This window comes from Eumetopias jubatus, unplaced genomic scaffold (genome assembly GCF_037043125.1).
Source record: "Eumetopias jubatus isolate StellerSeaLion01/CBP00866 unplaced genomic scaffold, mEumJub1_p1.0 scaffold_10, whole genome shotgun sequence".
Taxonomy (NCBI): Eukaryota; Metazoa; Chordata; class Mammalia; order Carnivora; family Otariidae; genus Eumetopias; species Eumetopias jubatus.
Genome location: NW_028274816.1, coordinates 67449100 through 67518617, shown reverse-complemented (window position 1 = coordinate 67518617; position 69518 = coordinate 67449100). Strand labels below are relative to the sequence as shown.

Genomic DNA, 69518 nt, shown 5'->3' with positions numbered 1-69518 from the left:
CAACAAGGACTTGTGGAATGAATCCCAGTTCTTCTACCTCCAAGGTACAAGACCCTGAACAACTGCACCACTTCCCTGTGTCTTGCGGTCCTCGTCTGTAGAACAGGAAGAGCAGTTTCCCCTGAGCCCACCCTCACATGCCCACAGCCTGCCTGGGACACAAGGACTTCAGGGCAGACGCTCCAAGCCTGCCCTCGTGCACAACCAGAGTTTGCTGGAAGCTTATCAGCACAGCCCTGCCAGGGGGATGCCCCGGAGCCTGCCCAGGACCTGGGGCTGCTCTGGCTCTCAGCCGAAGCGGTCACCTCTCTCAGTGGGCACAATGAGCCAGTCTCCAGGGCGTGCCCTGCGGTTCGGGAGACTCTAGGACACGCTCTTCCCCTCCCGAGCTGAGGCAGGACGGGGCTCTGACCCCGATCAGCTCCCCCCCACTCCCCGTATACACACCCAGACCCCACCTTCCAGGCTGGAGAGAAGCTGGCGGCCTCCCACTGCTCCCTGGGCTTGGCTGGGGGATCCCCAGGCCATTTTACAGTTAGCCATTTGGGGAAGGCAGGAAGACAAGTTTAGAAATATGGCGAGGCACGTTCAACCTCGACCACAGCCAACTCTAGAGGGCTGGTGTCCTTTGGCTGTACTGATTTGCCGAAAAAAAGGAAAACCCCAAACATTCCCTTTTTCTTCTGTCTCTGTGAACGTATAGAGGAGCCTCCTGAAACGCCCCCCCCCAACAGAACCAGAGGCCTCTCTGGAACCTCAGAAAAGAAGATTTGAAAAACCACAAGGACCCTCCACACAAGAACGGCCAGCCCTGAGTGTCAAGGTCAGCTGGGCCACGGCAAGCGCCATGCTGGTGGAAGGACTTGCATCCACATGGGAAGAATGCTGTGTAAGGTCATTTGGGCCCAGGGTCGAGGTCTGGCACTTTGTGATACAGGGCAAGTCACTCCTTCCCTCTGGTTCAAACCTCAGTTTACTCATCCTTAATGTGGGGTGAAAATGCCGCCATCACAGTAATGCGGTGGGGCCTGAGAAACCTCCATGCCCCAACCCCAGGCCCTCCTGACTGCGTCCCAGGGCAGGCTGGACAAGCCCGGTTCCGGGGGTCAGACCAGGTAGGATCCTATCCCTATCCCAGCTCTGCTCTAACTCACTGCCTGACTTCAGGCAAGCCTTTCCCTTTTCGGAGGCTCTGCCTTCCCTTCTCAGAAATGGGCACGATGGCCTCTGAGGGCCCTTCTGGCTTGGACACTGCCACCGGGGGCCCAGCTGGGCGGGAAGAAGAAGTTATTAACGCAGAGAGGGGGTGCACCGGGAGTTCATGATCCTGGATTTTGTAACTCTATTTTCTATCCCCCAGACCTCTTAGGGCGGAGGGGGGATGGGTTAGTAAGTGGTGGAAACTTTCTTTACAGGAAATGAAGACTTGACTCTGCTTTCTGGTTTTTAAAAACAACCACCGGTCCACGTTGAGCGGCATGTGCTATGTGTTGCCAGCGCTATTCTAAGCCTTCTTTACTCTCATGACAGCATTTCATCCCTACAACCGGGGGACAGGTGTGCACTGGTGTTACTCCCATTGCCGAGATGGAGAAACTGGAGCACACAGAGGTGAGGCAACTTGGCCAAAGACTCAGGGCCAACAGGGCTGATGGTGACACCTTCCCCTCCACAGTCCCCACTGAGGCAGACACCCCTGTCTCCCTCAGCCCGGGTCTGCCCAGAAGATTCCCCCAACCACCTCGGTGCAGAAAAACTAAAGTTCCCAGCGGCGGCAAGAGGCCACTTAGCACCCGGGGAAAGGGCGGAGGTCACCGTTGACCCACTCTCCAGGATCTCCAACCGCAGCCCGCAGGAGGTGTCCAACAGCGGAAAACTGCCGCGCTTGAGCAGGTGCGGGTCCCCTGTGGCTTGAAGCCGGGTGCTGGCGGCAGAGGACCCGAGCTGGCCCTACTTCTACCTCTGCCTTCCCGGGAGGTCCCCTGCCCGCCTGCCCGGAGTGCTCCGCGTGGGCGCGCCTCTCCCCGGCCGCCCGCTCCTCCCAGCCCCGCGACTCGGCCGCGCCCCCACGTAAGCCCGCGAGCGCAGCCCGGGGCCTGCTCCCGGAGCGCTGGGCGGAGCGGTCCCGGAGCGGCGGCCGCCCGGAGGCCACCCCGCGGCGCGCGCTCGCGACGCCCCTCCCGGGCTGCGGGCCGGGGGCGCGCGCCCCAGCTAGGGGGCGGCCGCGGCGGGGCCCGCTCGCTCGCAGACAAAAGGCGGGGGCGGGCCGGACGCCGCGTTACCGTTGAGCCGGACGGTGAACTGGCGGCGCCGGCGGTCGTGCTCCACGCGGATGGGGCAGCCCTGCTCCAGCGCGCCCAGCGGCACGGCGGCCGCCGAGTGCGCCATCTGCGCGCCGGGCAGCGGCCGCTGGGGACCCGCGGCCCGCGCCGGTTCGGTGGGGGCCGGGCGCGCGGAGGGGTGCGCGGGCCGGCAGCGGCGGCGGCGGAGGCGGCGGCGGCGGCGGCGGCGGGGACGGGGGCGCGGGGCGGCCGGCAGCCCGCGGCCGGGAGACCGCAGGCGGCGGCGCAGAAACTGACACTCGGCGGCAGCCGCGGCGGCGGCAGCAACAAAAAAAAAAAAAGGAGGGGGGCCAGGAAATCAGCTGTAAGGTCACGTGCGGCGCGCAGCCAGTGGGCGCACGACCTTTTTGTTTTGATACATTCCATTCAACTCTTAAAGGGGCCGTGCGCCTCCCTGGCCGCGTTCCACTCGTCGCTCCAAACAAAACAACGCGAGCCGCATCCGCGCCTGGGACACTTTTCCCTTCCCTCTTGCGTTAGACCCACAAGCAACTTTAGGCCCCCCACACGGACCCCTTCTCAAAAAGATGTAACGACCTATAGGGAATTCTAATCATCCCCTCGAAGCCACCATTTATTAAGCACTTGCTGTGTGCACCGCCTGTGCAAAGCAAAGCCCTGGTAAGCTACTGGGAGCGCTCAGTAAGGACTCACTGAACTCAATGAAAATTCTTCTCACAAGTCTGAGAAATAGGTATGCTCGACTCCATTATATGGATGAGGAACAGAGGCCCAAGGCACACAGCTGTGATTCGAAAGCACCAAAGGGAGAATTGGTGTTGAGGATCCCACCCGTATGCAGGTGTGGCTGGTGAGGAGGAACAATCCTGAGAAGCCTTGTTTGGGATAGGGGTGACATGCCAGCTCACCTCAAAAGAGGCGGAAGTGTAGGAAGAAGGCTTGAAGATCCCTGGATCCACTCCACAGATGAGGAAATTGAGTCCCAGAAAAGGGGCAGGGACTTACTCCCAGGACTGTGGGTGTTGGTAGTGGTGGGGTTGGCAGATGTCTTTTCTGAAAGGGGACATGACCTGACTTCCCCCTTCCCTCATCTGGTTCGCATCTCCCTCCCACCCATTGCTGCTTACCAAACACATGACTACAGGTTACCTTTTCCTAGTTTGTGTATTAAGATGTAAGCTTGAAGTTTATTCCCATGTGACCACTACCCAAATCACAGTAGAGAACGTTCGCTGTGGTTCCCTCACTCCCTTCAGTCCGTGCCCCACCCTTGGAGGTAACCACTGTCCTTGACTAATTTGATTTTCCTAGAACTTCACATAAACAGGATCATATAGTATGCACTTTTTAGTGTTCAGTTTCTTTTGTTCAACATTTCTATCAGATTCATCCATGTTGTTGTATCTTTTTCATTGCTGAATGGTATTCCATTGTGTGCGTATACCGTAATTATTTTATTATTCTTATTTATTTAATTTGTTTAAGTAGGCTCCACACCCAACGTGGGGCTTGAACTCAAGACCCTCAGATAAAGAGTCACGTGCTCTATGGACTGAGCCAGCCCAGCGCCCCACCATTATTTATTTATCCACACATCTGTTGGTGGGCATTTGTGTTGCTTTCAGGTTTTGACTATTATGAGTAAATCTTGAACACCTCCTTTGGTGTCCCTACTCTGGCATTCCTGCTGGGTGGCTACCAAGAATGCTGGGTCTTACAGAAGGTGTAAGAGAATTTGCCAGACCTTTTATGAGACCAAATTATGAGAAATTGCCAGAACTTTTTCCAAAATGGCTGCACCATTTTATGATCCTAAGAACAAATTTGAGAGTTCCATTTGGTGTTGTCATCCTTTCAACTTTTCTGATGAGTGGGAGGGGGTCTTTTGGTGGCTTAAATTTGTGTTTTCCTGATGACTGATGATGTTGAGCCTTTTTCAAATGATTCTTAGCCATTTGCATATCCAATTTTTTAAATTTTTTATTGTTATGTTAATCACCATACATTACGTCGTTAGTTTTTGATGTAGTGTTCCATGATTCATTGTTTGTGCATAACACCCAGTACTCCACGCAGAACGTGCTCTCTTTAATACCCATCACCAGGCTAACCCATCCCCCCACCCCCCTCCCCTCTAGAACCCTCAGTTTGTTTTTCAGAGTCCATCGTCTCTCATGGTTCATCTCCCCCTCTGACTTACTCCCCTTCATTCTTCCCCTCCTGCTATCTTCTTCTTTTTCTTTTTTCTTAACATATATTGCATTGTTTCAGAGGTACAGATCTGTGATTCAACAGTCTTGCACAATTCACAGTGCTCACCATAGCACATACCCTCCCCAATGTCTATCACCCAGCCACCCCACCCCTCCAGCAACCCTCCGTTTGTTTCCTGAGATTAAGAATTCCTCCTATCAGTGGGGTCATATGATACATGTCTTTCTCTGATTGACTTATTTCACTCAGCATAACACCCTCCAGTTCCATCCACGTCGTTGCAAATGGCAAGATCTCATTCCTTTTGATGGCTGCATAATATTCCATTGTGTATATATACCACCTCTTCTTTATCCATTCGTCTTTCGATGGACATCTTGGCTCTTTCCACAGTTTGGCTATTGTGGACATTGCTGCTATAAACATTGGGGTGCACGTACCCCTTCGGATCCCTACATTTGTATCTTTGGGGTAAATACCCAGTAGTGTAATTGCTGGATCGTAGGGTAGCTCTATTTTCAACTGTTTGAGGAACCTCCATACTGTTTTCCAGAGTGGTTGCACCAGCTTGCATTCCCACCAACACTGTAGGAGGGTTCCCCTTTCTCCGCATCCCCGCCAACATCTGTCGTTTCCTGACTTGTTAATTTTAGCCATTCTGACGGGTGTGAGGTGGTATCTCATTGAGGTTTTGATTTGGATTTCCCTGATGCCGAGCGATGTGGAGCACTTTTTCATGTGTGCATATCCAATTTTATGGAGAACTTCTTTAAGCATTTTGTGCATTCATTTTTCTTCTTTTTGATTTATTAGAGGTTTTTTTTTTTTCATAGCTTGGTTGTGAATCCTTTGTCAGATATATTTACTGAGAATATCCTAGCAGAATTTCTTTTTAACAAGAGTCCATTATATCATGGAGTTTGGAAACAAAAACAAGGCTGAAGAGTGAGTTATTATGTACAAGGAGACAGAATTATGTACAAGGGGTCAGAGGGGGCCTTGACCTCAGCTGAGTCACAGCTGGCTACAATCCTGAACAAGCAAGATGTGACCTCGTATATGTCTCAGGTGACTTCTTTGTCTCCAAAGAACTTGCTTCCGGAAAGTCCATGAACAGGCCATTCTGTTTCCCACTCTGAGCCTTTGCTTGTGTTGTTGCTCCAACATCACCGCCTCCAGGAAGCCCTCATGGATGCTTCCCAATCAACCTGGGTTCAGGGGAGATTCCTCTCTGAATGAGTCCCTGTCAGAGTCCAGTGCACACCAGGCCTAGCAGAAGAGCCCAGAATCCTCCCTGTTTTTGATTCCTTTCTTTCTCTCCTAGCTTTCAATGTCTATTAGCTTGCTGAGGTCTTTAAAACTTGCAGAAATCCTTTGTGAAACAAGGCGGTAGATCAATAAAAGGTACAGTGAGCAATTAATATACACCAAGCTGAATGGATTTGCTTTATCTTTTCACCCCAGAGCATGCTGGCCATGAAGGAGACCTTGGGCATGGGTTGCTGAATGACTGTGTGACCCCAGAAGTTGGAAAGCAAAACTGGGTAGATGAGCCCTGGGTCCTTAAAGCCCCTGTGGCTGGGACCTGGTGGGGCCACATGGAGACCAGGTCCTATCTCTAAGGATATCATTCATTCGGTCAATTAGTAATTCACTTAGCAAATATGCAGTGAGCACCTATTGTTGCCTGGTACTATTCTAAGGGGACACAACAAAACAGACCAAGCTCCTTGTCTTTCAGGAGCTTACATTCTAGCAGAGAGAGAGACAATAAGCAAGGAAAGACCATACATGGTCCATCTGATGGAGACAAATGCCCCAGAGATTCAGCCAGGAGGGATGTGGGCCATGCTTCTGGAGGAACTTTCAGTCAGGGTGGCCAGGACATACCTCAACTGACTTGGGGTCTTTTAATGAAAGATTTGAAGGAGGTAAGAAAGTGAGTCAGGAGATGTTGTGGGGGAAAAGCGGTCGAGGCAGAGACAGCAGCCAGTACAAAGGCCCTGTGGTTGTTTAAAGAACACACTGAGGCCAGTGGGGTGACGCATAGTGAGCTGGGGAGAGGGGTGAGACCGAGGGGCCTGGGGGATAGATTGAGGGTCCTCGCTGGCCACAGTGGGGCCGTTGGCCTTGATTCTGAGCCAGGAGGGAGCTACGGGAAGGTTTTGAGCAGATCACGGATGCAATCTTAGGTTTTTGTTTTTTTCTTTTTAATATTGGAAAATTTCAAATATACAGTATATATAAATACATTGAAAGTAACATGAAGCCCAAGGTACCCATCATGGTTGAACTTTTCATTTTGGGTTTTTTTTTTTTTTTAATTTAAAACATTTCAGGTCATGCTTACATACAGTAAAAATGACCTCTTTCAGCACATAGCTTTGACAAATGTATACCCTCCTGTAGCTAGCACTGCAGCCAAGTTATGAAAGTTTTATCATCCACCACCCCCCCCGGAGTCCCTTGAGCCCCTTTCAACCCTCCCCCATCCCACCTCTGATTTGTCTCGCCTTTTTCAGCAGGTCCTAGAAATGGAGTCATGCAGCATGTGGCTATCTGTGTCAGCACGGGTTCTTTGTGATGTGCCCAGGGTGCTATGCCTGTCAGCAGTCGGCTCCTGTCCATGGTTCCATAGCATTGCATGGAACTGTGTAATGACCTCGGCTGTGAAGATCCCTCTGCCTCCTTAGTGGAAAGGAAAGCCGAGAAGCAGGGGACTCCTGCAACCACTCCAAACAAGCAGGGACAACAATGGACAATGCCTGTCGTCCTGGGCTCTGCGGTTGTCGCAGAAATGCAATGTGGAGGTAGCTCGTAAGCGTGGCATGCACACAGCCACCGCATGAGATAGGACAGGGGAATTGAAGCTCCATTAGGAGGAGGCTCCCTGCGGAGGAAAGTGACAGATTTAGAATCTAAGCCAGTCTGTCTCCAGACCTGTGTTCTTAGCGCCTCTAGCTCTATACCCCTGGGCCTCAGTTTCTCTACCTGTGAAATCGAGTTAAGGGGTATGCATAACCTCACCAAGCATCCCAGTTTCCTGCTATTGGAGGCTGAGACCCAAGCAGGCCTGGCTCGTCCATCCTGGCCCTGCTGTGAGACCCCAGGCCAGACTGGGTCTTCTCTGGGCCTCGCCTCCCCTCTTGTAGCCCTAGCTTACGCCGCAGGACCTCAGCTCTGCCAGGCCTGTGTGGAACGAGCATGGGCGCCGTGGGTGGGATGCCTGCCCCGCTCACCAGCCCAACATTCTTCCCAGTGAGCCCCCACCCGCTTACCTCATCTGGACCCCAGCCGCCCCCACGCCCATGGACAGAGCCTTCACTTTTCCTTTTAATGCCTTTACTGTTCTTCTTTCCTGCCTTTCCCTTCTTTCCACAAGGGGTGCTCATTTAAAAGTTTCAGAATAAACAAAAAAAAAATATCAGCAGGATAAAAGCCCCTCAGAAACCCTACCTCCAAAGTCCACCACTGTTTGCAGGTTGGCTGCGTGTCCTTCTAGACGTCCGGCCTTCACTCACTCATTCATTCACTTGCTCATTCAATGTTTATTGAGCCACTGTGTGTTCTGGATTCTGTGAACCAGTCACGAATAAGGCAGACGAAACCCCTGCTCGCCTGGAGCTCTGTACACAGACTGTTTTCCAACACAAATGTAATCAAATCATATTCACTGTTTCGCAGTGGGTTTTTTTCCTTTTAACAATATGCTGTGAGCATTTTCCTTTGTTAATATATGGAAACCACAGCTCCTTTTTAAGAACTTTTTTCCCCCAAGGGTTTTATTTATTTATTTGAGAGAGAGCAAGTAGAGAGCACGAGTGGGGGTGAGGGGCAAAGGGAGAGGGAGAAGCAGACTCCCTGCTGAGCAGGGAGCCCCATGCGGGACTCGATCCCAGGACCCCGGGATCACGACCCGAGCCGAAGGCAGACGCTTAACCGACTGAGCCACCCAGGCGCCCTAAAACGTTTTTACATTTACTTTTTGACGAGGCAGTATGTTGACACGTGTGAAAAGCTAAAGCAAAATACATGCAGGCAACCAGGAACCATCTACCGGATGCCCATGTCTTCTAAGCTCCCCATTCCCCGCCTCACACACACAAGCAGTTTTACTTGTTCCTTATGAATTTGTCCAGACTTTACGCACATACACCTGGGTACATCCAAGGAGATACTCTTTTTTCCCATTTTTAATCCAAATTAGCAAAGGACCCCAAAGTGTGGCGTGTCACCTGCTGGGATGTCCCTGGAGGCCAGCTGTGCCGGCTCAGCCCGGTGTCCCCGCTCCACAGCTGTGCAATCTTCCATTGATGGCATCTCATGATGTTACTGGCAGATGACGAGACCCTAACCATTCTCTTAGACACAGTCCTTTACTGATGGCTATTCGGGTCATTTCTAAATATAGCGTGTTTGTCGTCACTGTTGATTCTTCCATCTTATGGAGACAGTAATTAACCAGTTCCCTGTGTTGGGCATTTAGGTCAACTTCCAAATTTTTCACTGCATCGACGAGAATGTTTGTACAGATGTTTTTGCCTACCTTTGCGACTGTCTTCACAAAAACACATCTGTTCCCCACAGCATCTCTGGAGTGCTCTTCAATGCCAGGTGCTGTGCTGAGGGCTGCATGTGTGTGATCCCATTAAATCCTCACACTCACCCGGGGCAGCAGGGATCATACCCATGAGGGCACGGGACTTCGGAGAGGCTGAGAACTGTCTGTAGTCTTCTCAGTGGTAGGGAGTGAGCTGGGATTCAGACCCAGGGGAGGCTGAGTCCAGAGTCTGACACCCCAAGCAGAGGACAAGCCACCAGATGGGTCCGACAGGACCTTCCCAAGGGCGAGGATGGCTCCCTCCTGAGAAGACCGAGTCTCTCCGAAATCATCTGGAGTAGATCGGGGCCGAAAGTGCAGTTGCCGAGGGGCCCAGGCAGGCTACGTGATGGAGAGAGCGGGGCTGCGTGTCGGACAAAAGGGAGCAGTGTGGACTGTGGCACAGTGCGGACACCCTGCCCCGGGCAGAGGCGCAGCTGCTCTTCGCTCCGGCTCGGCTGACTGTCCCATGTGGGACACCTGTCCTGGTTTTTCAAGAGGAGCTGGAAATCAAATAATACAGTGAGGTCTTCTTATGTATAAATGACGGCAACTGGTTAGAAAACACAACTATGTGTGTCTGCTGCTAACTCTTAAGTGGTTGGTGGGGAGAGGGAGGGTCTGGAGAGCCTAACGGGCGATGTATCCCAGTGAAGGTCATGTGCACATTCATCATGCGGCTCCGGCCGTTTTTGGTTTGTTTTTTTTTTCCCCTGGAGATGTAGACTTTTTCAGAATAAAAAAATTAGGGGAAAAGAAGAGACCAAACCAAATAGAATAAGCAATTCTGGGCTAGATCCTGGTTCAAACAAAAAATCCAGCCATAAAAGATACTCTTCAGAGACAATGGGGTAAACTGGAATATGGATCATGTATTAGATGGAGTCATAGCTTCTTTCTTTGAGGGGATAATCATGTTGTGGTTACAAGTGAGAATGTTCCTGTTCTTCATGCTGAAGGGTTTAGGAGCAAAAGGTTATGATGGCAGTAACTTACCTCAAAGGTTTCAGAAAACAGTGTATACCTACATGCGGGAGGGAGAGAGAGGCAGAGAGACAGGAAAACATGTGGGCGAAGCATTAGCAATGGCCATTCCAGCCTTCAATTTCTTGTGTGCTTGAAGTTTTTCATGATAGAAATTTGGGGTAAAAAAATGTATGTGGGTGCTTGAAATGACCCCCTGTTTGCCACCTATCATGTAGCTCAACTAACCCCCATGCCAAATGGGGAAAATGAGGCCCAGGGAGAAGGAAGGAGCTTCCTTTGCTTTTTGTTTGTTTGTTTTACTGCTGATTTACCTTCCTAACTCCTTTCCTCACCTTTGTGCGAGAGTGGGCGCTCGGGCTGGTGGCGACAGGGCACTTCCTGTCCCTTGGTCTCTTCTTTCCCCCCCACTAGAGCTCTATGACAATGGTTCTGTTAGAGTCCCATTTTACAGAGGTGGAAACTGAGGCCTAGAGAGGGGAAGTGACTTGACTGAGTTGCACATCAAGTTGGGGAGGGAAGCGGGTCCTCAGGGATTCCTGTCTTCCCTCTATGACCTACAGCGAGAACGCTGGCTTTGGAGTCAACACGCCAGGCTCTGCCACCAGCTTTGCTGTGTGACCTGGGAGGCTGACCTAACCGCTCCGACTTATAGTTTGGGGTGAAGAATTAATGAGGTGATGCGTGAGCAGGCTCCGGATCCGCTGCCCTGTGAACGTTTGCCACTGTCCCATGTCACTCTGTCCTGCAGTCCCTGAAATCTCAGAATCTCCCGCTGTTAACACCCACCCGGCCTGCCCCAAAGAGCCATTGCTCCCCCCTCCAGCCCTTCTTTTCCCCAGTCCCAGACCCACCTAGCTGCTATTGCCCCCCAGGTCTCGCCCTGGCTCTCTGTGTGTTTCCTCCTCTCAGGGTTGGCACAAGGCTTAGACCCATGACATCACCCTTCTGAGCATCAGGTCCCCCCAGCCCTCCCTCCACCCCCCACCCTGCACCGTGTGGCTCAGGGCTTAGTGTCTTTATTGACCTGGCTTCCCTCCTCCTCCCTAAGCTTTATTGTTTTTTATTTTAAGATTTTATTTATTTGACACAGAGAGAGACTGAGCACAAGCAGGGGGAGCTGCAGGCAGAGGGAGAGGGAGAGGGAGAGGGAGAGGGAGAAGCAGACTCCGTGCCGAGCAAGGAGCCCAATGCAGAGCTCGATCTCAGAATCCCCAGATCATGCCCGGAGCTGAAGACAGCCACTCAACTGACTGAGCCACCCAGGTGCCCCCCTCCCCAAGCTTTTAGGGTATAGTTTACATACCATAACATTCACACGGTAAGTGTGACTTTGATGACTTTTGACACAAGTATACAGCTATGTAACCACCACCACAAGCATCCTATAGAATATTTCCTTCACTCCCCAATTTTCTTTGTGCCCTTTTGCAGTTAATCCTCCCGCCCCAAGTCCCTGGCAAACACTAATCTGTTTGTGTCACTGTAGTTTTGCCTTTTCTGGGCGGCACACAAATGGAATCATATCTGATGTCACCTTTTTAGTGAGGCTCCTTTGACTCAACATAATGCTCTTGAGAGTCACCCATGGTGTTGCTCAGTCCTTTTTCATTGCTGAGTAGTATTCCACGGACAGATGTACCATAATTTGTTTTTCCATTCACAAGTTCATGGACATTTGCGTTCTTTCTGTTTTAATTATAATGAAAAAAGCTACTATTAATATTTGCATACAGGTTTTTTTTTTCTTTTTCTTAAAGTAGGATCCATGCCCAGCGTAGAGCCCAACATGGGGCTGAAACTCGTGACCTTGAGATCAAGACCTGAGCTGAGATTAACAGTCAGACACTTCACTGACCAAGCCACCCACGTGCCCCTACATAGACGTTGTGTATATGTTTGTGTGTGTGTGTGTGTGTGTGTGTGTGTGTGTGTGTCTAAACACAGGTTTTTATTTTTCTTGGGAGTGGAATGGCTCATAGATAGGTGTATATTTAATTTATAAGTCTGCCAAGCTCTTTTGCAGAGTGGTCATACCATTTTGCATTCCCACCAGCAAGGTTTCTACACCTCCTGGCCAACACTTGGAATTGTGAGTCTTTTAAAATTTTAGTCATTCCAATAGGTGTGTAGTAAACCTCGTTGTGGTTTAATTTGCATTCCCCTAATGACTAATGATGCTGATCATCTTTTCACGTGCTTATTTGTCATTTGTATATCTTATTTGGTGAGGTGTCTGTTCAGATCTTCTGCATATTTTTTATTGGGTTGTTTGTTTTCTTATTTTTGCGTTGTAAGAATTCTGTGTATATTCTGGGTACAAGCCCTTTATCAGAGATGTGTTTTGCAAATATTTTCTTTTGGGCTTGTTTTGAGGATTCAATGACACCATAAATGTTCAATAAGTGGGTGCTTTTATTATTGTTATATTTATTGCTACTCTTTATTACTCTATTTGGTCCTTGTGGATAGAACAAAACCTCATGCCTCTTAGTCCAGTCTGCCAAGGGAGGCTCCCCTGGGCCTCTAAGCCCAACACTCAGGTCCCCTGAGGGACTCCCTGAGGGAGACACAGCCTCCTCTGGAGCCCAAGACATCCCTGTGTTGTTTGTCGTTTATAATATTCACTTATCAAAACCAACCAGCTGGCCTAGGCTGCTTGGCTGGGGCTGCTGCTGGGAGGGGAGGGTGGCCCAGAGGAGACCTCAGAGATGAGCTCGCCCTCCCTGCCCTGCCTGCAGGGCAAAGCCACATCCCTCCCCATCTCCCGGCCCACAGCCCTGACTCCGGGGTGCTGGGCATGCATGGACGTGCTCCCTCCTTAGAGCCTCACCACAACACGCAGGATCTGATTTCCATTTGCCAGAAGAGACGACCGAGGCTTGGAGAGCCCATATGGCCGCCCAGAGTCCCCCAGCCCAGAAAGGGTGGCACCGAGGGAGAATGGCAGGTTCTCCTGCGCACCCTGGGCACGTGCGCACATGCTCACCCAGCACCCGCCCAGCTCGCGCACTCTGCCAGGCTGAGCGGAGAACAACCGGAGGCAAACAGCGACTGTTTACGGAGCACCTCGTCCGTGCCAAGCACTGGGCCTGCAGGAGTTATGCCACGCGGGGGAGTAGCTGTTATTGTCCCATTTTACAGATGAGGAAGCCGAGGCTTGGAGAGACCCAGTGACTCACTCAATACAGTAGTGGCAGCGCAGGCTTTGCACGCAGGCACGCCGAGGGCTTGACTGCCCGACCACACTGGGCCCGCAGCCTTTGTCCCTTCCGCGGGGCCTGCCCACGCTGGGTGGCCAGCTGCCTGTGCTCCCAGGCCTGGTGTGTGCGCATCCTCACTGACCGCCACAGTACCGCTGGGCAGTCCTTCCGGCCATCCCCACTGCACCTGTCTTGGGCCCCTTCCCCTCTCCCTTCAAGCTCACTGCCTCTCCATCTCCGCACCCTTCTCCGTGCGTGCTGCTTCTCCGACTGCCTCCCCCTCCCAGGCATCGCCCTAGCTCATTAAAACCTTCCTGGCAGGGACAGGCTGGCTCAGACACTCTGCAGGGGCCCCAGCGCGGGGAGGGCCCTGTGGCAGGACCTGGCCATGTTAGGATGCGCGTGCCCTTTGCCCCGGCCATCCCCCTTCTGGGACACTCCCTTCCTCAGATCCCCTTGCACGGTGGGAAAGGAGTTTGCCCCAGGATATTGGTTGTAGATGGGAAATTCCGGAGGGCACCCAAATGCCTCTCAGCAGGGGACCTGCTAAATGCATGATGGGAGAGTCCCTCGGATTCTTTGCAGCTGCAGAAAGGATTGAGGGTACCCTCCATGTGCTGAGACAGAAGGGCATGCAGGGTCTAAGGGGGTGTTAAGTCTCGAAGATACGTGCAGGGCAGCGAGAAAAGAGCAGATGTTGCCTTGTCCCTGCTAGGACTCTCGAGGGCTGAGTCCCGGTGGCTGGGGGACAGGCGTGGAGATGCTTGTCACTCTCATACCTTGTCACTTTTGATTATGGAACTGAAATTTTCCCTTCCTCTGGGAAGCCACCTCTGATTCCACCACCCGAGGTGTTACTTTAAGGAGTGACTTGAGGTCGGCGATGGGCCCCACCTGTCTCTACATCGGGCTCCCTGCCAGGTCCTGGGAGGCACTTTCCACCTGCCCATCACTTGTTTGTCTCTGGGTCAGACTGGGCGCCCCGGAGGGAAGGGCCTGGCTGAGGCACATCCTTCAGGGAAACCCACACATCCAGCTCAAGACCCAGGAGGCCACTGAGTCGGCCCGGATCCTGAGGCCTCTCCTCCTGCCCGCAGGCCTCAGGAGTGGGCTGATTTCATGGCCAAGCCCTGGTTGAGCTCTGACTATGTGCTAAGTGCATTCTAATACGCCCCCCTGACTTTTTAAAGTGAGTACCAGTAAACCCTCCTCTTTACACAGGAGGAAACTGAGGCTCTCGGAGCAGTTATGAAATCCCCTAACTCGCCTGGCCTCATGCACTGGTAAACAGAGGAGCCAGAATTCCATCCCAGAGGCTCTTGGCAGCCCTTTGAAGGATCCGGGCCATGTGTGGTTTTCCCCCCTGCTGAGAGGCCGCTCAGCCTGGAGGTGCCTTTCTCTTGCCCTTGGGTGAGGCTGGGGACCCAAAGACGCAGTAGGGTATGGGCTGGTGGGCTCCAATCTATCATGACGAGGGCAGCACAGCGTTGTCAGGAACCCAGAGCGGGGAGCACTAACTCCACCAGGAGCAGCAGGGAAAGCTTCTTGGGGGAGGCGGCGTGGCACTCAGCCTCGAAAAATGAGAGGGCTATCCAACCCTTCCAGTCAGCATGTTTCCCACCAAGCTCACTATCATGTCTTCCCATACCTACTGCCTGGCCCAGTTTTATCTTTGTGATTGGCACCCGTCTCCTGAACCCATAGGAGGCTTGAAGCCTCATCACTCCAGCCTCCTCCCTCGGCCTCCACCCCCTTCCCGTCAGCCATGAAGGCCTCCGAATCTTTCTCAGATCCTGCCACCAAGTGCCTCAGTCCCGTCCCATCTGGACTTGTCTCGGCCTCCTCACTGGAGGAGGAAGTCCCTGGCAGGGGCCCTGCCCTAAGAGATGCTGACACCCTGGGAAGTGTGGGAGATGTCTCTTCGAAGGGTCACTATCCACGGGAAAATTGCCGAAGGGCTGTGGAGCTTTTAAAGAAATGGCTGCAAGTTCTTGAACATACTTCCCGTTGTGAGGCAGAGTCTGTGTCTCCTGTCCTTGAAACTGGGTGGGCTGCTTTGACCAATCGAGTAAGGCAGAAGTGATACTGTGTGACTTCTGACACCACATCAGAAACGACCATGTGACTTCCACCTGGTTCTCTGTCTGCCAGACTGAGGGAGCCCAGGCAACCGGCAGAGGCTTTGTGTAGGTGCTCCAGTCCACAGACCCAGCTGCACCCAACCCTGCGGTCCTCCTGGCCCCGGGGCCCAACACTGAATTGAGGGGCCTCCCAGTGACTGCAACTGAGGCCCCAGATGTCATGGGTCAGAGCCAGGCCACCCCAGCTGTGAGCATGATAAAATAGTGAATTGTCACCACTGAGTTTAGGGGGGTCCAAAACTCAGCAGGAAGTACATGGGGGGGGTTGTGACTTTCCCTGTCTGTGACCATCATTGCTTTCTCAATACGTATCTGTTGGGGCCTAGGGGGGGCAGGGGGCTGGGGAGGCAGCGCTGGCTTGGAACTCGGCCAGGGGTCAGACCCTAGAGGCACCGTTTACACATCCTCTGTGAAACAACTGGGCTGGATTAAAGCCGGGGAACTTTGGGTGTGACCCTCTGCCTCCCCCAAAGCACTGCACACACCCAGCCCCTGACACCCCGAGAGTCTGGAGTTTCGAGTCATTAGATGGTGTCAAGTCCCGTGAGGCTCTCAGCTTGGATAATTTGAGGAAGACTGCACGTAAGAGGCACGACTGAGCTGTAAAGAACAGGCAGAGGTAAAAGTAATGACATTTTGTTTACATTACAATATCAAACAGGGGCACCCTGAGTGGCTCAGTAGGTTAAGTGTCCAACTCTTGAGTTCGGCTCAGGTCATGCTCTCACAGTTGTGAGATCAAGCCCTGCGTCGGGCTCCTCACCGGTCGTGGAGCCTGCTTAAGATTCTCTCTCCCTCTCCTTCTGCCCTCCCACGCTCCTCCCTGCCCTCACATGCTCTCTCTGAAAAAAATGTTTAAAAAAATGTTAATTATATTAATTGGCTTTATTAACATATTAAACTACTACATATTTAATATATATTAAAAATAACACATGGTTCTTACGGAAACGTTTGACGGAAAAGCCTAAAGAAGACAAACACATTCCTTGTGACCTCTTTGCCTAGACATCATCCTGGCGGACCTGCTAGGAGTATTTCCTACATTCCCTCAGCAGCTTGGTCCAGGCAGCAACTGTTAGCAAACTTTCGCGATGGCTCAAGCAAGGCAGAGACCAGCTGGGAGAAGGGAGGGCTCCTACCACACCAGAAGAGGCCGTATTTGGGGCATGTGGCTCAGTGCCCTCCTTCCCTGCCCTGCACAGCCCCTAAGGACAAGGTTATCACCGCAGCACCCCCTGCAGCGGCCCCAGATCTGTGTCATTCACAGAACACCACCGTGTGGTGGTGGGGGGTGGGGGGGTGGGCGTGGGTCTCCTCTGAGTGTGCAAGACCGAACTCCTTCTGGCTACTTCTTGGCTCTCGCATCCCCAAACACAAGCAATAACCTCCGGAGCCAGGGCAGTGGAAATCTATCCCTAGGAGGAAGGCAAAGCAAGCCACTTGTCTAAGCATGCCAGGGGCATCGTGGCTGCCTGCCCACCAGATGTCTGAATCGATCTCGGTCCTTCGCTGGGGCCTCCCCCCAGGACAGATTCTTCTTTCCACCCAAGAACATTTGCAACCCTCCAAATGACAAGTTTTCCCAAGATGGATAACCTGAACACCCTTTCTCCCCTTATACCAGGAAGATCCGTGGTTGCTGAAAAGGGTCTGGACACAGAACATTTCGAAGGATGGGATGGCTGAGCCTTTGACTCCGAGCAGAGCAGGCTGGGGGCTGCAGCCAAGGGCATTTCACCCAGGAAGCTTCCCCAGCGCAGGGCTGCGGGCAGTGCCCTGGCTCTAGGCCTGGACGGGGCACAGCTGGGCCGGAGGAGGCTTCCCCTGAGGCCTCTCTGCGCAGGGAGGTGGGCACCGCTCAGCACCACGTGGGGTGCTGGCTGGGACAGATCCTGGGCCTGGCTTTGGGCTGGACGGCCTCACTACCCCAGTTTCCGCACAGCGGGTCCCTCAGAGCGGCCCTTGGTCAAGGCTTGGGCCGGCAGCCAGACACCACACATTGGCCTCTCCTGCCCAGGGCCCCCCGGGTGGGCACCTGTGTCCCTTTCTGGCCAGCCCTGCAGCAGACCCCGGCCTGGGGTCTCTCCAACGCGTCCCCTCCCTCCAGGGCAGAGCCGCCTCCACCAGCCCCTGGTGCCCCAGCCCGCCCTGGGCCACAGACCAGGGCATAGCCCAGCAGAAGGGCTGCCCCGACTCACGGAAGGCAGGCCGCGGGAAGAACGGCGGCGCCGGGCTCTTCAGCGGTGGGCGTGGCTGCAGCACGGCCCCACGGAGGCCCAGGTGGGGTCTGCAAGCAGACCCCACCTGGGTGGGGGGGGAGGGTGTGGCGGGCAGGCCAGAGCGTCTGGAGTGACTGAAGTTCCTCTACACCGATTCCATTGGGGTCTTCCAGCACCTGGGCCTGCTGACCCCCTCAGGCACGTCCTTCCTCTCTCCTCCCCTCCTGCTGGAACTAAGGTCTAGATGTCCGGCCTATCTATTTTCCCCTCAAGTCGACTTTTAATTCTTCTTAAAGCAATGCACGTGCACAGTGTGGAAAGGCAAACAGCACGACCTGGATAAACAGGAATTGAGCATCCGGTGTGTGCCGGGCTCTGTTCTGGCCACTGGGCACGCCGCGATGTCCCCAACAGAGCAAGTGTCCCCCCCCACCTCCCCGCAATTGATCTTCTAGTGTGACTGCCTGCAACCCCTTTAGCTCTTCCTTCCTTATTTCTCCATCACATGCTTAGATGGCCATTTCTGTCTTTCTTTTCGATTGTAGACAGCATCCGATAGCTTCCTAGGGGGAAGGTGAGGATTTGCTTCTCTTACATGTGATCCCTGGGCCTCCCCTCCCCCAGGCGCCCAATCTCATGCCCTCCAACTGTGTGGCTACATCAGTATTTGGTGTTTACAGTATTGTGATTATGGGAATACTGTTCCCAGCTGAGCTGCGCAGTACTTCATGACTACATTCTCTATGTTGTGTGAATTGTTTTGCCGGAGTTAACGATCGACATTTGTCCTTTTTGTGTCAAGGTGGGCACTCAGGCGATCATTTCAGGCTGGAAGCTCATGTCTCTGGGAAGTTGGGAGGCATAACTCACTGCTCCTTTTACAAACTCTTAGCTCGTTTTGTTTCCGTGCCCACCTCCCCCTCCCCCTCCAGAGGGACCTGGCGCCTCCCAGGCTGAGTGTTCCCAAGGGTCTGTCGGGTCGGTGGTGCGGCCTGGGGTTGGCCCCCTCCTCCTCCAGACCTGATTCCACCTTCCTCCACTCTCCAAGTTGGTTACTATTTGTCTGCTTATTTGCTAGCTTCAAAAATGTGGTGGATTCCTCTCATCCTGTCATTGTCGCCTTGTCCTTGTGAGTTTGTGCCCTAAAGATTTATTTTATTTTATTTTATGGTCATTTTAGAGGGGTTTGGGGAGGGAAGGGAGAAAAATATCCACATTTGGTTCATGGTTAACTAGAACCCCCTTCGCCTTTTCCTCTGAGCACCTACTGTGTACCATGGACTATTTGAAGTCAGCTCCTACCTCCAGTTTCACGTGGCTCTTTTTTTCCACCCAAGTCTGAGCTCAGAAGATACTTCCTCCAGGAACCCTCCTCGACTACCCTTCCTAATGGTGCCTCTCTGCCACATCACCGTCCTTTACTTTTGTTCATAGCCCTCCATTTTTGAAATTATTTTATGTATTTACTTAGTTGACATATTGCCTTCCTTCTCAGCCTCTACCAGAGGTTTACTCCATGAAGGCAGGGACCTTGTTCCTCAGTACTTAATACGGTGTCAGGCAAAAGTAGATGCTCGGGAAATATATGTTGAATGGATGGATGGATTTGAGCTTGGGATCTCCAAGAGGCAAACTTCAGCACAACTTCAGCAAGAAGCTGGTAATGGTCACTTGGGAATGGAAGACACTTCTAGTGAGGGAATGAGACCCCTGTCATGGGAAGGATGGAAATTGAGGCTTGGGGATGGCTGGAAGGTTACAGAAGCATGGAAGAGCACGGGTGTGCTAATCTCCAAGGCCTGGCTGAGACAAGTGGTTGGCTCAAGTCACTCAGCTACTTCCTGGGGAAGCCAGGCCGCCTTTAGATCCAAAAACAGCGATTTGTGGGCAGGTATTGGGGTGTGCTCTGGCCATGGAATCAGCCCAGTCGCGATGCGGTTCTGCCTCTCTTTTCCTTGGTCTAGTTGGGCAACTTGTTGGTCTCTGTTATTGCACTTGGCACAAACACCATACCAGGGTGATAAGGACAACTCTGAGGTCCTGGCTTCTCCATAACAAGCATGAGCATTCTAGTAAAATACCTGATACATAGTAGCCTGTTCTGATGATGTGGGTTAAAAGTCTGGTGTCATTCTTCCTGGCAGTGAGAATATGCCTTGGACCTCAGTTTCCTTGTCTGTCAGATGAAGGTCTGACCACGCTGACCTCACCGGGTCACGCGAAGTCTTAGCCTTGGAGTGTGACACATGTCAGTCAACACCGGTCCCTGCCTCCGGGGCAGGCAAGGCCACGTGTGAGGACCCAGGGACAGGCAGGCTCTGGACTGGGCCGCTGGACGTGTTCCTGGGACAGCCTCAGGGTTTCTGAGCACATCCCTGCAGAATATTGGGCTGGACAGACCCAAGGGCTCCGTCAGAAGCAAGAGCTTGGCACTGTTCCAGAAAGCAGTGGCGGGAGCTCAAGGACAATTTGTTTTGCTCAGGAGAAGGATGTTGCAAACCATTTAATGGAAGCTCAGCAGAAAAAGGCGGAGAAAACTGTCTCCATCTGACAGTTTCAACAATAGCTCTCCCATGACAGCTGCTTTAGACATCTGCCCGGGCCTCAGTTTTCTCCTCTGTTAAACGGACGTGGTGATAATAGCATGCCTCTTGCTGGGCTGTCGGGAGCCTTTCTCCACTCCACAGTTGTTTACTGAGCGTCTGCTGGGTGCAGGGCACACTGCAATGACAAAGCAGTCACTGTCCTCATGCACCTTACATCACAGTGAGTCCACAAGATGATGTGTTTTGAGGGATTAGCACATAGTAGGCGCTCCAAAAATAGTACTTGCTGCTTTGCTGGCAGGGTCATCTAGCTTGGATGAATTCACCCTTTGATACTTGAGAGTGGTGACAATTTAAATAAGGCAGGTGAGCCCCTGCTTTCCCTCTGGGTTTTCTCCTCTGCGCGCTGCAACTTCGGAGCCTGATCCTGAGGAGGAGGCTCCCGCCTGCTGCCACGCTCTTCCCGCGTGCCCCACCACTGCCTCAGAGTGCCGCTTCCAGCTGGTCCTGCTTTGGAGGAGCACAAGGTCGGTGAGGAGGCAGATGGGGGTGCAGCCGGTAGGCAGAGCCAGGGTCCTCAAGGAGAGGGCTGGGCTGGAGGTGCTGGGGCTGTGTGTCAGGGAAAACCTCCCCACTTGATTTCAGACCTGGGCCCTGAAGGAGGGTAGGACTGAGTCAGGTGGAGAAGGCAGGGAGGGCCTTCCTGGCTGAGGGAACAGCCTTTGCAAACAAAGGTTCAGGGAGGAAAGCTTGGGCTGGGAGTGGCTGCCGTGGGATGACGCCTGGGGAAGTTCTCCACTTAGGGAGCCCTGGCAGGGTTTGGAGCACGGCCAGCTCTGTATCTTGGAAGGCTCGCTCGGGGCTGCAGTGTGGAGGAACTGGGGGCAGGAAGCAAAGAGAAGAGGGGGAGGAGTAGAGAGGGTGGCTGATTCAGCCCAGAACGCCGTCAAGTGACCCGCTCGCGTCCAGCCACCATGCCAGAAATGGTCACCAGAGGGCGTTGTGTATCAGCAAGCCGTGGAGGCCCCTACTGGTGTCAGGGTGGTGTGCCTGTGGATTGAGTCTGTTACTGTGCCTACACCCGTGTGGCCATTCCACGGGCGTATTCACACTTGTGCACCTTAGCTGTGTTCATGTGCGCATGTGTATTTGGGCTCTGTGGACTTACACAGGTGTGAAAGGGGGCTTGTGGGGTTTTGAATGTGCAGGTGGGTGTGTTGGAGAAGTGCAAGAGGTACATATAGGTGAGAACAGCACCCCGCCCCATCTCCCACTACTCCAGCCACAGTTATTCCCCTAGAAGCCATCTACCTCAGGGCCTTTGCACATGCTGTTCTCTCTGCCTGCATGGTCTTCCACCAGACATCCTTACGACTCCTCCCTCACCTCCTCAGCTCTGTGCTTACATGTCACCTTCCAGTGAGCCTTTTCCTGACCTCTGTCTTTAAAAGTATAATCCCAACATCCAGACACAGTCCCTGTCCCCTTCCATCCTTTGCCCCGTAGCACCTATCCCCTGACCGAGCATAATGATATAACCTAGGCATTTTGCTTGCCTGCCTTGCCCACCAGACCATCACCTCCGTAAGGGCCGGGAATTGTGTCTGTCTTGTTCAATGTTTGTGCCCTCAGTGCTAGGCACACAGTAAGTGCTCAATACACAGTTGAATGAATGAATGAATGAATGAGCTTCCCCAATCCTGGGTTCCCACCATCCTCTCCTTCCAGTCCTCTGTCATCCCGGGTCCCTCCCACCTCGGCTCACAGCCACATCCTAACTTTGGCCATACCCTCCACCTCCCTGTGTCTCAGTTTCCCTGAGTCTACAGAGAGGGGTGTTTGGGACGTTCCTTCTCAGAGTCCCGTTCCGTCTCTGAGTTGCCTTCTAAGAGGCAACCTGCTGGGACCCCATCAGACGCTCCTTCTGGTTTCTGAGCCATCACGGAGTTCTTTGGCCTTACCGAGCTCCTGAGCGGCAGAGGGTGGCCAGCAGATGCTGCTGCAGCTAGCTGAGAGGAGCAGGGGCAGCTCTATTGTGGTGCTTTCTGTCGTGGCAGCCATGCAGCTCTGCAGCCTTGGCTGGCCCCCACGTGCGGCCCCTTTTGCACCTCCAGCCCTTCCCAGGGAGACTCTCTCTGCTTTTCTGCCTGACAAGCTCCTGTTGATCCTTCAAGGTCCAGTCTCAAAGTCACTTCCTCTGAGGAGCCTTCCCTGACCTCATCCAGGTGGTGTCTGGCACCTTCCTGAGACTCTTGCTCATGAATCTATTTATAGCACCTCACATGGAGTTTTGTGATGCTTGGGCTGCCTGTCAGGCTCCCTGACTAACCGTCAGCTCCTCCAACCGAAGGGCCTTGTCTGAGTCATATGGGTGCCTGGGAGGCTGGCATGGGACTAGAGTCACTTCATCGATGTCTGTGGCATGCTTTTCATCCTGCCTTTGTTCATTCCTCAAGTACTTATTAGGCACCTACTATGCACCAAGGCCCTGCGCTGTGCATTAGGACTTCGGCAGGGAATGAGTTGGCAAGATTCCTGCCCAGGAAGGGCTGACGGTCTCGAGGGAGAGCTGGATAAAAAACAGAGCAAATAGGAAAGGCATCGGTGGCATGAGTTCTGTGCGGAGAATTACAACTGATTTGGGGACATGAGCAGGAAGGCCTTTTAGAGGAGTTCACTTAAGTGGAGGGCTGAAGGCTAGAAGGGAACCACCACAGGAATCCCGGGAGGAAAGGGGTTCCGGGCAGAGGAAACAGTGAGGGCGGAGGGCCCGAGGCAGGATGGGTATTGGCACATTCAAGGGGCAGCACTGAGACCCTCGAACAGGGCTCATGGGAAGTGTGGGAGTCCGAGCGGATGGCAGGAGCCTGAGCCTAGAAAACCTGAGGGACCAGGCTTACGTTCCTGGTAGGGAGGTAGCTGCTGCTGGGTGCCCATTTTACAGATGGATGAGCACCAGGTCCTGAGGTGAAATGACTAGCCCAGGGTCACATGAGCCATTGGGAACAGAGCACTCCACACACCCAGAAGTGGTAAGGCTGAGATGGCTTCCTGGAGGAGGTGGCCTGCAGTGTATTTACAAATATTTCCTGGGCATTTAGGAAGTGCCAGGCCCTAAGCCAGGCACTTCCAAGCCTGAGTTCACAAACCAATTTCAGAGAGGCCTCATTGTCCCCATGGGACAGGTCAGTAAACTGAGGCATGGAGCTGCTCCATGACTTCTAGTAAGTGGCAGAACTGCCATTTGAACCCATTCCTGTCTGAGTCCAGAGATCATGACTGTCCGCCCACTGCCCGGAAAGGGTGAGCAAGAGACGCAGGAAGAGAGTAATGATAATATAAATAACATGTCCCCCTTCCTTATCTCATCGGGCCCTCTCCATCATTGTGTGGGTGGGGCCCTGCAGAGATCACCCCTTTTTACAAATGGGCAAGCAGAGGTCAGCTCCCTGCTCCAAGCATTTCTAGCAGGTGGTGGAATCTGCTTTCCTCACGTGAGGTGCCCGGCAGGCCGCACACTCATGCCTGCCCAGAGGCGAGGGGTTTGACCCCTTGACCTTTGCCAGGCACTTCCCTCCCTCACTAGCCGGTAGCTTTCCATCTGAGTCACCTGATCCCTGGGCCAGATTGGTCAGTGGCTCCTAAAATCCCCCTAGCTCCACGTGGGAGTGGGAGGGAGGACTCGCCTATGTTGCCATTATACACCATACAGTCCGTATACACAGACAGAGGCCCCAACAGCAGAGAAGAGAACCAAAGGCCCACTTTACTCCCTCCAAGACTCAGCTTCACCGTGTAGAGAAGAAGGGGCGGTAAGGACACAACCACTAACGCTACGTTTACTGACGTCTCACTAGGAATCACAAAGTTCACCACTGTAACCCACCGGTTCCCCGGTGCCTGACACACAGCGGCGGGGGCTCGGGGGATGTCGCAGAGGCAGGGAATGAATGTGCGCACGCCGGGCATTGTGCTTAAGCCCTTTACAACATTCGGTCGACCAGGATTGACCTTCTGCTAAAGCCCGGGTCCCGATCTCCTGTGCAGCGCCAGGAGGCAGGGCTGTTATGGTCGCTTTTTCACAGAGGCGAAAACTGAGACTCAGGGGTTACCAGACTTGCCCAAGGTCACCGCCTCTGGAAAGTAGTCACGTAGGGATCTGAACCCAGGTCTCGCCCCGGGGGCACACTTTAACGGCTCCACAGCACCCCGCCTTCCCGCTCCCGCCACCGTAGGATACCTGGGGTTTTTCCCAGGTTGCGCACTCCAGGAGTGCCCACCGCAGCGCCCTGGTTCTAGGGCCCTGCGGGGCTAGGCGAGCGCGGGGGCGGGGCCGGGCGAGCGCGGGGGCGGGGCCTAGTGCCTGACAGGCGCGAGGCGGGCTCCGCGAGTCCGGGGCAGTGGGCGGGGGCTTGCGTCTTGACAGGCAGCGGGAGGGACCCGGCTCCAGCCTAGGAGGGGGACCCAGCCAGAGTGGGCCCCGGTTTCCCGGGTGGAAGGCGGGGCTTGACAGACAGTGGGAGGAGCCCGATTTGGGGCCAGCAGGGGCGAGACTTGTGCTTGACAGGCAGGGCAGGCCGGCGTTTGATAGGCAGGGGACGGGCCCTGGAGACTGATGGGCCAATCGGCGTTCAGGGGCGGGGCTTACGTCGGCGCCGTCCGGCCGGGGCCCCCGCGGCGCTCCCCAGTCTGGCTCCGGCACCGCCCGTCGCGGACGCTTATTTGCCGCTGCCGCCGCCGCCGCCGCCGCCGCCTCAGCCGCCACCTCAGCCGCCGCCGTCGCCGCCGCCGCCGCCACCGCCACCGCCGCCTCAGCCGCCTCAGCTCCGCCGCCGCGCCCGGCCCACTGCCCGCAGCCATGAGCGCTCTCCGCCCGGGTAGAGCCCGCCGCCCTCTAGATTAGTTCCTGCCGCCGCCCCTGGACCCGCCTGCACCATGGAGTCGCCCGCCTCCAGTCAGCCCGCCAGCATGCCCCAGACCAAAGGTAGGAACGCCTGGTAGGGAGCGCGGCTTGACCCCCCGCGCCCGGTCGGGCCCGGACTGCGAACCCCGACCTCTGTCTGTGATCCCATTCCAGCCCGTCCCGGACCCAGGCAGTACTCCGGCCCAGAATCCCTCCCCATTCGGGTCTCGGTCTCAGCCTAGACCTCACCTGGACCCCCAGTTTAGGCCTTGCGGCTGCTCTCAAACCCAAACTCAGGCCAGGATCTCGTTCTGATGACCCCGCTCCAGGTCAGAAAACCTCACTCTGACCTCCTCATTTAGGCCTTAACTGCACCCAGAACAGGAATTCTCCCAATCTGGGTGCCTCAGCTGGATCCAGGTGGTATTCATTCTGATCCTTCACCCAGCCCCCACTTGCACTCCCAGGGCTGTATCCCCGCTGGGATTTAAATGAGTCCCCAGCTGAACCCCAGCAGTGCTGCCCTGCTGGGGAATCTCACTGTAAACTACTCCCCCCCCACCCCCGACTAGTGTGGGTGCCCTGGCTACCCTCCAGCTAAAAACTCCCTCCTGTCCCCCAACTCTCTCCATCCTTGTAGGCCGCTCATTGCCCCATCCCTGGCCGGCTTGCCGCGGTGCAGCCCTGTGCCCCAGGAACCTCTCTTGGCCTCCCACCGCACCTTAACACACGGCCCCCTCTCCGTCAGCTCCTCCTTGTCTTGACTTGCAAGCTTCTCTCTGCCCTTGGGGAGCTCACCCCTTTTTGTTCCCCTGTATCTCCAGGGTTGATCCCTACCAGGCTTGTCCCTGCTGCCTCTGGGTTCTGGGCCAGCCGCTAGGCCAGGGTGCTGGCTGTGCAATGGGCTCGCTCTTGTCTTCTCCAAGTAGCTGGCCTTCCTGGAAATTTTTGTGAGGTGGCGGCTGCGGCGGCAAAGCAGCAGGATTTGTCATGCGGGGGGGGGGGGAGGGGGGTGAAACTTGGAGGGTGAAAGGGGGATTTTTTTTTTTTTTTTTTTGTGCAGGGAAGAGGCAAGGATGTTTCTGGCATGTCAGAGCCTCAGCAGGCTAGGCTGTGTGAGATTTCCAAACCGGACATAGCTGTAATGAATGGGCTGCCTCCCGGCTCTCTAAACCTGCTGCTGCCGCCTCACCCCAGCAGCAGGAGTATCTCTGGGCCTCAGTTTCCTTATCTGTAAAATGGGAGTAATCACACGTACCTTGTGTGGATTTCTGGGTGTGATATGAGGTAGCAGATAACTAAAGAGTTTCAAGCAAGCATGGGTGAGTTGGTGAAGAGCGCAGCAGGGTGCCTGGCACACAGTAGGTGCTCAGGCAGGCACAGTTGCCCACACCTTGTTGCCGTTTTCCTTGTTGGGAAGGCCTCAGCCATGTGGGGTCAAGACCTTGCCTCTGTCTGGGTTGGAGCTGCAGAGTGAGGTGGAGAAAGGTAACAGATGTCACTCAGTGCACCTCTCCTCGGAGGCTGATCCTCCCTCTCTTTCCCTGGAGGGGCCCAGGCAGCAGGAGGGCCTGTGGGGTCCTGGGGAGGGTGTGGGTCCATCTCTGCCCCTGCTGCCAGGGGCTGCAGTGGCTGTGGGCCAGAGCCCGGCTGGCCCGGTAGGCAGGGTAATTACGTCTTACGTAAGTGGGAGGCCGGATCCCTGACCATTGCCCAACCACTGTGAGTAACTCAGGAGGCACTCGAGGGGGGAGGCGGCTGGGGAGGGACTTGGACTGCACAGACCTCGTGGAGCTTGGGAACCGGGAAATCATACGCTTCTCCAGTCTGGAGAACCAGGAAATCAGACACTTCTTTTCTCTAGCTTGGGGTCTGTGCCTGGCTTGGTCAGTGCTGTGGGACTTAGGGCAGGTCCCTCAGCTTCTCTGGGCCACAGTGTTTTCACAGGCAGAAGGAAGAGGTTGGAAGCCGTGTTTGTCTTTGAATGCTCTTTCAGCTTTTCCGGGCAGGCAATGCCTCATCACGATAAAAGTTGTAGAGTTTTGAAGGGAGAGGGGTCACAGGTGTGAAGGGAAAAGGGAATTTGGGGAGGCACCGTTTGATTCCCATGTGCTATGTGACTTGAGTCCTGGTGTTGCCCTCTCTGAGCCTCTCTGCAGAGAGAGAACGAAGATGAATTTCCAGTTTGAGGGTCCAGGTAATAGATGGTACTGGGTGGGTTAGATGGAGGGTCAGGAGCCTCTGCAAGGCTCAGGGACCTTGTCAGCCTCTTCAGGGTCTGTGGAAGGATATGGTGGGGAGCCAAAATACCCCCCCACCAAAAATCCTGAGAGTTGCCACTTATCAGGCTTTTTTTCATGTTCCATGTACTCTCCCATTTATTCCTCACAGCCCCATTTATAGATGAGGAAATTGAGAGTCGGAGGTGGTTAGTGCCTTGCCTGAGGTCATACAGTTGTGACAGGTGCAGCTAGGGCTCTGTCCATGACTGTGTATCTGCAAAGGTCTCCCCAGTGCTCCTTTATGTCCCATTCCTGTGCTGGATGCTTGAGCTGAGCTGGTGGGGATCCCCCTCCTCCTTGCCCGCACCCTGCCATCCCAGCTGGCGGGACACTCCATTATGCCTTTGTCTAGTCTGCGTGTCTCCTCCAGGTGCAGCCTGACCTGGAGCGAGGACTGAACCAGAGGTGATGCCTCTTGTGTACACAGCCCTTTACAGTTGGCACATTTTATATTCACTGCAGTCTGACCCATTTGACAGATGACAAAACTGGGGCCACACGGGAGTGGCTGGACGGAGTCCACAGAGCTGGGATTCTCACCTGTGCCCTCCCCATCCTGGGCACAGGGCCCTCCAGCATTGTGCTCTTCTCCACCTTCTCAGAGGAATTTGAACAAAACAGGGTGTGGTTGGCACTTGACCTTAAGGGAGCTTTACCTTTGAGCTTCCTGCCTCGCAGCTGGTGCATCCTCTGTGCCACAGGCCTGGGGAGTTTTCCATGAGTGCATGAGGCCCCAGGTCCCACAGCCCTGCTGGGTTTCCCCAGCCTCCTTGCCCACATGCCATCTTTGGCTAGAGTCAGAGGCCAAGGGCAGCTGGTGCTGGGGCCAGTGGTCAGGGGCACATTTGCTTGGCATGGTTTGGGTCTGCTGCTTCGGGCTGCATTTGTCCTTGGGGGTACCATATGCATCCTGTCACGCCCCCGCTGCACTGTGAGTGCCGCCCGTGCAGGCACGTCATGGTTGATCTTCACATGGCTCCCAGCTGCCCGGTGGGGACACTGAGGCTTCAGGAGCACCATCAGTGTCCTGGCCCTGCCTGCCATGGCCACTGTACCCCCTCCCAGCCCCCCTGTCCTGTCCTGTTCCTGCTGTCGGAAAGACTGGAGGGTGACACCTTGGGGACTTCCCCCACCCCTGGCGTGACGCACAGGAAACTCTCTATCAGCCAGCCCATGGCTCCAGGCCTGAAAGGAGCAAAGTTCTCAGTTGCCTGTGTGGGGAGAAGGCTGGGGCAGCGGGAGGCTTCCGGTGGGTGAGTCAGCGGGCACTGGGTGCTGACTCACCCGCCGGGCATGCCAGCCCAACTGGCTGTTGCTTAAAGGGGCGGTGCCTGCTGGCTGGTGGGTTGGGAGGGGGGCTGTGAGCCCCGGCCTTGCAGGTCAGCATCTAGGCCTCAGATGGGCATCAGAGGTGGCCCCCTTCCTGGACCTCAGGCTAGGCTGGGACCTTTGGGCAGGCCCTCCTGGCTCTGCTCCCGCCCCGCCCAGGAACTTCCTCTGTTAGGCAAGGGCCCTGCTTCCTCTTGCTCACGGAACAGAAGCAGGTGGTGGTGGCTGTTCGCTGCCCTTGGCCCAGGGAATCCTCGGGTCTGCTGGGGGCTCTGGGACGCTGGGGAGGAGAAGTGGTATGGGGTGGCCCTGAGCTCCTGGCGTGGAGAGGTGACCATGGTCAGATTTCAGGGCATGCTCTTCTGCTGTGTGATGTTGGCATAGTTACATTCACTGCACTCTCTAAATGATTTCAGTGCCCTGGGCGTGACCCAGCTTTCCCATGAGAGGTCTCAGTTTCCTCACCTGCAGACTGGGAACAGGGACCTTACCTGCCTGTCTTGCTGGCATCCGCAAGGATGGATGCAGACAGCCTCATTCCAGTCTTGCTAAGTGTTAGGTAGTGGGCCAGCAAGACTGTCCTCAGTCCCCAGAGAACCTCAGCAAGACAGGATGGAGGTGCAGAGCCTGGGCTCAGGGGGTAGACAGGCCTGTGTTCAAATTTTGACTCACTTCACTGCTTCCAGACTTCCTGTTGTGCCCTCTCTGACCCTCAGTCTCCTTTTCTGTAACGTGGGAGTAAACACTCCTCCCTTGCAGGGTGGCGGTAAAGACTGGAGACAGTGTCTGTCTAATAAGCAGCATCTGTTATTATGTTCTTATTGTTATGGTCATGGCTGGTATTTGTTGATGCGTGAGTAAATAGAACCGTGACCTCTGGAGATGGGCTCGTCAGCCCTATGACATGAGGACTCTGGCTGCAGGGTCCTGTAATGCCAGCGAGAATGTACCAGGCTCTTTCCCCACTGGTCTCCAGGCTGGAGCTGGGGCCTCCCATTGTCTCTTGGGCCTTCCTGGGGAGGGCCTGTTGGGTACAGAGAGGACTGGGGGCTGGCCTGTTTTTGCAGGTCTGCCTCCACTGAGCACAGGGAAGATTGGGGCGGGGAATCAGGAAGATGGGCCAGCCCCTCAGTTGGTAGAACTTCATCAGTGCCAGACATGGCGCTGGCTGTGGGGATACAGGGGTGAGCAAGGGGCACCCTGACTCTCAAAGAGCTCCACCTGAGGAGCAGGAGGAGGCCTTGGGAGTCGTGGTTCTGAGAGTCCAGATCCAGGGTCAGCTGTGTCGGTGGATAGGGGGCCAAGGTGAGGGGGAGCAGTTGGGATGCAGGGCCTGGCTGGGTGCAGGGCCTTGGCGGCCATGCGGAGTATTGTCAGGGTCTCAGGAGGGGTGCTCTGTGTCACTGTTCGTCCCAGAGGAAGAACGCTGCGGGGCAGCGCAGGAGATGCCACGCAGAGAGCCCTGCCCCAGCCAGACGGGGCGATGAGGCAGGGCTGCCCTGAGCTCAGCTCCTGATGTTGGGGCTTACAGCCCTCCAGGGACCATCTGTGCCTCACCTTGGCCTTCCTTCTCGGCATGGCCCACATGAGTCAGGCTTCCTTGCCCGGCTGCTTCTGTAGATGCCCTCCCGAGCACTGACCACAGAAACCTCGAAAAGCTTCATATAAAAGGCGTGAGGAACATTCAGGGCTGGGCGGTGGCAGCCTGGTAGGCCTCTCTGCAGCTCACAGACAGCAAGTCTGGGAGCTGTACCCGACTCGGGAGAGGGTCACCAGGCTCACCCTGAAGGGCTTTTGTCCCCCCTTTCCCCCTGAAGGGTTCCTGTCACCCTCTCCCTGCCCCGAGGGTCCCTTTCTGGGGTGGCACGGCTGAGCTGGCATATCGGGGGCCCTCTTGGCTTCTCTGCCCTTCTCCCAGCTGGTGCCCTGCTCCTGGGCGGCTCTGCACTGACCCTGTTGATGCGTCCTGGCTGAGCCCACGCCAGCAGGTGGGGGCCTTCCAGTCGTTGTAAACTTTTAAATTGTAAATATATCACAGACCCCAAAAGGATATATAAGATGTACCTCTGTATTTTAATAAAAATAAAATGAAATCTGTGTACTCAAAACTAGCTAAAGAAATCGAACATTACTGTACCCCAAAGTACCCCCCAGAATTGTACCTCCCTAACAACTGCCCTGACTTTTGTATTAATCATTTTATTTTAAATTTTATTTGGGGGGGCAGGGAAAGCGCGCAAGCACAAGCACAGGGGGAGAGCAGAGGGAGAGGCAGAAGCAGACTCCCCGCTGAGCGGGCAGCCCAATGCAGGACTCGATCCCAGGACCCCGGGATGACGACCTGAGCCGAAGGCAGACGCTTCACTGACTGAGCACCCAGGCGCCCCTGTATTAATCACGTCTTTATTAGTTTTTGAAATTGAGTTCTAATGTACGAGGGGCATAGTGAAGCTCACTGCCCTTGAGAAGGGTGGGGAGAGGCTGGGTTCACGCCCGTCTCCCCGACTCACGAGCTGTGTGGCCTCAGTCTGTATCATGGGGACGATCCTAGAACCGAAATTGCAGGGCTGTGGCGAGGACTCACTGCACTGCTGTGTGGAAGTGCTGAGTATGGGGCCGGTTCAGAGTTCGTGTAGGTGAGTGTTTGTAGCTGTTGAGGCCTTCGGTGGGGCTGACAGTCCCGGGCCCCAGGTGTGCAGTGCTCTGCCAGCGCGGCTGAACCTGACAGCCCCGACTCCCCTCCTCCGCATCGCTGCCCCCAGCTTCCCAGGCGTGTCCTAAGGATTGCGCAAGCCAGTGGGCGGGAGGTGGCCGGTGAAGGGCCTTGGATGTCAGGGGAGATGTCCTGGTACTCTCAGGAAGCACAGAGAGAGCTGAGGAGCATTTCTGTGCGCCCACGAAGTAGGTGCTCTGTGTCTGGTGGTGGCCGGAGGCCTGCCCGAGACCGCAGGGGGAATGTTCCCTGCCCTCCCTGTCCTTCAGCGTGTCTGTGTCTTGGCCTTCTCCTTTACCCCCTGCCTTCCTACTAGTGGCACGGCCTGCGCTAGCCCAGCTGCCTGGGGCAGACCCCAGGGTGGTGCGGGGGGACCCTCGCTGGGTGAGCCTGTGGGCCCTTCTGGGGGGGAGGGGCTGCCTCCAGGCCCAGCTCTGCCCCAGCTGCCTTGGTGACTGAGTGTTCTCATCTGAACGAAGGGAAGGACAACACCTCTCAGGCTGCTGTTGAGAGTGAGGTGATGAGACCTCTCAAATTCAGGGACACCTTAGACACCCATTCAGTGCTGATTTGGAACCTGAGCTACGTATTGGCCTTTTTACCACCAAGAATACTTTTTAAGGTCTTCTACCCATCCACCCCATGTTTTGTAAGATTTTGTTTCGATGCAAATGATAGTAAGAGCAAGAATGGCCTTTGTTAAGGAAAGGTGCTTTTACCCTGTTGCAGGAGCAGGAGCGTGGGGCCTGGCAGTGCCTCCTGGTGGCCTGGGTGACCTTACAGTGGCCCCAAGTGGAGACCTGTGGGAGCTCAGCCCATGAGCCCGAGCTAGAGGACTGTCCCGTCTCCCCTAGGCCCTGGGAAGGTTAAGTGTCACTCCGGGAATGTCCCTCCCTCGTCATAGGCTCTTGAAGCCTGGGCTCTGCAGTCCAGGGACTCACTTGGCAGTCCGGGGCCGACCTCGGTGACTGAAGGCCTCTGGGTCAGGATGGCCACTGATCCGACCCGTTTTGTGCCGGACACTTTATGCGCACTGTCTCATTCAGCTGTCATGGTTACCTAGCAACACAGTGTGTTGTCATCCCTGAGTTTTACAAGTATACCTGCCTGGCGGGGGGGGGGGGGAGTGACTTGCCCAAGGTCACACAGGTCTGTCCGAGGTCTGTCTTAACAGCCCCTGACTAGTGCTCACCCTGTCCTGGAGGTCAAGGCCACTGTACTCCCCAGAACATCAGGGGAGGAAACAGGCTCAGGGAGGGGGTGTGGCTGGCCCGTGGTCACACGGCCACTCAGCAGCTCAGGTCTCCTGGTGCCACAGCCTGTCGTTCTGTGCTCACTGTCTGTCAGCCTCTGCCCCAATGGCTTGGGAGATGCTCTCATGGCTGCGGGTGAGGTGTGCGGAGCCAGGATCTGGGGGCCCGGGAAGTTGGGGTCTGTGTTCGAGTCTTGGCATGTGACCCTGCGCAAGTCTCCGGGTCCCTGGCCGCAGTGTCCACACTGGCCGGCCTCTGGGGCACCATCCAGTTCTGAGCCGAGAGCCCCCAGGAGGGACTCTGGTGAGCCCGGCTCCCCCTTTCACATGGAGGAGAAGCCCGAGGCCCAGACCTGCAGCAGCCCAGGACACAGTTTACACGGGGCTTCTTTCTTTCTTGTTCTTTTATTTAAATTCTTACATTTAACTAACTGACACTGCATGTGCTTAGGAAAATCTCAAAGGTACAGAAAGGCGGTTTCTTGCTCCTTGGACTCCTCTGTGAAGAGACCATCTTTCACTCTCACAAGGTCTGCGCTCCTCCCCCTGCATGGAGAGCACTCAGCCTGTCAGCCTGCCCAGGAGCCTGCTGGACCCTGGCCAGTTCCCTGGGCCAGTCTCTCGGTTTTCCAAACCCTGGGCCTCAGTGCCCTCGTGTAAAATGGAGATCCCGTTCATCCCTGCCTCTTGGGGTTGTTGAAGGGATCCAGGGAGATGTGATTAGATGCTTAGCACAGGCCAGGCACACAGTAGGCGCTCACCAAATGTTGGCGGCTCTTTATTCTTGATCTCTTGTGGGAGCAGTATGTTAGGGATGAGTTCCTGAAGGTGGGCTTCCTGGGTCGGTGGGCGTTTGGATAGTGCCTTCGCGGTGGTGGCCGTGTGAGCTCACACAACTATCGGCACCACGGGGGTGGACTCGGAGCCCTCCTGGGCCCTGCACCCCACGTGAGAGCAGGCCTCCCTCCCCACACCCACTGGTCTCTCCCCCTTCCCTCCATCTTCTCGGACCGAGTCCCTGTGCACTTGTCTCCTGTGCCTGGCCCTCTTGGCTCTAGAGCTTTCCTCCTCCTTGCCTGCCGTGTCAGCCTCAGCTTAAATCCCACCTCAGAAAGGTCCCTGTCCCAGTTTCCTTTATTCTTCAGAGCACTTAGCATGCTTGGCTTTCTGTGTAAACATGACACCTATGGGTTTTGTTAGTTTGCTGTTTGCTGGTGGTCCTGTCTCTCTGTCAGCCCCAGGTTCAGCCCTGGCACTGTTGCCATTTTGGGCTGGATCATTCTCGGTTGTCCGGGCTGGGTGTGCATTGTGGGTTGTGGAGCAGTATCTCTGGCCTCTACTCACTAGATGCCAGTGGCATCCCCGTGACAGACATTGCCACGTGTCGGCGGTTGGAGCATAATTTCAGGCGGGGTCCCGGCTGTTCATTGCAGAAGGGACGGATGCTGTGAGGTGGGCAGGCACTGACTCCTTCCCCCCTGCTTTGCGGATGAGGAAGGCCCTGAGAGTTGGAGGGGAAGGGGGTTGCTGAGGGCCTCGGAGGCCAGGGCCACCTGCCCAGGTGGCCAGCACACAGCAGGACAGAGGGCAGGGCCGGGGGGGTAGGTGCCCCCCCCCCACGGCAGAACCTGTCGCTCACCTGTGGGATGGAGCACATGGTGCCCTTGGCAGGTGCCACACGCCTGGTGCTCAGTAAATGAGAGAGCCCTTCGTCTGTTCTAAGACCTTGAGGACAGGGCGCCGCAGTGCTAGGGATCCGGCTGGCCCCCTGCCTGGGGGAGCCAGGTCTGTCCTCGCTCCCTACCAGCACTTGGTGGTGGTGGCCCCAAAAGCTCCTCTGGGGCCTCTTTGCAGGAGGGATACCAGGGGGTGGAGACTCCAGCCTCAGACACATGTGGGATTGAGTGTCTGGCTTCCTGCTTAACAGCTCTGAGTCTCAGTGGTCCTGTCTGTGACCTGGGTGCTCTGAGCGCTTCATCTAAACTCACCCACAGAGCAGTAGCTGGGCTGGTGTGATGTCTGCAGTGAGCAGAGATCATGAAGATCAAGCGGTGGACGCAGGCTGTGGCTCGTGAGAGCCAGCAAACATCAGCTCTCCGTTAGCTACCTGTACAGTAGAAGTAGGTTGGCCCAGTTGATCTTTCTCTCAGGGACCCGCATAGGCTAGAGGTGACACGCTAAGTGGGGCAGGGGCTGGGAGGGGGCACACATGGCCTTGGGCCATCTGGCCTACCACATCTCCAGGGCGGGCCCGGACACTCCAGGCCCAGGACTCCTCCAGTGGAATTGGAAAGCTCAAGAAGCACTCAAAATACCCCAAAAGTAGGGGGCGGAAGTAATAAATTGGGAGCAGCAGGTGTTGTTTTTGTCATGGGAAATCAGGGGTTGTGACTAAACATGATGATGTGTGGGGGGCTCCCTTTGTGAGTGGAGGCCCCAGTAGGGTCTGTGTGAGGGATGTTCCACGCATCCACAGGCGCTGTGGTGGAAAAGGAGGTGGCTTATTCAAGGAACGGTGAGCGGAAGGAGATGAGAGCAGGGCCAGGCAGGGGTAGGAGTTGTGGGAGTCCGGGGTGCCTCTCTGTGCGCTCTTGTCCTGTAGCTCTGTGGCTGAGTTCCTTGTTCTCTTCCTGCGGTACTGCTGGGAGGCTGGCAAAGGCCGTGGACACACAGAAGCCTGGCACTGCGCCAGGTGCCAGAGGCCCTGCGGGCTGAGGCTGGCAGGCCTGTTTGGTTTGCTGGTGGCCGCCTGTGAACCTCTGTTTGTTGTGGTGACGGTTGTCACATCGGGCCCACACCTGGGCAGCCCTGGGCTGCCTGGCCATCTGGATCCAGACTGACGTGGTCGGCGGACAGTGGCGGCGGTTGGTGGCCTGTGGCCTGTTTCGGAGCCGTCTCCCTGGTGGCCTCACCCACTCCCTCTGACAGCCGGGGAGCTGCCCCACAGAGCCCATGTCACTCCAGACACAGGCCCGGTGACCCTGACGGGCAGGTAGCTGAGAGGGCCAGGACCCTACTCCATCTGCCCACCCAGCCCATGTGCTTGGAGCAGCCTCTGTCCCACCCCAGGCCCAGAAGGAGGGCCAAGTGGAAGCTCACGTTTACTGAGTGCCTTGTTCCTCTTCACATGACCCTCATGTGCCCAGCTTGGCCGCAGGCACAGAGTCTGCCTTGACGGTTAGGGAAACTGAGGCCTGGTGAGGGGGAGCCCATCTCACGACGTTTGCAGATCCCAGGGTGGGGGATGGGTGTGCAGGTTCGGGCCAGAGAAAGGTGAGGTAGGGCCAAGAGCAGCTAGAGCAGGGAGGGGTGTTGCTGTGAGCCCCAGGAGACCCCCGAGTGGATTGTTTGTCTTTTTTAAGATTTTATTTATTTATTAGTGAGAGAGAGAGGGAGAGAGAAGGCACATGCACACAAGCAGAGGGAGCAGCATAGGGAGAGGGAGAAGCGGGCTCTCTGCTGAGCAGGGAGCCCAGTGTGGGGCTTGATCCCAGAGCCCTGGGATCATGACCTGAGCTGAAGGCAGACACTCAGCCAACTGAACCACCCAGGCATTCCTGGATTGTTCATTTTTAACATAAAATGTTTTACTTTCTGGTTGCAAAAAGCTTCAAGTGAAGAGTAAAAGCTCCCCATAATTCTCATTACATGGGGTGGCTTTTTATCACCTCTGTGGAGACGCTTATAATAACCATAGTGACCATTTGTGGGCCATGATATAGGCCTACCTACTGTGCGCCAAGCCTGTGCTGAGTACCTAGCGGATGAGCCCGCCTTGTCGGGGGGGGGGCGTGCCTTCTCTTTCAGAGATGCAGGACTTGATGGGCCGAGAGGAGGGTACCATGGCCTGTCTCAGCGGGGGGGTCAGAGCTGGACTGCTCCGGCTGCCGCATGTCAAATGCAGTGTTAGCAACACTGGCCTGACCAGTGGCCTCCTCAGGCCTCGGGCCCTGCAACTCAGGGCCCCTGCCCCCATGGCAGAGGCCAGTGGTGACTTAGTCTGACCCAGGGGCAGCACAGAGGTGGCCTTAGGAACTGACAGGCCTGGACACCTCGGCTTTTCTGTATTCCTCTTGCCATGTAGAATGTGCTGGGCCCTGGGAAACCCAGGGATGCCTCTGGGTTCCTGTTCAGCATATGTCACCGTGCTCCCTTGTGGGGAGTACAGCAGGCCCATCTCTCTCCCTACAAGGAGAAGCTTCCAGCAGGAGAGGGTGCCGTGAACGGCTGGCCTGGCCCAGTGTGGTCTCCGAGTCACCAGATCCGGGAGCAACTCCCGGCCAGACCCCTGACTCACTGTGCAGCATCTGTTTCCTCCAGTAAAGGAAGGCTAAGAACTCCTCCCTCTAGGGTTGTCAGAACATCTGGAATAGATGGGAAGGGCCAGTTGTGTGCCAGCAGGCCGCTGCTGGACAAGAGAGAGACCCACGGGCCCCTGACAGCTGGCCATGTTGCCTCATCTGTAAAATGGGATGAAAACACCTCACACACGGGCACCTGGGTGGTACAGTCGGTTAAGCGTCTGACTCTGGGTTTTGGCTCAGGTCATGATCTCGGGGTTGTGAGATCGAGTCCCGTGTTGGGCTCTGCACTCAGTGCAGGGTGCTTGGGATTCTCTCTCTCACTCTGCTCTTCCCACTTGTGTGCTATCCTCTTTCTGTATCTCAAATAAATAAATAAATCTTAAAAAAAAAAACCCAAACCAACAACAACCACACATGAGCTCATGACTAGGCAACTGGTCTACCCCGGTGCCAGGGGAGTGGATGGTGGCACCCAGTGGATACTGTGTGTGGAAACTTGGTTCCGACGGCCGCCGGGTTGTTCCGGGACAGGCCTGGGCTGGGGGTCAAGTCGTGCTGATGGCAGCAGGCTGCTGTTCTAGTGCTTTATGTGATAAGAACCACCTAGGTGCTGTTTTGATCCCCTTTGACTGGATGAGGGTACTGGGGCTCAGAGAAGAATGGGGACTTGCCGAAGGGCACCCAGCCTCTAAGGGGCAAAGGTGGTATTTGAATTTGGGGCAGAGAAAGCACATGATTTGGTAACAGAGGTGCCCCAAGAGCTGGGGCCAGCGTGGACTGAGCAAGGCTCCCCCTGGCTCTGGGGTTGAGGATGGTGCCGTTTGGTACTGACTTGGCAGTGGGCACAGGGGCCGCGTGGGTGAGGGCCTTTGGCTGCCAGGGCCTAGCAGACCTACCTCAGAGCCAGGCATCTGGGGGGCCTTGGGTGGCTTCCGTGGAGAGGCTGCAGGTGCCCGCCTGCGCCACCCCCAGTGCTCTGCCCACCCACCACGATGCAGACCCTGGGACCCCATCCCCACCGGGGCTCTTCTATTTTGTGGCAGTTCATCTAGCTCTGAGGATAGCTGGGGCCAGGCCTCATCTTCCCAGCGGCAATAACAACCCCATCCCATCACTTGACGTTGCTGTCAGGCCCAGCCTGGCTGCTGGGTCCAAGTATGTGGGCCTCCAAGCCTGGGTCACACATGGGCCACTGAGGCCACACAGCAGGATGTGGTGGAAGCTGCATCTTGAACCTGGTTCAGAGGTGGCTTCTGGGGCTCGGCTCTCCCAATGTGCTGTGCACACTCGTGGCCGGCGGTTCCGGGCCTGGGGCAGCTCCCGGTTCCCTGGGTGGCCGGTGGTGTGAGGTGGAGACTCATGGTCAAGTCCCACCTCTGCCACCTGCATTCTCAGTGACCTGGGCACATCACTTCCCTCCTCTGGACAATGGAGCTCTGGTCCCGGTGCCTGGGAGCAGGGGCCGTGGACTCAAGCCTGCCTCGTTCCTCACCAGTGGGCTCCCTGAGGTCTCCCACCCTGTGTTTCCTGCCCGTGAGGTGCCTTTGCACCTTCCTCAGAGCACAGCACTGCTGAAGGCTTCCTCTGCTGTGGCCAGCCCGCCACGTCCAGCGCCCCATGATGCAGATTCTCCCCTAGCACTGGCTGCGTGCTGGGCACCTGGGCACCCTCTCTCAGCCAGCCCAGGAGGTGTGGGCATGGGGTCTTGGAGAGGCGAAGCCCCTCTCCCGTCCTTAGGAGCCTGCCCAGTGCCCTGGGGAGGGAAGGGGCAGCAAAGGCAAGAACTTTGTGCAGTTGGCTGAGTGCCAGGCACCAGGCTTCGGCCGGCAAGTCCCCAGCCTGCATCTGTTCCGAACTTTGCAGCCACCCCTGAGGTGGCCTCTGCATTCCTGGTTGACAGATGAGGAAAGGGAAGCTCAGAAGACGGGTGGGCCGTAGACCTGGGACCTGAAAGGAGCTCTCTGTGCCTCAGAGGCCCCCCACCAAGGTTAGCGCCACAAGTGGGAGAAGGAGGCTGGGTCAGTTTGCTCGCACCACAGGCTGGGGGCTTCACAGACACTTCCTGTCTCGCAGTCCTGGAGGCCAGAAGTTCCATCAAGGTGCTGGCGGGCTGGTTCTCCCTCTGAGGCTGTGAGGGAGGGGCCCGTTCCAGGCCTCTCTCCAGCTTCTGGATTCCTTAGGGACTCCCTGGCTTGCAGATGGCCATCTTCCCCCCATGTCTTCTCACACTGTCTTCCATCTGTGCATATCTGTCTCTGTGTCTGCCTTTCTCCTTTTCTAAGGCCACCAGTCCTACTGGATTAGAGCCCACCCTCATGACCTCGTTTTAACTTGATAATCTCTGTAAAGACTCCATCTCCAAATTAGCATAACACTCTGAGGTACTGGGGCTTAGGACTTCAAGACACGGATTTTGTAGGGGCACAGTTCAGCCCTTACCAGGCACTTAGGACGCAGGGCTTCTGCAGGGCGTGGGGGCACAGGCCCTGGCAAGGGCTTTGGCTGCTCGGACCCGGCCCTACTCCCTCGGGGGGGTGCCCAGTGGTAGCCTGATGTGTGCCCCATGGGGGCAGATCTGCGATGGAGTGACCTTCCTTGGAGGTACGCTCTGGAGGCATCGCCTTTCCTCGGGCGGTTGTGGGGTGACTACCCAAGGTCAGTTTCCAGGAGGGCCAGTGGGGCTTGGGCCGGGGACATCCTCTGGGTGCCCCCCTCAGAGCATTGCCCACACTGACCCTCAGCACCTGTATCTGTCCTCGCGTCCCCTTGAGGGCAGGGGGTCTGGGTCATCTCTGACCCTAGGTTTGTCCAGCCTAGGAGTGCCCCAGGGATGTTGATAGACTGAGCATTGACCGGATGCCTCACCTTCTCTCCATTTTAGGGAAATCCAAAAGGAAGAAGGATATACGGATATCCTTCGTGTCCAAGCCGCCCGTACCCAACCCCACGTGAGTCTACCTCAGTTTCTCCCCTGGCTCAGCCTGGAGGGGGCCCCGGGGAGGGGAGCAAGCAGGGGGGTGGGGGCAGCGTGTCCCAGGTAGCACCTCCTATGTACTGGGCCCTGGCGGGGGGGGGTGGCCATGGGGGCTCCCAGGCATCACACATCTGCGCTGTGTCCCCTTTCTTGCCCATCTCAGAGATGGAAGGGTGAGGCTCTGGCCACGTCTGTGTGACCGCGCCTTGCATCCGGCACAGCAGGGGCTGGAAGACAGACTAGCTGCCTGGAGGAGCACCACCTCCCTCAGGCTGCCTCCTGGGGATGGGACGGGTGTCTGGCTCCTCTGCCAGGCTGGTTTGCTCCTTCTCTCGGGGGAGGATGTGCTTCTCTCTGAGGCTCATGGGATCTGCTTCCTCCCCACAGACCCCCCCGGAACCTTGACTCTCGGACCTTCATCACCATCGGAGACAGGGTAGGTGCCGGCTGCGCACCTGGGGCGGGCCTTCATGGGTCAGAACCTCAGTGTTTTCATGTGACAAGCGGGCCCACGCTGACCCTGTAAGGCCACTGGGAAGTGGCTGTGGGTGGTGGAAGGAGCTGGGCTTTGGAGAGCAGCCTCCCTCCCCAGACGTTGGCTGTGTGGCCCTAGGCTGGCCACTCTCAGACCCTCTCAGCTGGAATGGGGACAGTGGCCTGCCTCATGGGGCCTGGAGAGCCCGAGCTGCCATGAAGTTTCCTGATCTCAGAGTTGGGGTCCTGGGGCTACCGGTGCTCACATCACTGTGGGAATGGTGTGTCAAAAGTGCGGACTTCCAGCTGTAGCCTCAGAACCAGCATCTGGGCACCTGCCTTGCACACGCGCCTCCTGACGGCTTGCTCACCAGGGATTGAGATCCTGGCTCAGGGACTGTGCTTCCCCCACAGGCAGAGACCCACTTTGGAGGCCTCTCCATGGCTGACAGCCCCTCCCAGGCTCATTCCTTCCTGGTACTTGTCAGTGGGCGATGTCCAGCTTTCTTGTTTACTGTACAGCGGAGGGCAGGAGGGAGCGCAGGTGGCCTAGGGTGACACTGCTCACCATGAGGGCAAGACCTTTGTTCTGTTCTCTCTGTCTCTAGTGCCTAAAACAGGAAGGCGCACATAGCAGGGACTCAGCGAATACTGGGTGAATGAATGATTCTGTCCCATCACCTGAATGGGGTGCAGGGCAAGAAGGAAAGGGCATCTCTGGAGCTCCCTGTGCCGGCTAGGGGCATTTCACAGGCGGTGGAATTTATACCGTGCAGTAGCCTTGCACGTTGGGCTGTGCCTGTTTTATGGAGAGCGGCGTGAGTCTGAGAGGTGGAGTGACTCGCCCCAGGTCACACAGCAGAAGGTGGTTCGTGTAAGATTCGAGCTCAGATCTAACTGGCTCTTTCCTCTTTCTGCTGCCCCAGCACTCTCCTGACTTGTGGCCTCTCTTTTTTCTGTCCCCCAAGAACTTTGAGGTGGAGGCTGATGACCTGGTGACCATCTCGGAGCTGGGCCGTGGGGCCTACGGGGTGGTGGAGAAGGTGCGGCATAACCAGAGTGGCACCATCATGGCTGTTAAGGTAAGCAGGGCCCCATGCTGTCCCAGCCCAGCCCAGCCAGGGAGCTCTGGGCCAGTGGGAACTTGGGAGGCTTTCTGGAGGAGGCACGGGGGCTGAGCCTGTGGTACGGCCCCTGGATACCCCTTGGAGCTCCTAGTCCTCCTGCAAGGGGTGGGGGGTGGTCGCCCTCTGCCGCATGGCCCCTGAACCGTAGCCCTCTGTCCTGCAGCGGATCCGGGCCACCGTGAACTCACAGGAGCAGAAGCGTCTGCTCATGGACTTGGACATCAACATGCGTACGGTTGACTGCTTCTACACCGTCACCTTCTATGGGGCCCTCTTCAGAGAGGTGCGGCCCTGATGGGTGGGTGGGAGGTGGGGGCTGGGCTGCAGGCTGGGCGTGCAGGCTGCCCCCCCCACTTCACTCTGCACACCTGTGCCCCATCCGGCTGCCCCACCGTCCGCTGTTGCTCACTCTGGGCCCCCAGCAGACGCTCGCTCAGTGCCTCTATGTGTGCCAGGTGCTAGGCACCGAGGGAGTAAGACAGCACGTGCGGGGTTCTTAAGAGCTTATAGGACCCAGGCTGCGCAGCTCTCCTGCTTCCTGCCTCGGTTTCCTCCTCTGTGTAATGAGGCCAGTAATCGTACCCACCTCACAAGGTCGTGTGAGGCTAAGATGATGCGACCCAGGGCCTGGTACTCGGTCTGCCTCTGCGGTCACCTGCATGCTTCCCCGGCATCCAGGCTGCTTGGGTGGGTTTCCGAGCGGGGGCAGCCAAGGAGGTGTGCGAGGGTCCGGTTCTTGGTCTGTGAGCAGGACTGGTTGTGGGATGAGAGAGAAATCAAGGGTGATGCCAGGGGGTGTGGCTTGCTGCAGCCAGAAGACAGGCTCCTGCTGGATGCTCCCTGAGCATCTACCAGGTCCCCAAGCGTGCTGGGTCAGTGCCGCCTTATCCACTCGTCTGACTGGCTAAGCACCTGCTGTGTACCGGGGGCACTCTGCTCGGCCCCTTACTGTGGGGGTAGGGTATGGGCAAGACACAGGTGTGCAGAGCAAAGTGGGGGTGGGGCAGCCTGCACCTCACTGCATGCTGGGTCAGAGTTGGCAGGGAGGCACGTGGGTCTGCGGGTGCCCCAAGGAGATGCCATACCCAGCCTTCCTAGAAGACTGTCCTGAAAGATAGATAAGAGTTTGTGGGGGAGCTGGAGGTGGGGGAGGCCGAGCTTTGCAGGAGAAGAAGGGAACCATCTGTCAAGGCTAGAGCTAGGATGACCCATGTGTGTTGGGGGCCATAATGGCTGAGGTTAGGAGGGTCTGCAGGGCTGGGTCATGGAGCTGAGCTGTAGCTGGGCCTGAGAGCCCCCACTGGGAGGGATACAGTTAGGTGTGTGTTTTATCACTTCTTTCTGGAAACTGTCGTAGAATTAGGGATCAGAGGGAGGAGACCAGAGGCAACAGAGCTGGGTGGGAGGCCGCGTGTGCTACCCACTAGTGTAGACAAGCATGGAAGGTGGAGAAGCAGAAGTTGAAAGATTGCGGGGGGTGCGGGCAGAATAGGAGGAGCTGGGAGCAGGCAGATGTGTCTGTGGGGAGGCCTGAGCAGCGCTGGAGAGTCAGGCACGTGCTGACATGGCCCCAGGGCAGGCTATCCTGACACTGGTACCGCCTCGGGCTGACCCGGGCTGATACCCAGGTGTCCTTCCACAGGGAGATGTGTGGATCTGCATGGAGCTCATGGACACATCCCTGGACAAGTTCTACCGGAAGGTGCTTGATAAAAACATGACCATTCCAGAGGACATCCTGGGGGAAATTGCTGTGTCTGTAAGTGACCTTGGGCTTGGGAGGGGTTGGGGGATCCAGGTCCAGAGCCAGGGGCCCCAGGCCTGCGCCAGCAGGCACAAAGCCTAGCCTCATGGTGATAGCTTGGGCACAGCTGGGTCCTCAGTGGGGCCGTGAACCTGGGCGACTGCCCTCCAGGGACCCAGCTCTACCACTCTGGATCAGAGCCTTCTTGCTGAGGAGACCCCAGAGCCTGGGCTCCCAGAGCCACACAGATTTGGCAGATCTTGGGTCTCTAGCTTTTGTGTGCCAACTCCTAAGCTTTCTACACCATTTTTTAAAAAGGGACTTAGTATTTAAAATTTCCTTATGCCAAAAATGCCCTGAGACAGCTCACAGAGGTACAAGCTAAATTGGGGAGAAGCTTAGCATGCACAGTGTTTGCCTTTTGAGGTAAGATGTTCCTAGAGGAAGGTAGCAATGCTGGGCTTGAGCATCCTAGCAGCCAAAGGGAAAAAGGAAATGGAATCAGTTATACTGGTGCTTCTCAATCCTGATCGCATATGGGAACATTGAAAACACACCTGTGCCAGAGTATTGAGTCAGGATCTTTGGGGTAATTGTTCACGGTTCCCCACTGTGTCCTCCTGAGGGGAATGGCTCAAGCGTACAGGCCTCTGGCTCTGCTAAAGGAGAGGAGCCGGGGATGCCACGGAAGGGCTGGGTTTTATCCAAGAGCCTGGGGTGGTGGGGCACTGGGGGGCGGTTATGGCCGAGGGAGACAGGTGGACCCTGGTGGGGGGCTTACTGCTGTGTCGTGGTGGACGGAGGCAGGAATGACAGCAGCCTTGTCTTTTGTTCTTGTGCTCTGAACGCCAGATCGTGAGGGCGCTGGAGCATCTGCACAGCAAGCTGTCCGTGATCCACAGAGGTCAGTGTACGCCGCCGGCCAGCCGGCCGCCCACAGGCACAGTGTCGCCCAGCCCTGCAAGGACGGTGCACCTGTCCCCTTTCCCAGGATGAGCCACCTGAGGTGTTAGGTAGTGAGGTGCCCACTGGGGTCATGAGTTGAGCCTGCTTCCCAGTCTAGACCACTGTCACTTCTCCAAGCCATCGTCTTCAGCTCCCACCCCCCTCCCCCGGTCCCAGCTGCACCTCCCCAGCCACTCCTCTTAGGTCCTTAGGTTTGCTGGTACTCGGAGCAAGAATTGGACTTCGGTCCTGGGAATGCTGACTGAATTTGTTTTGACGTAGCGTTTATGTATCGTGAAATGCCCAGATCCATAGTTAACATTCGATGAATCTGTTCAGAGTTTACGCCCTCGTGACCCTGGCCCCTTTCAAGATGCAGGATGTTTGTACCTTCTGCCCCGCTCCAGAAAGTTCTCTGGGCCTTCCTTGGTCAGTCCCTGCCCCTACATCCCCCCTTTGCCTTTCATCTGATTTTTCCCACAGTAAATGAGTTTTACTTGTTCTTGAACTTCATGTAGACAGATTGACATGGCCTCTTTCCAGCCTTTCACTCGGCCTAATGTTTCTGAGGCTCAGCCGGGTCGTGTATGTCATGGTTCCTTCCTTTCCCTTCTAAGTAGTTCACTTACCCAGACGTCCCGCTTCTCACAAAGTTGATTAGACCAAGCTTGCTTTGACTCCTCGGCGGCCACCCCAGCAACACTACCCGCCCCCCCCGCCCCGGCCACCACTGTTGGCAACTCAGCGTGGAACCTGCTGGTCCTTTTCTTGTGCATTTCTATCCTTCTGCGTGTCCCTGTAGGAAAACTTGGAGGTTGCGTGTGTTCTACGTGTGCTTTTGCTGGAAGATTCCCTGCTGTGTGGCCCACAGCCACTCAGTATGGACCCCGAGTTGTAGTGTGGGCTCCCTTGTCCCGTGTTTGTGCTGCCACCCTGTGCCTCCTGGCCAAACCTCCCAACCTCTCAGCGTGGACGCTGGGTGGCTTCCGGGTTCTCAGCCGGGCAGTGGTGCCATCCCCCACCAGAGCCCCAGCGCGGGAGGACCCCTGAGCTGGAGGTTCTGCCATGAAACAGACCGAGTCTCCCCTCTGGACCTTATGTCCAGAGTGCTGATGGTGGGTGCAAAGACGAGGTCCTCGTAGAAACTCACTTCCTTCCCCACTTGTGGCCAGTGGCCAGGGCGTGTTCTGACTGTGCTGCTCCCATCTTTGTGGTCTTGGACCGGGGCAGCGCCTCCCAGAGCCTCGTCCCTCCTCCACTCCCTGGGCCCTGGTATCATCTGCCCCTGGGGTGGTTGGGGCGTCAGAGGAGCTTTTGGCCTCCAGCAGTGCCCCACGGCCCCAGAAGATGAAAAAGGGTGTTCTATCCCTGGCAGACGTGAAGCCGTCCAATGTCCTCATCAACAAGGAGGGTCACGTGAAGATGTGCGACTTTGGCATTAGTGGCTATTTGGTGGATTCTGTGGCCAAAACGCTGGACGCTGGCTGCAAACCCTACATGGCTGTGAGTGGTCCCCACAACACTCTGAGTCCCCCCACAGCTGAGGTTCAGGAGGGATGCGCCTGCGAGATCATGGTCAGGCCGTGTCCTCTGTCCATTGGGGACAGGGCCTTCCTGAGGCCCTGCATTTCCTGCTACAGCAGGGTTGATCTGTTACCTAGCCTGGCCAAGCAACCCCTCTTTAACCCTGGTATTAGCTGTGCCCAAAATGCCCATTTGGATGATAAATTTCATGAACACCCACATGGAGGTGACTTGTGCAATTTGTGTAGGTCCGAGCCCTCTCCCACTATCCTGAGAGTGCCCCCCTTCCCCAGGCAAGGGTAGCTGTGAGGCATGATTTGGGCCTTTACCACAAGACCCTGGCCCTCACTGGCCTCAGTTTTCTCCCCTGCTGTGGGGGGGGGGGGGCGATTAGCACTGATCCTTCTGTTTGGGGTGGGAGAGGAAAGACCTAGCTGAGGGAAACTTGGGTGGCCCCTACTCTAGCCCCTCACTGTGAGGTGGGTGTTCACGCCTCACTGGTCCCTTTTACAGCCCGAGAGGATCAACCCAGAGCTGAACCAGAAGGGTTACAATGTCAAGTCTGATGTCTGGAGCCTCGGCATCACCATGGTAACTAACGGCTTGCAGCTGGGCCCAGCCCTTGCTGGTCGGGTGGGGCCTGGGTGGGGCCCTGCTCAGTCCAGGAGCTTTTGGTGGGCCCATCAAATAGTTTAGGCCTGGAAATAAGTGTTGGCTTCACAATCTGAGCAGAAAACGTGCCATCAAGAATTATGGTGTATCCAAGGGGATATCTACGGTGATGTTATGCCCTTTGCTAGTGGGGAGGTGTGTCCTTCATGAAAGTTCTCGACAGTTTGTGATAGCTTGTCTTTTAGACTTTACCCAGAGGTCATGGTACTTGTTGAGAAATCACAGCCAATTCCAAATTAAGTGAGCTCCTGGTACTCAAACAATTTAAAGAGCAAAATGGCAAAAATCTTAAGAAAATTATTTTTTTTTTTTCGCAGTAAGAAGTTTGTTGCTTGTGAGGTCCTGGTGCATTTGCTTGGGTGTAGTGGGTGGGCTGTCAGTCCTGGGGCTGTGGGGGTGGGAGGGGTGAGGGCAGGTGCCCAGCCCTTAGCTCAGTTGGGATGGCTACATACGAGGTCAGGAGGAGGGCTGGGGGCTTTCTAGAACTGCCCAGTGAACGCCTGCCCCTGCCTGAGTCGGGGCTTGGCTCAGGTGTGGGTCAAGGTTTAATTAGATACCAATTAAGAAAGCCCATTCTGGTACCCATGTGGAGAATGGGCTGAAGGGACAGGAAAAAGACCAGAATGCGTGTTTTCCCTCTTGGATACCTGGGAAAACGTTGCTGTCATGGTGGCCCCAGTATGCACAAGGGACCGACGGAGCTGGCTGAGGGGTCATTGGCCTCCATCCCAACCATGGGAGCTAATGGGGAGTGTCCGCAGTGTGGATGTTTCCATGGTGTCCTCACCCTCCGTGCCCCAGGCCCTTTTGGCCTCCTGGTGTTGGGGGCGGGGTACAAGTGGTAATTCCAAAACCAAACCAGCATCATACCTAGTGGGAAGGAGTGTGGAGAGGGGAGACTCAGGGGGTGGGAGCAGAGCAGCACAAGCTTCTGAGGAGGTAGGGGAGGGCCCTGCAGGACTCTGGGGGCAACGGCCCTGAGGTGGGGGGGGCACCTAGTGTGTGCCTTCGGGGCCACATTCAAGGGCAGGTCAGAGAAGTGGTGGGTGGGAGTTCAGGGTCAACGTAGATGTTTTGGATCCTACTGATAACGCAATTTGACTATCCTAACCACCCTCCTCATAGTGTGACCATAACTGTGTAAGCAGTGTGTTCGCAGTGACTGGGAAAGGATCAAAAGCAAAATCGTATTGTCAGAGACACGGAATTGGGTGATACCTTCCATTTTCCTTAATACTGCTGACACAATCCTTTTTCAAGTGAACGGTTTTCTTTTTGAAGCAGAGAGGAATGTTCAGAGTCTGAAGGTGCACGCTGTACCTGCAGATAAGAGTCTCCCAATTCCTGAGTTAAAAGATAAGAGCAAATTCTTGCCGGATTTCCAGACGACACAGAACTGGTCGGATGTTAGAGACCCCACTCATGACCACTTGACACATACACAGCCCTGCTCCCTTCCCTCCATCCCTTCCTCCCATCCGTCTGTCTGTCCGTCATGACTGGGGATGCACCACATCCCAGTGACGTTCTCATGTCTCCGCTGGAACTTGGGCAAGCCCGTGCCAAGTGCATATTTGAGTTAGCGGATGCTCCAGAACCTGGTGACGGAAACCAACGATAGTTCAGTATTTCTCACGGTTCTGCAATCTGGACTGGACTAGCTGGGCAGTTCTGCCACGCCACGTGGCTCTGGCTGGGGTCAGGGCTGGGCTGAAAGGTCCAGGAAGGCTTTGTGCCAATGTGGGGCCTCCGTGTGACTTCCTCACGGCCAGCTGCTTGCTGGGTTCGAGGGTAGTTGACGTCTTCTGTGGTGTCTGGGTTCCGCGAGAGAGGGTCTCTGACCTGCCCGTCCCAGGACTGGCACCTCGTGCTTCTGCCTCATTCTGTTGCTCAAAGGGTCGCCGGGCAGGCCAGGGTCAAGGGGAAATAGGTCCGTGTCTCGATGGGGGACTAGCGTGCAGGCATAGGAGAAGCTGCGCCCGCAGCTTAGGAACCCGGCTGCCCCAGGAGAGGTTAGGCTTTTCCCCCAGAAGTTACGAAAGTCATAGAAACGCCCATCTAAAAACAGAGGAAAAGTAAAAGGGAGACAAAAATCATCAAAGACACATAGCCCCTTCTCCCTACCGTCCACTGCCAGCATTGTCCATTTCCTTCTAGATGTCGATGGCTTTTATTTTGCTTTTTTCACTTAGCACCACATCACTCATGTTTCTCGGGATTGTTAGAAACCCCTGTAGGCATCTCTTCAAGAGACTCCACACCACCAGCTACCATCTCCCCAGCCAGTCCCTCATGTGGGACGTCTCACTCGTTTCTGGGTTTCTCTTTCCTTTCGAAGTCCCTGGCTGACCCCGGGGGAGGGACTGGTGAGGCCTTGGGTGCCGGGCCTGCCACTGAGGGGGGCTTCTCTCCAGGCCTCTGAGCCCAGCCCGGGGAGCCGTCTGCGGGCACGTGAGCGCAGCCAGGGGACGTACCCGCCATGAGATTGGGAAGGCTCTTGGCTGTGACGGGTGTCAGTCAGGTGCTGATCATGTGAACACCTGAATGGGATATCACGGAGCATGGCCCTCATGGTCACGGCCAAGACTCAGCTGCCCTGCTGCAGGCCAGGCCCTGGTGCTGAGTGTTTGCGCTGCTTCTTAATAGTCTCTGTTGCAAATCCCACCACACCATGCATTTTGTGCCCAGAGGCTGTTTTGTTTTGTTTTGCATATTTTGAGCTCTTTAGACAGAATTACCAGGAAGAAAGGATTACAAGGTCAAGACTCTGGACAGTTTTCTGTTTTCCTAATGGTCACTCTGGCAGCCACTGGGTCCTTCCGTGGAAACCCACACAGGACCCTCACTTCTGCTACTTGGAATCGGTACATTCTAGGAAAAAGCACCCTGAATTTGGCCTACGAAAGTACACACCAGATCACAGCCCTACCCGCTGCAGTTCGCTCACCCTCCTTCTGTGGGGTGTGTTTATGTCTTGGCTGGAAAGGGGCCTGTAGCCTAATGGGAAGGCTCTTTCTTAGCACAATAATTAGTGAGCTCTTCAGGCGCCAGGTGCCAGCACGAAACATTTGTTTGAGCTGAGGTCTCTCGTGTTCATTATGCTGATTACGGCCTGTCAGTGAGAAGTCTCTGCTATTCCAGGCGGGGGCCTGGCTGACCTGATTTTTTTTTTAACTTGGCAGTCAAAATCAGAACCCAGAGTTTGTGGCAGGATAGCCGGTCTTTTCCACAAATGACTTCCCGCCAACTGTAGGCGACGCATATGGCCGGGGGCCTGGCGTGGCTGCAGAGGCCAGGTGGCCTCGATGTCACCTGCAGGGAGCTCCGGGTTCAGCAGGATTGACAAGTCCTCAGTGGCTATGTGCCCAGGGGGTCCGCAGGGAGGGGGAAGTCTTCCCGGAGGAGGAGGCCTTGCAGGTGGGTCCTGCAGGAGACTGCTGGATGCATGGGGCGGCGGTTGGGGGGCGGGGGCGGGCTGTTGCCAAAGCGAAGGAGCTGACCGAACGCAGGTCTCACCGTCTACAGCTTCAGGGAGAGACAGGCCTGTGGGGATAATTTCACTTCCCATTTGCCTGCTCTGTCATAACAACTGCCCAAATACATGGTGCAGATACTGAAGACCCCATGGAGACGGTAGGGAGGGGGAGGCCTGTGGCGAGGGGGTGACTGCCCCACGTGCCTTTGCCGACTGCTGCCTGTGGGAAGGTATCCCAGGCTTGTCAGCTCCTCTGATTTTTCCAGATTAGCTGGAACTTGGGTTTTCACGTAAAGCCTTCCGAATTTAGTTTGTTTCAAAGCCCGATGACACGCCCACTGTCACAATCCCGGGCTGGATTTGCTTTGGGAGCCATCGTCTGTGCCGGCCGGGTCAGGGGAACCGACTGTTGCTGTTCTCCCAGCTTTGATCTTTGTTCTGATGTCATGTGTCCGCCCCTCAGCCTGCCTGTGGCCCAGCTTTGGGCGACGGGCCAGGCGGGTTCCCCACCTGCCCTGCCTCGAGGGGCCGGGTGTGCACGCGTCTGACCCACGCTCCTGCCTCGCTGCAGATCGAGATGGCCATCCTCCGCTTTCCGTACGAATCCTGGGGGACTCCGTTCCAGCAGCTGAAGCAGGTGGTGGAAGAGCCATCTCCCCAGCTCCCAGCTGACCGTTTCTCCCCTGAGTTTGTGGACTTCACTGCGCAGTGGTGAGTCCGCAGCCTCCCCGAGCCCCAGTCGGCCCCCCTCCCTGCCCCGGCCCGATTCCAGCTCCGCCCTGTGCCCGGCCCCCTTCTCCTTTAGCAAATAAACACCCAAACGACATAGCATCAAAATATGCAGGGCAGGAATAGAGCCAAGGAAAATCGGGCAAACGATGGTCCTTGGGGAGATTTTGATACACTCCTTCTAGAGCCAGACATACCAGGTAGCCTGGAAAAGGAAAGAAAACACAGATGGAGGACTTGAACAGCATAAACAAGAGTTGTTTTAGTGATGTTTGGAACTTTGTACCAAGTTAAAGGATGCCCATGGGAGTTCTCTTAAAAAAAAAAAAAATATATATATATCTATATATATACGTATATATATATACGTATATGTATGTATGTTCAAGATTACAAAGGAAATAGGTAGAAAGGAAGAAGGCAGAGGCATCCAGGTCGGGTTCCCTGGCCACAGTTAAACAGGAAGTGCGTAACCGCAGAGGGAAAAGATACGTGGAATGCAAAGTAAAATCTACTGACCAACTCTTGAGTTTTTTTTTAATTTTTAAACTTATTTATTTATTTATTTTAATTTAAATTCAAGTAGCCAACATATAGTACATCATTAATGTTTGATGTAGTGTTCAAGGATTCATCCATTGCATGTAACACCCAGTGCTCATCAGATCACGTGCCCTCCTTAATGCCCATCAAGTCACCCCACCCCCCCACCCCCCTCCCTTTGGATTTTTTTTTTAAAGATTTTATTTATTTGTTTGAGAGAGAGAGACAGAGACAGAAATAGTGGCAGAGAGCATGAGTGGGGAGGAGAGGGAGCAGCAGGCTCCCCGCTGAGCAGGGAGCCTGACATGGGGCTCCGTCCCAGGACCCCGGGATCATGACCTGAGCTGAAACCAAGAGTCGGACACTTAATGTGCCACCCATGTGCCCCCAACTCTTGGATTTTGAAAGAGATTTGAAAAACAAAATCACAAGGTATTCAGAAGTGAGAGGCAGAACATATTGACCTTTCTGTGGTTTGTGGGCAAAGAGATACTCAGGGGAAAATATGTGTCCTCAGAGAGCTGCTAGGGGAGCTAACTCACTCTCCTATGAGAAAATAAGAAAGACGGAAAACAAATGAGCCTGGCAAGCAGAGTCAGTGGTCACCTTGACCCTTTACCCTGGGGCATCCCCTGTCCCTGGACTCGTGATGAGGAGTTTCCCTCCTGATTAAGGACACCGTGTGTGCGATTGTGAACTACTGCATTTCAGTATCATTTGGTATTGGGATCGTTGAGAATTCCCTAGATCACTCCAGAGACAAGAGAACAAATACCCCAAGAGGCAAAGCAACTTGGTCTAAGTCTCTGTAGACTTAGAGGTGAGCCCACCCTGGCTTGGCTGGCCTGGAGATCTCCTTTATGCCAGCCTGGCTTCAGCTTGCCCTGTTCTCTCCTAGCTTGAGGAAGAACCCCGCAGAGCGCATGAGCTACTTGGAGCTGATGGTGAGTGTGGGGCATGAGCGGTGAATTGGCAGGGCTCTGGGGAGAGGGCCGCATCCCTGTGCACAGAGATGGGCAGCACCTTTGTCTTACCTCTGTCCTAAATCATGCAGGTACTCAGTTGTTGGCTCAGACATACCCCGGCTCCCTCCCCGCTCCTCCAGGCCCAGGCAGTGCTCTGACAGATGGTGCAGGGACTCGGGGGGGGGGGGGGGTCATTTTGTCCAAAGCTATCAGGGAAGGCCTCACAGAGGAGGTGACATTTGAACTGGGCTTGGAAGGATGAAGAAGGACTTATGTGCTGATGGAGAGGGCATTCCACTTGGCTGGAGGCCTGGTACCGGTGGAGAAGAGTGAGTTCAGAGTGGCCAGGGGAGAGCTGCAGGGGAGTGGAGGAGAAAGCCATCACGCTGTCTCTAACAAGGAGGACTTCCTGAAGGGGGAGGTCAGAGAAGGATGTGTAGGAGTTTGCCAGGCAGAGAGACAGGTATCCTGGGCAGGAGGAGCATACGGGGACTGGGCGTGCTTTGGGGAAGTGGGGGCATCTCTGCCTGGCCTCCGAACTCTTACTCAAGGTGACTGCCTTCTCTTGTCCCACCAGGAGCACCCGTTCTTCACGTTGCACAAAACAAAGAAGACGGACATTGCGGCCTTTGTGAAGGAGATCCTGGGGGAGGACTCCTAGGGGGCGGGCCGTGAGCTCCTCTCTGGCCCTCCAGCACCCCACGCCCCCTCTGCTGGGGCAGTGCTTGTCCACACCCATAAGCTACTGCCACCGCAGCCTTGGGTGTTGGGGGGAAGAATCAAGGGGGCTGCTTCTGACTGGCTTGGCAGCAGGCCGTTGGTCCCAAGTGCCAAAGAACCAGACCACCGGGGCCCTCAGCCAGGCCCACGTGGGCCCCACCAGTGCCTCTGCCCATGCTGCTCCAAGGACCCCAAGTCTCCAGCCCTGGACTTTGACGGGCCCGGATGGCCTCCACGGGACCCTGCTGCCCCTCGCAGAGAAGGCAGCCAGTGCCTGAGTGTGGGAAACTGCCTGGGCCCGGCCCTGGATGCCACCCAAGTTGTATATATATATTTTTTTTATCTCTTGACTGAATAGACTTTGCACACTTTGGCCTAGGGTGGCCACACCTCTGTCCTGGCATCCGTGTCGGGGGACACAGTTGGGGGGTGAGCCATGTGAATCCTCCTGAGCCCCCATGAGTAAGACAGCGGAGCCGCCCGAGCCTTCCCCCCAGCACTGGCAAAGAGGCCCTCTTAAGGGCACATGGGCTCAACCTAGCTCCCGTCCACTGCCTCGGGAGGGGGGGGTGCTTTCACTTTTTTTTTAATTTATCCTGTTGATTTTTTTTTTTTTTTCTTTTGCTTTGTGGGTTTGGCTGGTTTTTTTCTTGCATGGTGTGGAGCCGATCACTTTTCTCCCACCCCCTAGGGACCAGCAGGTGGAGACTCCCCTATCTGCTCAGTCTGGGGTCCCGGGGGATGGGCCCAAGGTCTCTGCTCAGAGAGGTGCTAGGGGAGCTAACTCACTCTCCTTGGGGACCGGCTCAACAGGGGCTGTGGATTTGCTTTGGGTGTTGTTTAAAAAAAAAAAGAAAAAGAAAATATATTTTTTTGAAGAAAGGACTGCCCAGGGTCTTATCCCTGTTGGGTTGGGGCAGTTACCTGATTGTTGTTTTAATTTAAAAAAAATAAGAAAAAGTGGAACAAAGACTGTGTGAGACTGTGTGTGGAAGCGGCGAGTCCCACTCCTTGGTGAAGATCTGTGGTCCGTAGGAGGCGCTCTTGCCCCTGGGCCAGGGCAGCATGATCGGGGGTGGGGGTGGGGGGCTCTGCTGAACCCCTCAGACCCTGCCCTGGACAGGCCCTTCCACATGGGAGGACACTGCAGCTCCCAGCTGAGGCTCCAGGCCCGGTGCTGGACATGGGGCAGAGCGGCAGACCCAGGCCCAGCCCACTGGGGGAACTGCGTGTCCCAGGGCTGGTGAAGGTTGCATTGCCAGGTGCACAGAGGGGTGAGCACATGCCAAGTGCTGCACCCCAGCCTTGACGCAGTCACCTCGTCCAGGTGTTAACAATATCGTCTCAGGTTATGCTGTCATCCCCACTTTACAGATGGGAAAACAGGCCCAGAAAGCTGAAGGAACTCGCTCAAAGCCATACACCTTGGAAGATGGAGAAACTGAGGCCTAGGAACAGATACAGGTCCCCTGGAGAGGACTCTGAGGAGAGTGGGGGGTGGGCAGCTCAACGAAGCCTCCTTGCCAGGGTCCAGTGTGACTCTACGATCCTGTGATCCTTGAGGCCCGGGCTAGGGCTGACACCCTTCTCCAACAGACTGAAAGAGAAGAGGATTTTTTTTTGCTCATGTAAGGCCTGGCTTCAGGCATAGTTAGATCCAGGAGCCTGGTTAATATCCTGAAGAACTTGCGTCCAGCTTAGCTGTTTCCTGTCTTGGTTTCACACTTCCCTCGTGGGGACAAGTCAGCAGCCATTGGCTCCCACCCGCTTAGCAGAGCTCCGGCAGAAGTCTCAGGGCTGGATCTCCTAGCCAGGAAGCGGTCACATGCTTGTCCTGCCAGTCACAGGCCAGGAGGATCAAACTTGGGGCAGTCAGCCTGCCTACATCTCAGGGTCTGAGAGCAGGGGCTCCCTAGTCCTCCACGAGGAATTGGGGCATGTTCCCAGAAGGAGGCGCTGATCCCTTTGGGGTCTATCTCTCTTCTACCTTTGTGCACACTCCTCTCAGCCTCAGGGCAGCCAGAAGTGAAGTCTGTTTTCTCCCCCAAGTTGGTCCTCCGGCTGCCTGTTAACCCTTCCCTGGCATAGGAGTTGATCATTTCAAGGCACTTCCCTCACGAAGGCAGCTTCTCACCTCCGGCCTCTGCCCTGACGGTGGCCTCTGCCTGGACTGCCCCTCCCCCACCTTCCTGTAGCTGCCTGGCACCCCCACCACGTTCCTGGTCTGCCTGCCGTGTCCCTGCCTCAGGGAGGCCTCCCCGATCTGACCCGGCCAGGCCGGCTCATCTTCACCAGCGTTCTCTGGGTAGATCTGACCTGCCACTGTTGTGTCCCCAGTGCTGACATCTAGCAAGCAGTCACCCTTCGTTGAATGAAAACGCGAATGAATGAATACACGAAGGGAAGGAGGAGGGCGTGAATGAATTCCGCAGCCCTGTGAGTAGGTGCGCGCGTGGACGTATGCGCGTGCGCGGATCGGCCCGCAGGCGCGTGTGCGCGCGCGCGTGTGAGTGTATGTGCGCGCGCACAGGACCGGCTGGACCCGAGTCCCAGGGGCGCGGCCCCCGTCGTTCCTCCTGCCGCCACCAGGAGGCGGCAGAGCCCCGACTTTGACCCCGTGTCCCCGGAGCCCCGCCCAGCCTCGGAGCGCCCTGGCCACCCGCTCTGCTCCCCACCCCTCACCGGCACTCGAGGTTCTGGAGGGGCGGGGTGTCGGGGTCGGCGGGGTGGGGGGGTGGGGGACCCGCGCTGGGGCTCCGAACCTCTAAGCGCAGTTCTCCGTCTCTGCACCCTACGCCCACTGGCCCGCCCGTGCTCGCCCACCCCTCTCCCCGTGTGCATAGGCCGAGTGGGGAGCTCTGGGGCTGATGCAGAGACAGGGCAGAGGCCTGACTCATCTACAGAATCTCACGGGTGGGGGCAAAGCCCTCCATAGCTGGCAAATCGCTTCCCAGGTTACAGAGGACTTTGCACTTTGCAAAGCTCGGGGTTCTTTACAACACAGTTTGCAAAGTAATTTACATTTGCAAAGCCCTGTACTAAATTATAAAGCACTTTGTAGTTTACCAAGTAGTTTACAGTTTGCCAAGTACTGGCCCCATTAGAAAGCACTTCAGAGTTTGCAGATTCCTCTGCACATTAGATCAAACAGCAGTTGTTTACAGGTTCAATTACTATTTATAGGATCCTTCAGCTTTTACAAAGGGTGTCCAGGCATCCCAAGTGGGGGTGCCAGTGTGCAGATAATTTGACATTTACAAAGGACATCGTAAGTCCCTGGGCCCTTGACAGTTTATAAAACCTATGACCTCAGTGAAGGCTTCTTGCCCGCTCCTCACTGAAAGTAGCAGTGTGCCCTCTTCCCTGTCCCCAGGCTGTGAGGTGGAGATCAGAGGCCCTTCTGCTAGGGCTGGATGTCTCAGTTTCTCTCCAAGCAGCACCGCCTGGGGGTTGCCTATCTCTGCAGCTGCGGAGTCTCTCTGGACTGATAGATGGCAGAGGCACGTGGACTTTGTGTTTCAATGACAGTATGGAGCATCCTCATAAGGCAGCATTAAAATGCAGCATTCAGGCCTGGTCAGGAGTGGGAAGGCAGCCTTAGAGGGAAAGAGTTGGTGACTTCCCCTCTGGAGGCCAGGGAAAGGCCAGGGAAGGCAGCCTCCCTTGTTGAATATCAGCCCAGTCTCTCCTCTCCTTAGAACTGTGCTGTGGCTCCCACCTCCCCTAGTCCAAGCCTCCTGATGGTCCACAACGCCCACACCAACTGGCCCGCTCTCTCACCCCTCTCCCACTTCTTTCCTGGGCTTCAGACACACGGTGTTCAAACACACCGACTCTGACCCACCTCAGGGCCTTTGCACTGGCTATTCTTTCTGCCGAGAACACTCTCCCAAGATGTCCTCGTGGCTGGCTAAGCTGTGTCTCTATTTACATGCGGCCTCCTGACAGAGGCCTCCCTGACCCCCCTGTCACTCTGTCCCCTCACCCTAGCATATTTTCTCCCACTACACCGGGAGTTCTTCTAGGGTCTAGATGGGTCTGTCTTGCTCAGAGCCTGGAGTGGAGGAGGGTCTGGCACTGACAGGAAATGGCAGGTGCAGGGAAAGTGCCCTCTGGCCTCAAGGCTGAACCTAGAACCAAGGCAGTGGGGCCCTGGGAGCCCAGCCCCGTCAGAAGTGCACCAAGGTTTGGGCTGCGGGTGGGGGGGTGGGGCATACTGCCATTCTATGTATTCTGGGGCATCAGTCCTCCGAGGGCTCTCCAGGAGCAAGGTAACCCCCTTATTGTTCTGCCTGGGGACGCTGCACCTCAGAGAAGGGAAGCAAACAGCTCAAGTCCACACAGGCAGCAGGGCCAAAGCTGGGTGCTGGGCGCTCGGCCGGCGTCTCCCAAACCTCAACTGCCTCTCGCTCGGGGTCAGAGGCCAGGGCTCCCTGCGACGCTGCGGACTGGAGCACAGCTGTCCCCTGAGAACCTCCCGAAAGAACGGTGATTAAGGGTCACTCCCCCGCTCCAGTTTTTAAGCCGGTTTGGGTAACTCTGGCCCAGGGAAGCGGGAGGGGCTAGCAAATGGCTCCCAACCCTCGGCTTTCTCTTGGGCTGGCTCCCGGCTGCCTACGGCAGGGGCGGTGACTGAGCCAGCCCCGCGGCTGTCATTTCCTCTCCCGGCAGGGACTTAGCATCTGGCCCAGCCCTCACGTGACCGACTAATCTTTTCCCCGCCAACCCGCCCCCCCACCAACCCAGGGTCTGTGGCCTCTGCTTGTACATCTCCCCCGATGGGGAGCTCATTCTCCTTTAGACGTGCTTCCTGGAGGGATCAGAGATTCTTCTTGTCCTGGTTCCACTCCCTGAGGCGTGTGACGTGAGGGCCTCATGTGTAAACCCTGGCACGCTGTAAGTGCATTTCTTTGCCTCTTGTGAAAGCCGTTTTCAAATCCTTTTGGAAACCAGGTGGGAGGGGAGGGTCTATATATACATCAGCTGTGCTATGTTTATCGTAGATCATGCATCCTCACACCCGGGGGGCCTCGGGTTCTCCTGGAGGTTACTAAGGCCCTGCGAGGGCCTGGCCCTGCCCGGGGGCCCCCCCAGACAGCGAAGCAGAGCTGGGTGGACCCAGAAACCCAGGAGTCCTGCCCCGCCCCCCCAGCCAGCCCAAGCTTTGTCCTAGCCTGAGTGAGCCACCTGCCAAGCCAGGTTTAGCTGCATCCACCCCCTCTAGCGTCGCCGAAGCTGTGGGTGGCTCTATTCTTGTCCTGGGCTGGCCTCACGGCGAGACTTGGGTGGCAGGAGGCTTGGGAGGCGGCAGCAGCTGTGACCTCTGGTTGGGATGCACCAGCCCAGGAAGTCCTTCCCTTCCATGGCTCCCCATTGCCTGGGGCGGGGGCGGGGGGGGGTGTCCAGGCAAAGGAGACTTAGTGGGGACTCTCTACCGCACAGCCTTGTCTGGATTGCGCACTGCAGGGCTTGGCACACAGGAGGTGTTATGCGAGCACCCACTGTGTGCCAGGCAGCGTTCTAGAACTGGAGCTCCAGCAGGGCGGAGGCCGACCTGTGCAGCGAGCAAGCACGTGCAAACTCGCAGATGCTTAACGCAGCACTCCCTACTTCTTTTCCATTAGCACTCCCCAAGGAGAAACATCAAATTAAATTAATTAATTAAATCATTTACATCCATTAAACTTAATTATAATTAATTAATTAGGTAAATTATTTAAATTTAATTTCTCCCGACTGAGAGAGACAGTACTAAGGAATACGATTTTGTCATGTAGGGTCACAAAGTATTGTACCATTGAAGCTCTTTTTCACTCCCCCAACAGCCGACTTTTGCCAGATGTATGGCTAAGAGTAATAAAAAGCACACTCAGTGTCGTGAGAGAAAAGGGGACCGGTGAGGGGGGACCCTTACTGGGGACTGGCCACGGGAGAGCGCACAGCCTCAGAAGACCCCCTGTAAGGGGAAGAGCAGGAGGAGAAGGCAGAACGAAGGGGGTGAGGAGTGGAGAGAGCATGCCAAGAACAGTCTGTGCAAAGGCCCTGAGATGCGAGAGGACTTGGTGCCATTGAAGAGAATCAAGGATTGGGGGCAGATCACGTGGGGTCCTTCAGGCCGTGATGAAGACTCCAGACTTTATTTTCAGGGCATAGGGGGAGTCGTTGGAGGGTTTTAAGCAGAGGAGAGATGCAGTGAGACTTACATTAAGAACAACAGTAACACCTTCCTGAGATGTCATCATCTCTGCTACGTGATACCTTTTGACATCCAAGCCCCCCTCTGTGCCCCAACCTCCCTGCAGGGTTATCTACCCTCCATCCCCAGCTTTTAGGTCAGACAGCCCCCCCCTTGACTCTGTCACCCCAGGCTGTGTGACCTTGAAGATGTCACAGTCCCTCTCTGAGACTCAGTTTCCTTATCTGCAAATTGGGGGTGCTGACATTGATCTTGCAGGATTGCACGTGGTTTCAGTGAAACCTCGGAGGCCCATCACGGGCCTGGGACACAGTAGGTGCTCAGTTAATGAACCTGTCCTCTGATTTCTGTTCTTTTTTTTTTAAGATTTTATTTATTGATTTATTTATTTGAGAGAGAGAGAATGAAAGAGAGAGAGCGCACATGAGAGGGGGGAGGGTCAGAGGGAGAAGCAGACTCCCCGCTGCGCAGGGAGCCCGATGCAGGACTCGATCCCGGGACTCCAGGATCATGACCTGAGCCGAAGGCAGTCGCTGAACCAACCGAGCCACCCAGGCGCCCCTGATTTCTGTTCTTAACCACCCTTCTTGGGCTGCTCTCGGCCCGGACAGTGAATGATGAGCCCCAGGCACTGTGTTCCTTGGGCTCCAGATTCATCCTCTTTCCTATAGTTGCCTTTAAACTAAAACCTCATTCCGCATAGTCGCCCCAGGATGGCCCAGATAGGCTTGCTTTGTAAGCGTTGGTCTCAGCATCTGTCCTGGGTCTGCGATGGCAGATGCGGACAGACCTCCCATCTCGGGGCCCCGGGACCTCTGGCTGCAGCAGGGCAGAGCCTGGCCAGGTGTCTGACCCCACATCAGAGCCTCCTTGGTCCCTCCCATCTATGGACAACCTTCAGCAAATCACCACTTCTCAGGGCTCCGTTCTCTTGGTTGTGCGATGGAGTGGACAGGCCCGTTTGCCCAGCAGCCTGCCTCCTCATATGATCTCAGTGAGTGTCGAGGAGGAAAGCTCGGGGGAGGGACAGGCTTTGGTGCTGGGCCTTGGGTGGGGGGCAAGGGCCAGGATCACTAGAGCGGTCCCTCCGTTCCATTTCCTGCTCATTCTGGTCTCTCCGCTGGACATTCCCTTCAGAATTCTTGGCTGCAAACCACAGAAAGGTGACGGTTCACCCGAGGTAAAGGGGGGATTTCTTGGCTCAGTCTCAGGGTTTACTGAGTGGATGGAAGGACTCTCAGTGGTTATGGAAGATACAGGGGCTTGGGCATCCAAGTCAGCCTGGCCAGGACTCTACTATGGCCCTTGCTCAATATTAAGCTTCCAAGTCCCAGGTAGGAGTGGCCTGTTGGCCAAACCAAAGTCTTGTCCCTTCAGGTTCCGCAGTAGCACACAGGACACTGCCTACCTGGGATGCTACACAGGAGCTGCCTCCCAGTTAAGAAGAGCTTTGGATGCTGGACAGCCACCCCCACTCCATCGCAGATATTCACTACACCTTACCTCTTCTGCCTGTGAACTCCTACTCATCCGTCAAAACCTACTTTCTCTAGCTCTGCTTTTATGCAGTTTTCCCGTATTCATCACTTGTTTCTCAGGGTTCCCACGGCGCCTCGCTTCCCTCTACCCCAACCCAATCATACTGTGTCCAAGCCTGCTCCCTACATCAGCCTCTGCTCCCTTGAAGCAGAGGCTGACCTGGCATTTACTCAACACTTACCCTTTGCCACATACTGTTCCATGCACTGTACACGGGTTATTGCATTGAATTTTCACAACAGCCCTTGGAAGCGGGTTCTGTTGCCTTTTCCATTTTTACAGAGGATGAAACCAAGGCACAGAGATGCTAGGCAATTTGTTCAAGATCACACGGGTGGTGAAGGGCAGGCCTGGGATCCCAACCCAGGTAGCCTGGCTCTAAGGGCTGGTGAGGGAGGGAGCATCCGGCCGTCGTTCCGGGTCGGGTCGGGCCGCCACTTGGCTGTTCCTCCCCTCTCAGGTGTTTGAAGACCTCCCTTCCCCCCAGAGTGGGTTAATGGAGCCGAGTAAATATAATGCCAATGTCTAAATGAAGAGCTCCGTGTCATTCAAGTGTTGAAGTTGTAAGAATAAAGAAAGCACACAGGTCTCAGAACATTGGTCAAAGCTACTTTCAGAACTAAGAGGGAGAAAGAGCTAGAAAGAGTGGGAAGATTCTGCACCCTGGATCAACGGGACCTGGATGGCGGTGCCTCCCAGCAGCATGGCCAGGAGCAGCCCCTCGCCTCTCTGCGGGACAATACGATCACCTGCCCGCCCTCGCCCCCCGCTCTGCAGCTTCGCCCAGGACCTTGCTCAGGGCCGGCGCACTGCTCGAGAGGGCATGACACAGGCCAGTGCCGTCCCGGGCTTCCCCAGCTGGACTGAGCTCCCAGAGCCCCCGGGGGGACTGTGGTGAGAACACACCCTGTATTGGCTCCCTCCGGCCTGGGTCTCACTTCCCTGTGGATATTGCCCAGGATTCCTTGCTCCCACACCATTCTCTCTGCGTCCACTACTGAGTGAACCTAAGGAGATGGTGTCTCCATAAAGTACAGTGGGGGATGCAGAAGCTAACAGAGGTCGGGGTTTTAGTCCATAGAAGTGCTCAGTGAATGACACCCGAAGTCTTACAGGGATTCTCCCTACACCCCCCACCCCTGCCCCTGCGTGGGGCCACCCTGCCCCCAGAAGCTCTCCTGGCTCTCCACAGAGCCTGGGGTCTACTTCTCCAGGTTCTCACAGCTTTTGGCTTTTCTGTAACATGGCTGCTCCCTTCACCCACCCACCTCAGTCCCTCCACTTTAGCTGCAAGGCATCGGGCAAGTGGCTGCACCTCTCTGATTCTCCACATTCTGAGCCCCATGTGCTGGGACCTGTTGCTTTCTCTGGGAAAAATCAGCATGGTTTACTGGGCAACTGAACTGTAGGTCTCATGTCATTTGCCAGTACTCCTGGCTAAGGGTCCCAGGGGAGTATCTTCGGGGTTGTTGGTGTTCATCTCCACTGGGGCCACAGCATGAGGAGGCTGGGGGAAGAGGTTGACAGGGTGGGAATCACAAAGTTTCCGGAAGGCTTCACCTCCCCGTGCATGGAGCACACTGTTGGCGCTGACCAGAGCTTGCAGACCTCCCTATGGGAACCAGATACCTGATCCCCTCTCGGGATATGTGCTCTGTACTCTCTGGCTGACCACTCACATCTCGGGCCTGTTTCAGACAATGGCCCGTGGGTCTTCTTCACCCTGTACAGCAAAGTGGAAGTACCTGAGGGTCGATGCCCACATCCGGGGGTCCCCTCAGCCAATGTACTGCAGCAGGAAAGCCCAGCCCCTTGCCTTAAAGACAGCGCAAACTTGAGAGGTATAATCTGCACGCCAGAGCTGCCTGGGACCAGGACCTGGCCAGGACCGAGATGCACCCTTGCTTGGCTTCTCCTGTTTTCTCCCGTTTTCCTTACTCCCTACTGGTTTCTGCTTGGAACACTTCCTTCCTGAAGCCCCTGCAGCTGAATCCTCGTCTCAGACTCTGTTTCTGGGAGAACCTGACATGAGAGAGCTTGCTGGCACTGGGTACCATGGGTGCACTTTAAAAATCGAGCAAGTTTATCAGTTGGGATCCAGGTTTGGCTGCTTATTAACAACAACAACAACAACAACAACAACAACAGCAAAACCAAATTGATGGTGGTTTAAACCAGACAGATGATTACTTTTCTCTCCTATATAACAGCTTGAGGACCAGTGATCTGTGCCTCAAGACAGGCAGTTTCATGGTGTCAGGGCCTGGGTTCCTTCCATCTTGTTGCTCTGCGATTCCTATAGTGTTTGATGCCTTCGCCCTTCTGACCCAGGGTGGTAACTCGGCTCCAAGCCCACCTTCTGGGTGGCCGGATGCAGGAAGAGATGAAGAGGCAGCACCTCCCTTCCCTGGAAGGGCATAACCTGGAAGTGGTACGTCATTGATTCACATCCCATTGGCCATACTTCAGTCACATGGTCATCTGTAGTTGCAAGGGTTGCTGGGAAATGTAGTTTTTGTACAGGAAGCAAGACCTAGACCCCCAGGGATCTATGACTGTAGACGGAGGGGGAGTAGAGATGGGGGAAATCTATCAAGTCCCACCACAAATAGGGGCACAAATAGTGCTTTGAAGCTGGCACAACATTTATCTTCCAGTGAGGTTGGTCTAGAAGAAAATATGCTGAGGATTGTGTGGATGTGTAAAGGGGACCCCTGTCAGGGAGGGCCCCCCCCCATGGCACGGGGGGCTGTAGGATGCCGTGAGGTTTTCTGGAGATGTGCGGTCACCAGGGCCTCCTGGGGCCAGGAGTTGGGGAGGAAGGGACAAGAAGTGGCCAGAGGGGAACTGCCGGTGTTACGGAACCTGGACTGGATGGCCCGACGGAAGAACCAAGCGGCACTCGGAGATCTTGGGGGATAGGAGGTCTAATTAACGCGGGTGCACTCAGAGGAGAGTGGTGTCCAAAAGTCTGAGCCCCCAGCACAAACAAAGGGGTAATTTATACACTTGTACTTCCACATACTGGGCACTCTTGGCGCGTGCGCGAAGCGGGGCAGGGAGAGGAGCCCGGAAGAGCCCCGGCGCCAGGGCTGGGATTCCCTTGCTGGCTCGGTTGGCCCTCCTAGGACACAGATTTTTCCTCATCACAGGTAGTGAGGAAACCCTCAAGCTTCTCCACTTTTCAGTTATGGTGCGACACACAGGAGCGTGGGAGGGGGTCGCTGATGGAGGGAAAGGGGCCAGGTGTCCACGGGAGTCTCACCAGACAGGCAGTAGGAACGGTTGCAAGAGACAAAGCCAAACTGATCTTGTGAGAGGCACAGGGCAGCGGAACAAGTAGGCTTTAAGGGAGCCGCCTGCCTCCTGAGGGTTTCCAGAGGAGCTCTGAGAAAACCAAATCTCCCTTACGAGGAGCCAAGGTAAAATAAAAATACAATGGGCTGTTCTGTGAGGCTGATCACTGGGTTCTATTCATTTTCCACGTATGTTTGCAAAACTAGAATCGTGTCAGACATACCACTGTGCATCCTCGGTTCACACAGCATTCGGTCCCAGGCTTTCTGACCAATAATCACCATTTTGAGGGCTTCTTAGCATTCCATCATCACGATGTACCATCCCTTACTGAGAGACAGTCCGCTGTTGTTGGACGTGGCCTCTGACTCCAAGTGTCTGCTCTGGTGACCAACCCCGGTGTGGACATCCTTGAGCCGGCAGCTTGGTTGGTGGTTCAGAGTATAGATGATTTCCCTGGGCACGATTCCCAGAAGAGAAGTGGGGCAAAGGGAAGCACGTTTGCCTGTAAGGGCCACGGTGTGTGCAGCCAAATGGCTTCCTGGCCCGGTTCTGCCAAGTTACCCGCACACCTGCTGAGCCTGAGAGCGAGCGTCACCCCCTGGGAAGGGTGTGCTGCTTTGGTTTAATTTTCCTTTCCCAGATTTTTTAAGCGCTGTGTGTTCACTGTACACATTTTAGAAGCTATTGAACAATTTACAAAGAAAACTTGCCTATAATCCCGTCTGCCAGAACAATTTATGGTTCGCATTTTTTAGAATTTATTTCTATTGAGACATATTTGACACAGAACACTGTGTAAGTTTCAGAGTACAGCTGTACCATTTTGATGTATATCTTTCCAGCCCTTTTTTCTATATAAAAATTTTTATGGTACAAAAATTTACACACATAAGCCTTTTAATTTTTTAAAGGTTTTATTGATTTATTAGAGAGAGAGAGAGCACGAGCAGCGGGAGCGGCAGGCAGAGGGAGAGGGAGAAGCACGCTCCCCGCAGAGCAGGGAGCCCGATGCGGGGCTCGATCCCAGGACCCCGGGATCAGGACCCGAGCCGAAGGCAGACGCTTCACCCACTGAGCCACCCAGGCGCCCCCACACATAGCCTTTTATTATGAAAGGTTCAAACATATATATAAAATCAGAGCGAGTAATGAGCCACCAGGTACCGAGCACCCAGTTTGAAGAGTGCTTAGTGCTTGCCAGTCTTGTCTCTACCGTCACCCACTTTACCTCTTTACCTCCCAAATTATTGGGGCATTTATCCCATTCATCCCAAACATCATATAATTTCATCCACAAATATTCCAACGTGTCCTTATGGATGATTAGGTCTCAAAAAATAGTAATAACATTTAATACCTCACGTCCAACAATCATTCCTTAATATCAGCACATATTCGGTCTCTCTTCAAACTTAGAATTGTCTCAGAAATGTCAAAATGCAACAAAACCTGGTTTGACTCAAGATCTGAATGAGGTCCCCATGGCACACTGGCGGATGGATCTCCCAAGTATGTTTCATCTCGACGTTGCCCTGTCGTGTTCTTTTCCTTGTAATTTATTTGTTGAAGAACCTGGGCTGAAAGGCCTGTAGTGTTTCCCATGGTTTGTGTACTTCCTGCAGATTGGGAGCTGGGGCTAGAGACTCGATCAGATTCAGGTTGGAATTTTTTTTTTTTTTTTTTGGCAAGGACTCTTGGTAGAGAGTTCTGTGTTCCTCTCTCGGGAGGCACGGTGTCTGTCCTGCTGACTCTGTGGTGCGAGCAGCTGCTGGTGGTCAGTGACTGACGGCTAATTTATTAGTGGTTGCAAACTGGTGATGTCTCACTCTGTTATCACTACTTCATTTATTTCTATGTTCCTTTAGACAGAAACTTAGCTTCCTCTACTATTTGGCTACCTGCCGGTACATTTATAAAGGAAAGGCAGAGTACATGCTTGTGTAATCCCAGTAATGGTTTTCTAAATTACCCTGGTCTTCCAATGGTGGTCAAGTAGGGATTAAAAAAAAAAATTATGAACTCATGGATTCAAAGGTGTTTCATATGTTTCACTGGATTGTGATAATTACCCTTCCTGCGGGTTTCTCCCCTGTAGATAATCATTAAAACAATATATGGTGTATCCTTGGTGGCAGTTGGAAAACGTGGCCAGAAATTTTTGGACATTTGTGCCATTGAGAGTTGTGGTCTGTGTGTACCCCCTTGGCTCTGGGTGACTTGTCACTGCTTCAGCCCCCACCAGAGTGTGGCACCAGTGATGCTCAGGACCTTCTGAGCTGGGTTGTACAAGGCCACAGAGCCTAATCCTGACTCACTCAAGACACTGGTGCTTGGACCCCTCACTGCTCCCAGACCCTTTGCTGGAGGGACCACGTTTAGGCACAGCGACCCACAGCCCCCGCCATGCCCCGCCTTCCAGCTGGCCCCACCGAACACCAGTCGCGTGAGTGAAGGCATCGTGGATCTTCCAGACCAGCTCACCTCCAACCGGATGCCAGTGCGTGACCTGCCTCAGCACCCTGGGGAAAAGCAAAAGCCACCCAGCCAGCCCTCCCTCAATTCCTGACCCACAAAGTCATGGAATAATAAAACGATTGTCTAAGCCTAACGTTGGGCTAGTCATGGTACAATGGATAATGGAACATTCTTCCTTTTTTCTCTCTGACATAAGCTGGCTCATATCTGCGTGTGTCCTTCCCCTTTGCTGGGTCGATAGCAGCATACCCCAGTGACTGTCCTCCACGTCCCAGGTTTCCACCAGACAATATGTTCTGCCCATCAGTCCAGAGAGATTTCAAGCATAGTATTGGAGTTTCCTTTCTTAGCCAACCTAAAAACCTTTTTTCTATTAATAGGTGAGCTAAGACCATATAATCAATACGTGTAGCCTCAGCTCTGTCACATTGTTTTATGATACATTTATACCTATGTAAGTTTTTAAAACAAACTCTATCTTTCAGTATGGTTTTCATCTCCCTCTCTTTGGCTTTATCTTTTTGGTCCTTAGGAAAGGTTCCTATATCTGCTCCCGTTGTTACCTTTACACTGGTCTCTGTATAAAATACTTTCTGTCCCCTCTCTTTTTGTCTACTGGTTCTCTAATGCGAACAATATTGAAACTTGTTCTGATCTTCTTCCCGCAGCATCTGATTTGAATTAATATCCTTTTACTCGTAGACATGAACCGCCAGGCATTCGGCGAACTTACTCCAGTTTCCATACACTCTTCTCACGTTCCCTCAAATATTTGGTGGCTGAATTGCATCAGACTGTACTCTAGCTCTTATAACCATTAAATGGTCTTCACTGTACAAGGAACTATGTGGTCTATATGTTTATCACTCACCCACCTTTTGTTCGTGTTTCTCGGGTCATTTCTGTTTTCTGGGCTTCAGATTTTTTTTTTAAAGATTTTATTTATTTACTTATTTATTAGAGAGTGAGCGAGAGAGAAACACCATGAGAGGGGAGAGGGTCAGAGGGAGAAGCAGGCTCCCCGCTGAGCCGGGAGCCTGATGTGGGACTCGATCCCAGGACTCTGGGATCATGACCTGAGCCGAAGGCAGTCTCTTAATCAACTGAGCCACCCAGGCGCCCTGAGCTTCAGATTTTCTGAGAGCGTCCTCAAAAGGTGCGCACAGGAACAATACCCTTGGAGTCCTTGCTTGTTGATAACTGTTTATAACCTTTATATTTGGAAATCCGTTTGGCTAGATCTACCATCCTTGGCTCATGCTGTACTCCCTTCCTTGTAATAAGTCTTCTAGTTGCTCCTGGCAGGAAGTGTTGATGTAGGTAAGTCTGATGACAACCTGATTTTCCTGATAAGTGACTGTGTCTTTTTTTGCCTGCATTCTCAAAGGCATCCGTAGAATTTGTCTCTCTGTTGGATATTCTGGGTCAGTCTTTCCAGGTATCCAGTGTTGTTTCAAGTTAGTTATTTCAGGAACGGATTTTGTTGTTGTTGTTGTTGTTTTGTTTTGTTTTGTTTTGTTTTAATACTGTGTAGACTTTGTTTGAGTCTTTAACTTTGGTGACCTTCTTCAGCGACCTCTATTATACATATGTTAGCTCTTTCCGCCTATTCTCTGCATAGGCACTTTTTCTTGAATCCCAGTTTCACGCCCATGTTTTTCTAATGACCCTACAACTTATCTTCGCACTTCCTTAGGTGCATCTGGTGTGCTTATTTGCTCCCGTGTTCCTTTCAGGTTGGGCTTTATTCTTTAATGAGGACTCCCTTTTGTTTCTAATTCCCCCTCAGTTCTAGCACATCATTCCTGAGGTCCTTTCATTTTGATTTGTTATTCTTTTGTGTCTCTTATTCCTTTGAAAATCTCCGTTGACCCATTTTTAAATATTAGGAAACGGTTTTTATGTTCTTGGGCATGTGTTCTATGGGCACACATTTCGGGGGTGCCCTCATTATCTGCGGAGACATTGCCTGTTATTCTCATTTTCACGAAGATAACTTTGTATGGGATTTAATGACAATCTTTTCCTGATTCTCATTTTTATATGAAAGGAGTTTTCTGAACTTTCCGGAGGAGGGAGGGGTCAGTATCTGTTTTTAAGTTTCGTAGCTCTAGGGTTCCCTCTTCTGTTGTGTCTATGGAATGTTAAAAATAAAAAGGTCTTGTATCCCCTCTTCCCTTCTATGTAGACCCTCTCTTCCCTCTTTCTTTCTCTCTCTCTCACTCTCTCCCTTTCTCTTGTTTCTATGTTGTGGTTCCTATTGTCTCTGTTATGCCCAATTTGGTTTCTCCTTTCATCAGATCATTCTCAGTGCGGTCCTGCCCTGAAAGGGACTTTTAGTTTATTAGTATTGAGAGTTCATAGGGCCTGTGCTGTTCCGGCCCCTTCAGATCTTTCTGTGGGCCACTTGCGCCCATCCGCACTTGGGAGTACGTGGTGAGTCCTCCCAGTTTCTGGAAGTCATATATCACTTACGGACTGAAGCAGTGAAGACTGGCTGTGCCCTTCTGTCTCTGGCTCTGTACAAAAAAGAGCCCCACACAGAGGAAGACCACCGCATGTTGCCCACAGATCCTATGCTGTCAGCTGGAGGCAATGGCGGGGTGGGACATAGGTCCCCTTTAAGGAAGGGGTGCCTTCTCTGTGTAGGGAGGAGGGAGCAAGGGTTATGTGGAGTATTAGGGCAGAAACAACGAGCACTCACTGAAGATCCACATTTCCAGTCCTCCTTGCCATTGGGGTGGGGTCATGTGACTTGTTCTGGCCACAGACTACTATCAGATGTGACCTGGGTTAATTCCAAGTTGACACGGATAAGAACTGCAACTCTCCCCCAACCATTTTCCCTCGTTGGTGGTAATTGTGGAAGTCATGTGTCAGGATGGTAGAGCCACAAGATGGCAGCTGCCTGGATGCCGGATGCACCATGTGGAGGAGGGCCACCCTGGACAGTCCTCCAACTTATCTGAGACTGGGACAGGAGTATGAGACAAACCTCAGTTTGGTGACAATTGTGGGGGGCTGTTACCATAGCATATCTTAGTCTCTCCTGACCAACAGAGATGTGTACTATTTTTTTACGCAAAATTAAGACCCTACCAAGCCATGTTATTAACAACA

At 54.9% G+C, this 69518-nt stretch overlaps 2 protein-coding genes across 2 annotated transcripts in view; one reads left to right on the top strand and one right to left on the bottom strand.

Moving 5' to 3' along the window:
- NATD1 (N-acetyltransferase domain containing 1) overlaps window positions 1-2438 on the bottom strand; it is a 12033-nt gene extending 9595 nt beyond the window's left edge. The window contains exon 1 of the mRNA XM_088027918.1: window positions 2283-2438. Within this exon, the coding sequence (XP_087884044.1) occupies window positions 2283-2388 (106 nt within the window). The 5' untranslated portion in view covers window positions 2389-2438. The remainder of the gene's footprint in view (window positions 1-2282) is intronic.
- A 22476-nt stretch (window positions 2439-24914) lies between these two features.
- MAP2K3 (mitogen-activated protein kinase kinase 3) lies at window positions 24915-53858 on the top strand. Its single transcript, XM_028089497.2, has 12 exons — window positions 24915-25197; window positions 39878-39944; window positions 40358-40406; window positions 41413-41526; window positions 41735-41854; window positions 43214-43330; window positions 44168-44219; window positions 45636-45763; window positions 46298-46375; window positions 50503-50642; window positions 52102-52147; window positions 52746-53858. Exons 1-12 carry the CDS (start codon window positions 25149-25151, stop codon window positions 52827-52829), a joined length of 1044 nt encoding a protein of 347 aa, XP_027945298.1. The 5' UTR covers window positions 24915-25148; the 3' UTR covers window positions 52830-53858.
- The last annotated feature ends 15660 nt before the right edge of the window (window positions 53859-69518 follow it).

Excerpts from the sequence above, each read along its gene's own strand:
- MAP2K3 (XM_028089497.2), top strand. The coding sequence starts at position 25,149 with ATGGAGTCGCCCGCCTCCAGTCAGCCCGCCAGCATGCCCCAGACCAAA. Across the intron at positions 45,764-46,297 it reads GCTGCAAACCCTACATGGCT|CCCGAGAGGATCAACCCAGA; the intron begins GTGAGTGGTCCC and ends TCCCTTTTACAG. Across the intron at positions 50,643-52,101 it reads GTGGACTTCACTGCGCAGTG|CTTGAGGAAGAACCCCGCAG; the intron begins GTGAGTCCGCAG and ends GTTCTCTCCTAG.